This window comes from Diceros bicornis, chromosome 11 (assembly GCF_020826845.1).
Source record: "Diceros bicornis minor isolate mBicDic1 chromosome 11, mDicBic1.mat.cur, whole genome shotgun sequence".
NCBI classification, from domain to species: domain Eukaryota; kingdom Metazoa; phylum Chordata; class Mammalia; order Perissodactyla; family Rhinocerotidae; genus Diceros; species Diceros bicornis.
The window spans coordinates 40,904,792-40,957,253 of NC_080750.1; the positions used below are offsets into that span (position 1 = coordinate 40,904,792).

The 52,462-nt window shown below is 41.8% G+C and overlaps 1 protein-coding gene across 1 annotated transcript; it reads right to left on the reverse strand.

Annotated features, from left to right (window-relative positions):
* Positions 1-9,958: 9,958 nt before the first annotated feature.
* TMEM154 (transmembrane protein 154) lies at positions 9,959-50,264 on the reverse strand. The gene is made up of 7 exons (XM_058550201.1): positions 50,004-50,264; positions 31,182-31,442; positions 31,053-31,091; positions 25,819-25,846; positions 24,644-24,729; positions 22,795-22,852; positions 9,959-12,398 (listed from the first exon to the last, which is right to left on the reverse strand). The coding sequence occupies exons 1-7, from the start codon at positions 50,104-50,106 to the stop codon at positions 12,383-12,385; spliced, it is 591 nt and encodes a 196-aa protein (XP_058406184.1). The 5' UTR covers positions 50,107-50,264; the 3' UTR covers positions 9,959-12,382.
* Between the last annotated feature and the right edge of the window lie 2,198 nt (positions 50,265-52,462).

The following is a 52,462-nucleotide window of genomic DNA, read 5'->3' on the forward strand; positions in this document are numbered from 1 at the left end:
TGACCCTTCCAAACCCTCCAATAGCGGCAGATAAATGCTTCTGCTCTTTTCAGGAAACCATGCTCCTGCGGGCTGCGTGAGGAAGTGACCCTGTGTGACCCCACACTGTGGTCTACTCCCAGCCCTTGTCTCACTTTCCCTTTCTTAGAAAGAGATAGATGGAGACTCCAAAACACTCCTAAAAATAAAAATTGCTTGGTTAGGCAGGTGGAATTAAGAATAATTTGGGGGGAAAAATTTTAACTGGACTTTATTTTCAATAATATTTTTACTCTATGAAAGATGAACACATTAATTGTAGAAACTTTGTCAACTACAGAAGTGCACAAGGAAGAGAATTTAAAGTGGAGGATATTTTTGCCCTTTATTTAAAATTTTCTTTAATGTTAAGTGATCCTTACAGTAAGAAAATGAGAAGAACCCAAGTGATTGGACATTATGCATTATGGGGAGAGAAGATCTTTCCAGTTCTACCTTGTTCTCATGTAGCTTCTCAGGGTCTTGACAACTGCTTTACTGCTCTCTACTCCTGTCCTAAAGGGTGACTTGATCCACAAGGTAAATAGAGACTTCTAAGAACTGCCCTGATTCCCCCATGGTCCCCTAAGGGAAATGGGCAAAGTATGCCCAAGTTCAGCCTGGGCTACAGGAGTGCATGTGGATTGTTCCACACCATGGAGCACGTCTTTGAGGGCTTCTTACCTCTCCTTTCATAATCCTTTCTCCTTCCTACAAAAATGGTCCTGGTCACATACATCTAAATATATTCATTCAGTTTTGCAGCTAAGTTTCCAAAGACATTTATGCCATAAGAATATTAGACCTAAAATTTGGATTTTTCTATGTTTCGCTTCTTAATATTTCTGCCTTGGTTAATGAAAACTTACCCACTCTATTCTCTTTTTAAAACATATATTACAAAGGTAATACATATTTATTGTAGAACATCTAGAAAAATATTAAAAATGCACAAAGAGGGCCGGCCCCGTGGCTTGGCGGTTAAGTGCGCGCGCTCTGCTGCTGGCAGCCCGGGTTTGGATCCCGGGCGTGCACCAACGCACCGCTTCTCCGGCCATGCTGAGGCCGCGTCCCACATACAGCAACTAGAAGGATGTGCAGCTATGACATACAACTATCTACTGGGGCTTTGGAGAGAAAAAAAAAAAGGAGGAGGATTGGCAATAGATGTTAGCTCAGAGCCAGTCTTCCTCAGCAAAAAGAGGAGGATTAGCATGGATGTTAGCTCAGGGCTGATCTTCCTCACACACAAAAAAAAAAATGCACAAAGAAAGAAATGAAAGGCATCAGTAAACCCTCCATCCTGAGAACCTGACACATTCTGGAGTTCTAAGTCTCTGAATGTGGATAAGGAAGTGGAATGGGAAAGAGGAACATATGTAGTGGTGGATATTCCGGTGCTTGGCTGGTCCCCAATGCCCTACATCTGGTCATAGCACTCTGATTCCCTATAGAAACTGCTTCCCCCTGCATCCTCTTCCCCATAACCACCCACCCAACCAACCAACCAACCAACCAACCAACCACCCAACCATCCACCCAACCCACCAACCAACCCATGTGTGTATCATGCACACGCACACACACAGACACTTCAACCTGTGGTAGCAGAGGGAAACGTCAATCCCAGGTAGTCCCAATACCCATTTTCACAGGGTTAGGCATAAAACTGTGTCCCAGACAGTCTAATCTAATTCCTTCTGGGGGACTTTTCTTAACTAGATGCAAGGAAAGAAACTCCTCGTCTCAGGTGGGAAAGACGGAAAGATGAGATCCCTGGAACCACTAGCTGCGATAGTTACAGCCCATGGAGAAAGTTGTCTTAGAGAATGAAGGAAAAACAAAAAACTGAAGAAGACTTATTGTGTTTGAATCCCTGGTCTGGCTGTCCCTTGTTCTAGCTTTACCTGATTCTGGTTGGCCCTGAGAGAAGCAACTTCCTGCACTTGCCCAATTTACATGAGCCCATAAGTATTTTCTCACTGGAACCAAGAGTCTTGTTTAAACAAACACAGCAACATGACATTTAAGGAGAGAAAATTAGGAGAAGTGTATTTATTTAGGATAATTTTTAAAAAATTTATTCAAAGGAAAGTTTTGGGCTCTGCCCTGTCCATGCCTCATGTCACTTGCTCTAGACTTGGCCAGAGATGTTAGTGGCCTGTCCCCTCCCTCAGGTACCCAGCTAGCTCCTGCCATTCTCACAGCTCTGTTAGGAGTCAGGGTATGTGCCCCAATGCTGTGAGAGCATGAGTCCTAGCCTAAGGTCTGTTATTCACATTGTCTCTCTGGAATTGGGTTTCCCAAATGAACAGGGAGGATGGGCAACTCTGACAAAGAGAAGGTATTGATTGTCTAGTGACCTTTCCACCCTTCCACCACTAGGCCAGGCTGACTACCACTCCTTCTGTATGTGGCCAATGAAGGCAGACTTGGGATAGCTGGGCAACATTGTAGAAATCACCCAGAACCCACCTCACCTCGCTCCAAACCTTTTCTAGTCCTCTTCTATCTATCATCTACCTCTAACTTGTGTCCCAGATTTTAACTCCTGTCCTTCCCCTTTGGTCTTCACAACTAATCTTGGTTTCTCCTGTTTAACCAGAGAACTCCCTAAGAAATTTTCCTCACATTCTCCCCACCCCCAGCCCACCGTGTTCTCCTCGCTCATGCTCTAGCCCCACTCAGAATGTAAATCTTGACATTAATTCATTTGGCTGCTTCCCCAGATGTATCTAACCCAGCTCCCTGAAGGCAGAGGGTTGGGCAGTATGAGCAAGGAGGAAAGATGGAGGTCCATCTGGAATGGAACAGTGGTGGGTTATGAACAGAAAGGCACATTCACACAAAGTAAAAAGTCATCAGTCACCACTTGTAACAAGATGGAGGAATTTCTGTACTGATTTCTGGAGGTGAGAAGTAAATGGGTCTCAGAGTTTACTATCTTACCCCATTAACTGGCTTGGTTGGCTTCATCTACATTCAGCACTGGCTGGGGAACATTTCAAGAATTTACAGCATCTCTTATTTTGTTAATCTGTCTTCCTGCCCAGAGAAGAAACAATCCATATCTTGTGCTTGGATCATCACCTAAAATAGATTATTTACCCTTTTTATTAATAAAACTTGTATTTCTGCGGCCAGTCCCGTGGCAGAGTGGTTAAAGTTCTGCATGCTCTGCTTTGGCTGCCTGGGTTCGCAGGTTCATATCTTGGGTGTGGACCTACTCCATTCATCAGCCACGCTGTGGAGGCACCCCACATACAAAATAGAGGAAGACTGGCACAGATGTTAGCTAAGGGCGAATCTTCCTCACCAAAAAAAAAAAAAACCCTGTATTTCTTTTCCCCATGGACCCTCCAGAGGGCAAAGAAGAGAAGCCTAGAGCTGAGGCAGAAAGAACTTCTGGGAGGATTTTAATGATCTGCTGGGCTCCTTCCCCACTATTCCTTCACCCTCCAGATCGGGGCCACTTTATCTCCTCTATCTCCACTTGCTTATTGTTTCAATTATGGTTGTTCTCTGCCTCCTTCCAGGTTGGATTTAAGGTAGCTAAAAATAAAATGCTCATACGATAGGACAATTTCAAATAAAGATAAAAACTGATATCAGAATCCATTAGATGGAAGGCAAGAAAAACACAATTAAGCTGGGAAGCTTGGGGACAAAATGGTGATGGAAAATGAACAATTCTCTATTTGTGTCCACTGACAATACAGACCGATTAGGTACTTGAGTAAGGGGAGTACAGGGACTCTTAGCTCAGTAGATGATTGGTTTTTCCATAAAGAATGAGCTTCTACTAGTGCCAAGTGCTGCCCAGGATATAGAGATGCATAAGACAATCCCTATCCTCAAGGTGCTGACAATCTAATCTGGTCCCATTTTAACCTTATGTACTGAGAGTAGTCATAACTTCTCCATGTCTGACTCACCCACCATCCGTTCTGTGCCATGGCTCACACCACCTACCTGTGGTAGGTTCTACCACCTACCACAAATTATTGGACCAGGGATCTATGACCAAGACCAAAGACAGCCACACAGGCACTGGACTCAAGGGAGGTCAACTATTCCTGAGGACACTTGATGTGAGGTTGCCTAATATATTTCCTCCATATTGCATGAGGCCACATCAATTTTGTCAGATCATATTGTCCAAAGATGCCTGCAACAAATCTCCTATCCCACTTGCTCTTCTCACAATGTGACCTTCACACCTGTCCCATTGATTGGTGGAGGTTATGTCCTTTCCCCTTTGAACTTTGTGACTGCTTCAAACAACAGAGGATGGCAGAAGTGATGGTATATGACTTCTGAGTCTACCTTATAAAAATGCTATGCATTTCCAGTTTGTACTCTTGGAACACTTGCTCTTGGAACCTAGCTGCCATGCTGTGAGGAAGCCCAAGAAGTCCATGGAGAGACCCATGTGGTAGGAACCAAGACTCCTGGCCCACAGACCTGGCTGGGCTTTAATCCAACAGCCAGCACCAACTTGCCAGCCATATGTGTGATCCATCTGAAAGTGGATCCTCCAGCCCCAGTTGAGCTGGCCAGCTGATGCCATGTGGAACAGAGATGAGCCATTCCGGCTGAGCCCCACCCAAACTGCAGACTCATGAGCAAAATAAATGATTGTTGCTGCTTTAAGCTGCTAAGCTTTGAGGTGGTTTGTTAGGTAGTGATAAACGGCTTAAACACCAATCCAAGAGATTTTCTCTCTTGGGAAGTATGAATGCATCCAGAGGTGGGCCTCTTGAACTCAGGCTGAATTGCCAACAATGCTGCTTTTCCTGTTCTACACAAGTCCTACGTATACGCTAGGCTTGGTTATTCTGAAAGCCAGAATGACTATGGCTGTGAAAAAGGTGATATTTCAGGTCACTTTAAATTCTTTAAAATTCTAGCACTGAACACCTGTTCCTGAGAGTATCTGGGCATGCCTCTCCATTGCAACCTTAAGCAGTACAACTACTATGCTGTTGACTTCAGCTCCAGTAAGTGGGAATTTTATTTTTTCATCCTGTGACCAAATATACCCTTACCAGCACCTAGGTCCAGAAACTAGGTTTTTTCCTTATCACCCCTATTCCAGGCCCTGGGTTTTTCTCAGTATGGTATACCATTTCCACCGGCCCTGAGGTCTTGCCTCCACTGCCATTCTGCAGCTTCTGTTACATCTTGTCTCAGCCTGTGCCCACCTTGAGGCCTCCTTGTCAATGACTGACACCTTCTTAAACATTTTCCTATTGCTTATTACTGGTTGCAAGCATGTGCTTCGGAGTTGGGGAGACATGGGACAACTTTATAAGTTCTCTAAACCTACCCGAAAAGTATACTGTGAGCATTAAAATAAGATGACATGTTAAATGTATAGCATCTTAACGGCCAGGATTGCTACCTCATTGGATACCCAATATTCTCTCACCACTTGGTGAAACAAAACCTTTAGTGTTGGGTGTGCTAATGTGCCAGCCACAGAGACTACAGTTCCCTGCTGCCTTGCAGCTAGGTTGGCCGAGGAGATGCAGGCCAAGTCACTTCACTGGGCTGGCGGGAAAGCTCTTTAAGCCAGCTGACCTAGTGGGGAGGCTCACCCTCATGCTGGTCTCCTCTCTCTCCTTCTTGTGAATATCATGCTGGAGCTAGAGCCACTATCTTGGATGATGTGGCGAGCCTGAGGGTGGAAGCTCTGCACTAATGGAGGTGGGGGAGACTTAGCAGGCGCCCAAGTCCCAGATGACCATGGAGTTGCCAAACCAGCTTACCTCTGTACTCTTTCCTGTGAAAGACAAACACCATCTTGTTTAAAACAATTTTATTTTGTGTCTCTAGTATGAGAGGCTGAACTTTATTCCTAACTGATACACGTAATAAATGTTAGTCAAAATTATTGTTCTCTTCTAGCATCATTTCCGTAAGTCTACGGGACTGTCTGCTCTCTGGGTCCAAGCCATCTCCAGGCTGATCTGTCCCCCCACTTTAGTCACTTAGCAATTCTGGTTAAAAGAGGAAGAAAATACACACTGCAGCACACTCTTGGGGTGTATCAATGCCATAATTGACCAGGTCTTACTTTAGTTGGGATCATGAGGAGGAATCTTTCTGCTCGTTGTTTGTCAAAGTACTGACTAGTTTTTGTGGTCTTCAAGAATGCATCCTTATTCAAGGAAGTCTTCATATTATCCACACGTTATGAACCTGCCAGTCAGCCTTGCTCTAACTGTTATAATGTCAAGATGTGGAAAATCAGATTAGAATTAAAGCCATGAAGAAAAGTGAGTAATCAGGAAAAAGAGACTATTTTATCTCTAAGACTTTTCCATTTTTACTAAAAATATTTTTAAAAATTACATTCCCATAGGGCCCCATGGCCTAGTGGTTAAGTTTGGTGTGCTCCACTTCAGTGGCCCAGGTTCGGTTCCTGGGTGCAGACCTACACCACTCACTGGTGGCCATGCTGTGGCAGCCTACATACAAAATAGAGGAAGACGGGCACGGATGTTAGCTCAGGGTGAATCTTCCTCAAGCAAAAAGAGGAAGATTGGCAACAGATGTTAGCTCAGGGCCAATCTTCCTCAGCAAAAAACAAGAAAAATTTACCTTCCCAGAGACAATTAAAATTTTACTCCTCAATTTAAAAATATTTTGTAAGGAGGAAAAAAGACAAGAATGTTTAATAATATCTTTTAGATACGCAGAAAATCCATTAATTTTCAGTCTAGACAATTGTGTATGAAGCAAGTTCAATTCTATAAGAATTTTTGAATTGGTATTGCTTCATTTATTTAAAGAGGTTTATGGATCAAAAGAGTACAATTATGAAGGTAACAATCCTTCTTTTTCATAGTCATAGAAGTTAAGTTAAAAGTATTTTCCTGGGGCCAGCCCCCGGGGCATAGTGGTTAAGTGCGCGTGCGCTGCTGCTGGCAGCCCGGGTCCAGATCCTGGGCGTGTACCGACACACCGCTTGTCAGGCCATGCTGTGGCGGCGTCCCACATAAAGTGGAGGAAGATGGGTACGGATGTTAGCCCAGGGCCAGTCTTCCTCAGCAAATGGAGGAGGATTGGCATGGATGTTAGCTCAGGGCTGACCTTCCTCACAAAAAAATAAATAAATAAATAAAAGAATTTTCCTTTAGAAAGATGCATAATTCACTACTTTACTCTTAGTAATCAACATTTTAGTAAACATATATCTTACCTTCAAATAAAACTTTATTCTAAATATTGATATAGATTAATTACATAGAAACTAATGCAGAAAATATTCTTTCCTCCTATCTTATAGTGCTTTATTTTTCAATTAAATTTAGAAACATTTTTCAGTTTATCACTGCTGAATGACCAATTTAGCATAGAAACATGTATGTACTTACTTATTTTTATAAAAACCATGCAGCTGAGAACAGAATAGTTTATACATACATACATGCATACCTGACATTTATAAAGCCATTTATAAGTCATAAAGGAAAAATATTATTATATATATTATTATCAGCATGCAAGGTAGGAGAAAAAAACTAAAACCTTCAGTTAGTCTTAAAACTTGGATAGTTTTTCAAATCAGTTCTAATCAGTAGCAATGGAACCATTTCTCACAAGAAGCTTACAAGATAGAATTTATACGTTGCTGGGACGAAAGCCCAGAGATAAACATGACAGCTGATGATCTTACTGACTTCCTCAGGAAACACTTTTCACTGCTTGTAAAATGAGAGATTCTAATAAAGTACCTTTTTTTTTTTTTTACATTATTCTTACCTAACTTTAAAAGCAAGATACACACATACTAAATTATGACTGATCTACCAGATTATTGTTTAACTTCTTGAATAACTACAATCCTTGCTCTTTTTGAAAACTGGCATTTATTAAACCTGCAGACTTTTCATATGTTTCTGATATTATTTATAATTTCAGGGGGTTTCACCTAAGTCAGTGTAATACAGTGATTACTCTCAACTGATCTTTACACTGGAAAAAATGTTGCTTACTGTATTTTGTATCTACATATCATTCATTTAATCCTTTCCATGCAGACCAAAAAAGTGAAAAATGTGAAGAATATGCTTTTTGTAAAAAGTCCAATTACTTATTTATAAAGTACTAAAGGCCAGTGATGATAACGTGACATGAACTGAGGAGTATGATTACCTGAGCCCTCTGCAGCTGAAGTCTAACTGTAGGAAGAACGCCTCCACCTTTGGTTGTCTTAGATAGGTCAACACTATATTTCTAATCTTTTACAGCACTGAAATTAAAGTCTTCATGTTACTGCAAGCACTTTGGTTTAGGAATTGAACTTCCTAAAATATCATTTCAAAAAGAGCTTAGAGCATCTCTAGAGTTGATAAAAAAAGTTTTATTTTATATAATTATATGGATTCCTAGCTCATGAACATGACATATTATTCAGAAAAGGTAAGAGGGCAACAAATAAGACAAACCAAAAAATCCCGCCAGGTATCTACAAATAACCATCCCCAAAGGAAGAAGGAAAATAAAGGGAAAAGAGGAAAATAAAAGGAAAAGGAATAAGAGGAAAATAAAATGTTGGTGCCAGATAAGACAGTATCAACGTCAAAGAGATGCTCAAAAAATAAATAATTCAGGCAATGGGTTGTTTGAATTTTGCAGTTGTCAATAACCAACTTGACTAATTCCACTCCACATTAACATACAGTGACTCTTCTGGTTATTGTAAGATCGAAGAAATGTACCCTATGAGTGAAGCAGCTCCGGACTGCCTGTTATAATGGAAACCCCAGAATTCATCCTGAGTGCCTTCTGAGAGTGAAAAAGTAGCACGTGTACATTTAATTTAGTAGAAAACGTCAATGTTTTCCCTGCAATGAGAATGTCAGCAGTCTTCCCAGTGTGAAACCATGTCTTATCATTTCTCTTTCTTCAGAATTTGTACTCATTCTGACAGAAATTGAAACTAAAGTCTACATTTTATGTTTACTCAATATAAGGGCCTTCTTCTAAAGATGATAGAAATTGGTAGTTTAAACAACCAAGGGGCCAGCCTGGTGGCACAAGCGGTTAAGTGCACGCGCTCTGCTGCGGCTGCCTGGGGTTCAAGGGTTCGGATCCCAGGCGTGCACCAATGCACTGCTTGTCAAGCCATGCTGTGGCGGCGTCCCATATAAAGTAGAGGAAGATGGGCACAGATGTTAGCCCAGGGTCAGTCTTCCTCAGCAAAAGAAGAGGAGGATTGGCAGATGTTAGCACAGGGCTGATCTTCTCACACACACACAAAAAAAATGGCCGGCCCCGTGGCTTAGGGGTTAAGTGCGCGCGCTCTGCTGCTGGCGGCCTGGGGTTCAGATCCTGGGCGCGCACCGACACACCGCTTCTCCGACCATGCTGAGGTGGCGTCCCACATACAGCAACTGGAAGGATGTGCAACTATGACATACAACTATCTACTGGGGCTTTGGGGGAAAAAATAAATAAATAAATAAATAAAAATTGTTTAAAAAAATAAACAACCAAAATAAAAGAATAGACAAAGATATTTTTTTTTTTTTTTTTGTGAGGAGATCAGCCCTGAGCTAACATCCGCCAATCCTCCTCTTTTTTTTTTTTTGCTGAGGAAGACGGCCCTGGGCTAACATCGGTGCCCATCTTCCTCCACTTTATATGGGACGCCGCCACAGCATGGCTTACCAAGCAGTGCGTCGGTGCGCGCCCGGGATCCGAACCAGCGAACCCCGGGCCGCCGCAGCGCAGCGCGCGCACCCAACCGCTTGCGCCACCGGGCCGGCCCCGACAAAGATATTTTTTAAAGCACGCATTTACGTTGTTAGAGCTATGAAGGTGATCAGCAAAAGAATCTGTCACCCCGTGGAGATCAAGGTTGATCCAGGCTGTGTGCTTGTATTTGAATAACAATGACTTTCCCAGAGAAAGGAGTCACATCACTGAGTTAAGATTGATATTTTTACATTTTTATTAAAACAAGTTTCCTGAGGAGTTCAACTAGGCAATGTTGTTAACCTAGTTTGCATAAAATGTACAAAAATGCAATAAAACTTATCCATCTTTAAAATATTCTCAAGTCAGATTTTGCTCTGATTGGCTACACAATTAAGTAAAGTTAAGATTTTTACTAATAATAATCTGAAACAGAAAATTAAGCTTGGGTTTAAAAACAATTCTTCAAATTATCATCAATCTATGATGCCTATTGATTGGACAGTAACAAAAAGATACAGGATGCTAGAATTGACCCTTGACTGTTTTGACCCCATACTAACTTCATATATCTTGCCAGAATAAACTACCTTTTTAAAAAATGCCTTGTCCACTGTGCAATTATAGAAGTTAGTGTATTTTTCAGATATAAACTCAATGATGTGTTGCTGAAGCTTGCTTCTTCTGGTATTTGATTTATTTTAAATACTGAATGAAAATATTTTCATCATATCATAAAATACTGCTTCATCAAAGTGAGATTCCAAGACCCCTTATACTTCTCTAAGCTTCTAAAGTCCATTATTTGATAGGGTTGGATGAAGGCTATAGACCTAAGTGTTCAGCAAACATCTTAGATACCTGGAGAGAGAAAGAAGCAAACTGAGACACTTCTGACAGCGAAAATGTTGATGAGAAACAAACTTAGAGTAACAAATTAGGCAGAAATGATGACTCAGAAAATGGCAATTTTGGCATAAATATCGGAGAGTCACTGTGGACCATAAGTGGAACATGAATACGCAGAACAGCAGTGAAAACAAAAATGCCATATTAGGGTGTGCTAACGAGAATCGGACAGACAAATCTGTTGAAGTTATATACCATGAAGACCGTCTTTTGCCAAAGCTCTCTGCAGTCCCAGGATGGTATAATAGCAGTAGTTAAACACAACTAGATAATTCTATCTTTCATTGCGTGGAAAGACCTCCCTGGCTTGGAACTCTGCCTTTAAAATAATGGACATAGTTCAGAAGGCAAGTGCTTGTTAAAGGGATTCTGAAAGGGAGGAGAGGGGCAGTTTTTGTTATGCATTAAGGCAACCTTTCAAACACAAGACCCCCAAATTCAGCAGCAAATGTTTGGCGAATCTCATCTGCCCTCAGTTTATACATGGGGAATAAAATAAGTAAAGTTTTTATTCTTTGTTTCTTTCCTGGAATAAAATATCAGGTGTCGTTGAAGAGCTCAGAACTCCCAATATGCTAGATTGCTTTAAAGGTCAGAATTAGAAAATTAAGAATTAAATGGAGATTGATTTTACGTGAGTGGGAGTGATAAACAGGCCCTTCTGCATTTTGCACTGTTGCTTCTAGGATGAGGATGTCAACAAATATCACATAGAATGTCATCTCTGACGGAAGGACAATGACCTCCTGGAGCGCTGTGTTGAGAAGGCCTGGAGGCTTGTCCCAGCTGGGCAGGAAAGAATATTGAGTGAGGTGAGTGATGTCTGCCACAGGCACAGATATTTCCTATTCCTATTCTGTTTGTTTCAAACAACTGTGATCTCAGAGACATAGAGGGTGACAGATGACCCCCACCTGCACACACTCCCTCCCCACATATCACATGCAAGGGAGGTGTGGTGAGAACAAGAATGAGCTTTGGGGAAACATGAAAAAGTAGGTGATTTTAGCTGAAAATGAAAACATTTGCACTTTCATTGAGGATTCCCATTTCTCCGAGAAGTTCCCAAGCGTGACTGGATCTGGGCAACTCAGTGTCCACAAGTGATCAAACACCTCTCCTCAGGACTGTGAACTCTCCCACTGTGTCTCCTTGGCAGGCAGAAATGAACTTACCAAGCCCCTGGGATGGTGTATACAGTGAGACACTCGCTTTGTTGGCTGTCTTTTCCATGCCATAACTTGCCTGGAGAAAAGTTCCTGCTTAAGGTAATTGACCTAGCAGAGGACTTGACTAAATCCTAGGAAATTATCCAAAGCTAGTTAGGTAACAAGGTGACCCAGAAGGAAACCATAGATAAGACAGCTTCCTGATTTAAACCCTAAGGAATGAAGCAGAAAGGTAACAAGGACTTAGAGAGTATGGCCAGAGTGAGTCCAGTCAGCTAGAGGTTGGCTGAGAGGTGGGAACACCCGTTGATTAGAGGTGAATACATCATAGGGCTCCTCCACCCTCAGTGATGGATGTCTGCCAGGCCTTTTCCTAGTGCTTCTCAATGGCTCCTTCTTCCAAGTACAGGTGATGCCATCGTTAGGAAGAGTGGGTGTTGGAAGAAACAGCAAAAGATTCTTGGTGTTTGTGTTGATTTAAAATTCATTAAATTTGTATCCTCTTCATCCTCTGTTGGCAGGCCCAGTAGGCTCCCTCTAGGGCCGCTTCTCTTGGAAAACATTAGCACCATTCACTTTTAGGATTCATTGTCACTGTAAAAAACAGAAGAACAGTATATTTCCAAGAAGCCAGCGAGAGCTGGTCACTCCATTATGGAGGTGACTCAAGAGAGCATAAACAGTCAGGAAGCCAACAGTGTCCAGTTTACCATTTCCAAAACAAAGGTCGGTTTGGATTTTATATTTGACCCCTGAGGAGGAAAACCACAAAAGCCAAGAAATAATCCCTAGCTCTTGTTCCAATATCCCTCCGCAGTGCCAACATGGAGAGAACCAGATGGAGTTGGGGGTTTCCCCTTTTAATTAAATCTATCCCATTCTCTATGAATAGATGCCAAATTGCCTTTTTCTTTTTCCTTTAAAAAAAATTTCCATGTGTTGTTTTCCTTCAAGAGTTTCTGGTCTTGGCACGTTTTCAAAAGCCCATTTTGTTCATATCCACAAAGGATCTAGAAGTGCCTTCTCAGTGTCATCTAGAATTCAATCATCAGGCAACCTGAGGTGTGAGTTGACATAAATTATGGACATGGTTTGGACACGACCGGGGTGGCTGGCTAATGGGTGCTTTTGTTTCTAACTTGGCTATCTTTGCCACATATCTAGTTCTGCAGCTTTCTCCCAGTAAGACCATGCCTCCACCCAAGACTCCTGGAAAGCAGGCCACTGGAAGTGACCTCTGTCTCCAAGGAAGTGCCTAACTGATAATAATCAACATGACCTGGTATCTCCTTAGCTCATAGGCGTGTATGATCTGACTCCTACCTCAGTGCGCACCTGCTCTGTGAAATGCCATGTTTCCAAAAGGACTTTGAAGCAACTTATAGATAGATAGATGGATGGATGCATGGATGGACGGACGGACGGACGGACGGACAGACGGACAGACAGACAGACAGATAGATACATAGATCTATCCATGAAAGGGGAAGGGAGACGTGTGTATGTTGTGTGTTTGTGTTTGCGTTGTAAAGTCAGGGGAAGAGGCTATTATAAGGAAGGATGATCAGTGGGAAAGAAGGGGGAAGGTAGATATGAACAAATGGACAATTTCTGTAGCAAGACTAATTTAAAATGGAAACCTGATTGAAAATTAAGACATTTTTATCTGAAGAGTAGATGTAACAACCCACTTTGCTGAAGTCATCCCAAACAACTCAACTGGGCAGGAAGGTTTCATTTCCTGGAAATTGGGTGGTAGTAAGACAATATTTCTAAGATCCAGGACTTCATCTCTACAGAGCATAGTTCTCTGAACTGCATGTTTTTCTTTTGCGGCCTTATCTTGAAATTTCAGCTACTCTAAGCAGAGTATAAGACAAAGCTGAATAGCAATGGGCACAACACCTCTTTTGTCCACAAAACTGATCTGTGTCCAGCAGTTATAACAGAAGTGATTTTTTATATTAATTATTATAAAATCAATCCATATTCATTGTTGGAAAAATAGAAAATATGAATAAACAAAACAAAAATACTAACACTTTCACTATGGTTAACATTTTGGTATTTATTTTTCTAAGCTTTTTTCTATGATAATGATATATATTCTTTTTGTACAAAAATGGGATCATATTATACATATTGTGCTGTAATCTGCTTTTCTCACTCTCATTTACATGCAGACATCTTTCCTTGCTAATAAACATACAGTACCTTTTTAGTTGCTACAGAGCATTGCATCATCTCACTACACCAAAAAAAATTTTTTTTTTGGTGAGGAACATTTGCCCCAAGCTAACATCTGTGCCAATTTGCCTCTATTTTATATGTGGGTCACCGCCACAGCATGGCTTGATGAGTGGTGTAGGTCCAGGCCCGGGATCTGAACCCACAAACCTGGGCTGCCAAAGCTGAGTGCACCGAACTTAGCTACTACTCCCCTGGGCCAGCCACCCCCCTCAAATTTTTTTTTTAGCCATATCCTCACTGTTAAACATTTAGGCTATTTCCAATTTTTAGTTTTTATTTATTATAAAATTGCTACATCTTTGCACACTTCCAATTGTTAATCTTTGCATAAATATCTAGAAAAGGAATTGCTAGGTTAAAATGTATGCCATTTTAAAGCTTGACTACCCTATTGTGAAATTATCCTCCTTCCCTAGAAATTTTGTGCAATTTACCTTCTCCCAACACTTTCCTTTCAGGAAATATCCTTTTCCCCACATCCTCTCCAGTACTGGATATTATTATTTTCATTTTTTATAAATCCAATAGGTGAAAATAGTATCATATTTACCTTTACTTTTTCTTTGACAACTTTTTTTTATTACTAGGAAGAATAAACATTTTTTTCAAAGCTCTGTTGGTAATTTTAATTTCTTCTTTGCTGAATTACTTATTGATATTGTTCACTCATATTTAAAATGGGACAATTAGGGGCCGGCCCCGTGGCTTAGTGGTTAAGTGCGTGCACCACTACTGGTGGCCCAGGTTTGGATCCCGGGCACACACCGACACACTGCTTCTCCGGCCGTGCTGAGGCCGCGTCCCACATACAGCAACTAGAAGGATGTGCAACTATGACATAAAACTATCTGTGGGGGCTTTGAGGAATAAAAAAAGGAGGATTGGCAATAGATGTTAGTTCAGAGCCAGTCTTCCTCAGCAAAAAAAAAGGAGGGGGATTAGCACGGATGTTAGCTCAGGGCTGATCGTCCTAACGAAAAAAAATAAAAAAAATAAAAATAATAAAATAAAATGGGACAATTACATTTTTATTGGTTTGGGAATTAAGAATAATAATTTTTTGTTCATTATATATATTGCAAATATTCTTCCCCAGTTTATCATTTTCCTTCTAATTTTATTTACTGTGTTTTTGAAGTACAGAAAATTTGAGTTTTTAAAGCAGTTAACTCTGTTTCTGATATGGTTTCTGACTGTGTGTCACACTTTCAAATTAGTCTCCACCTTAAAGTTCTAATAATATTGACCTATATTTTTTCTGGATTTTTTTCTTTCTTTTTAATATTGAAACTTATCTGGGGTCTATTTTAATGTAAAATGCGAGGCAGAGTTCTAAAATTTCCCCCTAAATGTTAGTCGGTTGTCCCAAGACTATTTATTGAATAATCCACTTGCTATGAAATGCGACTCTTATAATATATTAAATGTTTACATATACTTGAGGCTGTTTTTGAATATTCTATTCTATTCCATTAATACTTCTTGTTTGGTTCTGAGTGTACATAGTTAATTATTGGAGCATGTTCCCTGCAAATACCCGCTCATCTCACTATTGTTCATCTTCCTTCTTTTTGAATTGTCCTGGCTATTTGTGCCCAGTTATTCTTCCAGATGAAACCTTCATTGGGACCTTTAAGAGACTGGGTTGGGTTGAATCTGAAATGATAATTTTTACGTTGTTGAGTCTTTCATTCAGGAACACAGTATGTCCCTCTCCATTTGTTTAAATCTTTTATGTCCCTCAATTAAAATTTGAACAATTTCTTTTTATATTACCCCATGCATTTTTTGGTGACGTTTATGCCTGAGTATTTCACATCTTGTGTTGCCTCTATGGTAGTACTGATGCTGGTATGTGCTAACAGTGGCTTTTTAGGCCAGTAGATAAAAGCACTCGATCAGATGGCCAGAGCTTGAACGGCTAGAGCCATTCCTTGCTGTGTGACCTTGGGTAAGTTAACCTTTCTTAGTCTAAGTTTTCTTTTCTCATCTCATTTGCAAAACACACATAATAACGCCATGTATCTTATAGGGTTGTTGTAAAGAATAATGAGAAAGTGTAGGTAAAGTACTACCCTACAGGCCGACACACAGACACGTGAATGTACGTTATTCTTATTTTGCAGAGTCTACACTAGCAAATGTTTGTCAGTTAAACGTGAGCTTGAACACTGCTTCAAATATCCAAAGGCTTTAAGAAACCATCTTCCAAAACAAACTTTCCATTTCTGAGGAGGAGATCCTTAAACGTGGTTTGTCTAGGACACTCTACAAGCATTCTGAAGGCTTAACATGGGACACTGTCCACCAACCAGAACTTGTTTACTCAAAGCACCAAAGAGCACAGGAGCTCACGCATGGCGCTTACTGCTACAGCTCTGTGGACGGTGAGCAACGTGACCGGCCCCGCCACACAAGAGACCGTCCCAATGTGGGTACAAGTTGCTTCAGCTGTGGGACATCAGGTCATTCCTTGTGTTGCAACTCTCACATGTGAATTTTCAGCAGTGGTGCGATAGCCATCGGGCCTGATAGTAAGTCAGCAACCTGGGATCTGGCCCACCACCTGAGCCTGGAGGCATTCTCTCTCTCCCGCTCATTCCTTTATTTAGCTAGACGTGTTCCCTGCTGTCTTGGTGGCTATTTATCATCGCTGTGAAATGATCAAATAAGCCCAGACATTTTTAACTCTGGCAAATCCTAGAGTTCCCTGTTAAAAATATCTTGGCAAACTGCCACAGAATTGCAACAAATGGAATAAGCGATCTCGCTTCAAACCTCGATTGCTGCCTCGACGTTAATTCGTACGGTTTCAGTAACTTATCTGTGACAGCGGCATTAGTAATTTTTCTCGGAGTGTTGTATAGATATTTTAAGAATGTGGGACAACTTTCCCAAAGCCCGTATAGTAACAGCCTACAAACTGTAAAACAAATTGATTAAAAAGCATCATCTCATTATTTTTAAGCATTTAACTGGAATGCTACCAGGGAAATATGGACAGATGCAACCCCGACACCGTGTTTCATAACTGCCCCTTTGTTGCAGTCAGGATCAGATAAGCCATCTCTGTTCTCCTGACCAGTTTATCTTGTAAGAAGCCCTCTTTATGACCACAGCTAATGTTCCCTATCTCCAAAGATGGCAATAAACCTACACTAAACCTTTCTTGAGTCATGAAGCTCTCTAACTTGGTTTTTGGGGAGTGCAGAGTTCAGTTTACCATAAAGTCACGTAACAATTAGATCACGCTCCCTCTCTCTTCATCAATATAACGTCCCTCTCCTTCCCGAAAGAGGCCTGGCCTGGGTGGATTATGCAGGTCACGCATCTGGCTAATATCAGAGCCAGGCCTAGAATTAGTCCAAGACACATAGATCATGCCCACAGTGTAGACATAATCTGGGCCACTATTCAAGCAATGCTGTGGTTTATTAAATTTAGTACATCTTCCTTCACCCACCACACACACGCGCGCGCGTGCACACACACACACCTGCATTTTAAAAATGTTATTTCAGGTTATCTTCTGAAGGATTATAAACTGTTACTTTGTATCCTCAAAATACTTAGCTCAGATTTGAGGGAAACCACTTGGCACTTAACACTTGTTGACTTTTTAATGACTTTTAAATGACTTAGAGAGGAAAAGAGGAAAGAAATTCATAAACAAAGAAAATAATTGGAAGTGGCCATGGAGATTGACTTGCGTGGAGAGGCCAGAATGGTTCACACAAAACTGTTGTTTTCTTACAATTAAGGGTTCAGTCTTGTCAATGACTGCACTAGATGATGGACACATCATGCATCAAATACTTTCATATATTGGCCTCGAGGTGGCTGCCTTTCTTGCTTCTAATAATCTCTAATTGGACTTTTAATTTATGGAATATCCCTTTTATTTTAACTAATTAATAAAAGAAAATGAGAAATGCAGTTTTAAAAGAAACTCTTCTCTAGTTTGAGCTTCATCACAAATTTGCTGTGTGAACTCGGACAAATCACTTAACCTCTCTGAGTTCCAAGTTTATGCAGATTATTTCATTTTAACTGATTGTCTTGGCATGATGTAGACAATGCCAGGCATATATTAGGTGCTTAATAGATATATTTTGAAAAACAACATCGACAATTGTACTTTCTCCAACAAAACACAAAGAGAGGGGCCAGCCCGGTAGTGTAGTGGTTAAGTTTGAGTGCTTTGCTTTGGGGGCCTGGAGTTCACAGGTTCGGATCCTGGGCACAGACCTATGCACAGTTAATCAAGCCCTGCTGTGGTGGCATCCCACATATAAAGTAGAGGAAGATGGGCACAGATGTTAGCCCAGGGCCAATCTTCCTCAGCAAAAAGAGGAGGATTGGCAACAAATGCTAGCTCAGGGCTAATCTTCCCCACCAAAAAAAAAAAAAAAGACAAAGAGAAGAGAGAAACAGGAAGAAATTCACAGAATTCTCTATTAAAATAACCTAGATTTTCCTGAGAAATACTGAAGTGATCTATTTTTATGTCATTGAGCTTAGGCATGAATCATAGAATAAACAATAGAATTATCACACAATTAGAACAGGTCTACTGTTACTTACCCTCTCTGACTTAATTTCCTAGGTAAGAGCATCTAGGCATCTGGCATATAGAACACACTATATAAATGTCTTATTGTTTTTATTAGGGTACTTTCAACATTATAAATCCACTTGCATGTAACCAAATCTAATTCTTTCTCTAATCTTTCCCAATGCTGTTACTCAATGTAAAATCCTCACTGTGGCCAACAGGCATAAAGGGAAAGAAGATGGGCACACGGCTAATATCTGCAATTCCTTTTCTGTGGTTATTCATTGAAGCTTGCAGAGACCAACACCAAGCTTTCAGGAAACCGTCTAACTATAAAGGCCTGAGGAAGAAGGAAGAGGCTGGCTGGATTCTAAGCATCATAATAAAAGGGACTCTATCTTTCTTGCTTTTACCACTATCTAGTGGAAGGTGCTGTGTGGGTAGGAGGAGACAAGAAGGGAGTGCATTCTTTACAGAGAACTAAAACAATAATAAGACCAACTCAATGGATCTGTGTTTTGCTATCACCATGCGCTGACAACGCTTAACAACGTCAGTGATGAAACTCTCTTCAACTCTAGGGCAGAGCCCTCCCACCGCCCTGCCCCACCCCTTGGACGCTATTCCACTGACACTATTCCCAGTGCCTCTTACAATGCCTGGCACATAACAGGGATGAATTATAGGGGAAAATGCTAAGGTGGGAAATAAGAAAATAGAACTCCTCTTCCTCCACAATTTCTTTGTTGTCTTTTCCTTTTCCTTTGAAGTTTTTGCACACAATGTGGTGCATTAAGGGTAGGATGCTGACCAGATCAACAGCTTTTTCTCAGAAGCATGGAGAACTTTATGTGTAATGGAGGTTCTATGTCAGGGTGTCTTTCTAGCATCAAGAAGGGCTGAATTCTGTAAATGGATTCCAGAAACCTTAGTTTAGCAAGAGGATGGAGAAGTGTTTTCCACTAAGTTCCATCTTCAGCAACTGTTACATACTTTCTTTAGAGTCAACTGTACCTTAAATGGTAGAGGAAGGATGACTCACAGAAGTAAAACCCAATGGGGAACTTTGAGGATAATGACGTGTCAAAGCAGGTTCATTGATTCTATCAAATGGACCACTCCAGTGGGGAATGTCAATAGTGGCGGAGGCTGTGCACATGTTGGGGCAAGGGGTATAGGGGAACTCTGTACTTCCTGCTCAGTTTTTCTGTGAACCTAAAACTGCTCAAAAATATAAAGTCTTTTAAAAAAAGGCCAATTAGGGAGTGGGGGAGAGGGGAGAGAACTATTGCCAGAGCATAAAAGAATTGGTTCCATGCAAAAAAGAATTGGTTTCATTTGCATGGTGCTTTAAAACTTACAAAATGGTTTTATTCTCTCTCATGATCCTGTGAAACTAGAAGGACAGGTGTCATTATTTCCATTTTTCAAGATGAGGAAACTGAAACTCAGAGTTAAAGTGACCTGTCTTAATATAAAGAACAAATGAGCATCCAACTCAGGTCTTAAAACTAGTCTTCTGATCCTAAGTGCAATGACCAATGTACTCTCCACCTATATCTCTAAAGATTCACAAGCTTTTAGAAAAAAAAATCTTATTTCTATCCTGGATTAGATATGCAAAGTAAAAATTTCACCAATTATCAATGTAATTAAAAGAACAGGAGAAAGAAATGTAAATGAATCATGACAGAAAAGAAAGATTACCCCAACTATAAGATTATCCAAACTCTTTACCCTTTCAAAAGCTCCAGACTGCTAAGAGGACTATTCTGAAATCACCAACATTAATAGGCCTATCCTGGTAATGGAGAGGAATTGGAAGTCTCCAGGCCATTCCTTGGAGATCAAACAAATTCCTGATTTCTCAGGATTGGTGAGGTCCAAAAAGAAGTCACCGGAGAAACCAGGGGCAAAAAACAATGCTCCACCCACCAACATAGATGTTCCTGGGCCTTAGGACACGGCTCATTAGCCCAAAAGCAGTGAGTTTCTGTGTATCAGTTTTAACCTATTAATAATAATAATAATAGCCAATACTTATTGAGAGTTTGTTTTGTGCCAGGCTTTGTTCTAAGTGCTTTGTACTTTTCTAAGATTTTAGTGAATAAAAGTTAACTTTGCTTTGCAATATTGTAATACTCCTTGAAGTAATCAGAAAATGCCTGTGTGCTGGCTGCACAGAGAGGGAAAGAGGTGAAACCCTGACAGTTGTCCTGTGAATTAAAGCTAGATACTAGTTCTGGAACAACAGAGGAACATAGACATTCCCTTTAAAAACAATAATTTAGCATAATGTAGTTCTCCAAATAGGTTAAGGCTTTTTGCCTTACAGGCAGAAATGAGCTGAGATTTTTCAAAGACCAACCCTTCAATGTTCCAAAAATACGATTTTTAAGAAGCTTCTCGTACACTTCAGCACCACATAATTCTCTAACATTAAGTTTCTTCTATGTTGCCAACAATTTCAAGAAACAAGAGGCAGGTATATAAAAACCAATGACATTTTGCAACATTTGAGGGTGCCCATCACATATACAGTAATAAGACATTTGTAGAGTTTTCGTGGTGATCTGAGCCCCATACTGGACATATGCAGTGGCTCTTTTTTTTTTTTTTTTTGGTGAGGAAGATTGGCCCCTGAGCTAACATCCATTGCCACTCTTCCTCTTTTTGCTGAGGAAGATCAGTGCTGAGCTAATATCTGTGCCCATCCTCCTCTATTCTGTGTGTGAGATGCCACCACAGCATGGCCCCACGAGCGGTGCGTCGGGGTGCACCCAGGATCCGGACCTGCGAACCGCAGGCCGCCGCGGGAGTGGAACCCACGAACTTAACCGGTACACCAGCGGCCGGCCGCTGCAGTGGCTCATTTTTAGGTGAGGTAAAAACGTGGGGAAAATATGCCTTTGTAATGTCTTTTGTAATACTCTCCCTAGCGTTTCTTTTCTTTCATCTGCTTGTTAATATCTGGAATCTCATTTAAATAAGATAGACTCTTTTCTGAACCAGTAATGAATCTTAACATGCAAATATCTGGAGAGAACGATGACTGAAATCTACAGTACGGCGTAGACTTCCCCATCAGAGCTGAGGCTGCCTCAGTAAGATTGCTGTGGCGTGATGTGGGGAGAGATGTAGGATGGCGACTTTAGGTAAGGTGTAGGTGGAGGATGAAGGAGGGCCTGGAAGACAAACATCTGCTGCCCCAGTGACTGTCTAATAACCAGTCTTTCCCTGCAATGCTTTCGTCCCAGGGACCTGCCCAATGACAAGTGGCCGCACTCCGGCGGTATTTAAGATGATTGACACAGGACCTCCGGTTAACATGGAGGGAGAGACGGCTGTGGGATTTATCCTGCTCTGAAAGTTTATTCTGTTTGTTCTGACAGAAGTGTTATATCTTAGTCACGGGCTCAAGTTCTCTGCTCGCTGGTCACCTCTGAGTCACCCCTGCCAACAACTCGGTGCCCCCAAAATCACAGCGGTGCTCTGTGCAGCAAGTCCCCAACTTGCTGAATCATCAGTCCTATTTCCTGTGAGCACTTCCCACGTCCTGACCAAACAATTCTCTGATTTTGTGAGGTCATGTCTGTCCTCACAAAAGACAACATAATTGAAATGAGATCGTGGAGTCCTACACTACACCCAAGCCCAGACGGCACTAAAATTTTCTATCAAGCAGAGCCACCTAGTGGTAGAACAGAATATGGTTTCCAAAATTCTCATTTAATTCCTCTCATATAACAATCTAATCCAGGTGGGGTTTTGTTTTGTTTTGTTTTTTTATGTTTACTTCACTCCCTTTTGTTTACTGTTACCCCATTTGAGACCGTCGCCTCCATCTGTTTTCTTTACCAAATATCTATTCTTCCAGGGTAAACAAACCTACAGTTTGTTATGATCAGAAAGTTTTATGACTAAAACAGAAGCCAACTCAACAGTGTCTTTAGAAGAAAAAAAATGTCAATACTAATTTATTTCTAAAAATAAAGAGCCACTAAGATATTTACTTGGTAGCTTTCTATTTTCCATAACTGACACTGCCTTTTCTCCACACTACGCACATATGCACCCATGTAAATTGTCACATAAAATTACAGAGAAGGCCATCAAAAGTGCTCTGCTGTGGTCTCCAGACCCCTCCCCCCCAAGCATATAATCTGTGGTGGAAATTGGAAGTACCTTGGGCTGTGGTTTGATTCCTTTTCTTCCTTTAAAGTAGGTAAACCTTCATAGTCGGCTAGGACAGAATAAAAGCAAACTCAGTGTTAATCACTGAAATTCTATTTTCTATCCACAAAACTCATACAGTTGAGTATCGCATTTCCCTGATCTGTGTGGTTTTGCAGAAATGGCCTCACCAGGGAGTTCCAGAGGTTAAAAGATTAATGATGGCACAACACTTGAAATGGAAAAAGCGCTAATGGTACAAATTTAAGACTTCCAGGTGCCTCTGGCCCTGGTGGAAAGGGCACCATTCATCACTGCTTGGTTATTCCGTCCGTGAAGGACCCCACTGTTGTTCCAAAAGCTAGAATCTGCGTGTTTCAAGATAGACACTGGAATAAAATCGCTTCATCTGAGGTCCCGATGTGTCTGCAGAATGACCTCAGTCACAATGCACGATCAAAGAGAAGCAGGTAAAGTGGGGAGCAACTAACCTTCTTAAGAGTCTTCAGAGTTCTCTCCTGTTACACCACTGTTATTTTTAAGGGGAAAAAAAATCCATTGGATCTATCACCTATGTGTTGAACAACTCTCTGCTCTTGTTGTCCCATAGAAATGCCTTTTTCCAGTTTTCTGGGTTTCGTGAGTATAATAGGATCATGATCTTGTGTTAAATTATCTCAGGCACAAAAGGAAACACACCAAAATATTAAGAGAGGTTGTCTTTGGATGGTGGAATTTTTTTTCTTCTTTCTACTTTTTTTTGCCTTTTCCAAATTCTACTGTGTATGTTTATAAACTAAAAACAACAAAATGAAACTACTTTAAGGATTATCTCAGTGACCCACTGCTATCCTCAAATGCTTTACAGAGCCATTCTTCCCTCAATATTAGACTACAAAAAGCTGTTAAACGTTGTTGTTATAAGTTGGTTGAGTGAATCTTTTGGAAAGCTCATCTTGAGAAGCCTTTGGAACAATAATTCTAATAACAAATCTCTGGATTTGAGAACTCCATTGTAAATTGTTGAATCTGACAGACCCCAGGGTACTTTTTTAAAAGATAAATGTTAAAAATACAAATGATATGAAAATATAAATAGTGCGTTTTATTAATTTAATCAGAGCATTAAAATAATGTATTGATTTTTTAAAGGAATTAAAAAGAAAAAACAGCTGTCATCATTTTAAGTCCAAATATTGATTTAATGAAAAGTAAGAAACATATACTACAATTACTGCCAGATATCAATTGGAAATTAAGTTATATGGGGATATTATATTACTATCTATATTAGTATGTCCAATAGAACTTTCTACATTGATGGAAATGTTCTGGATTTGTGTTGTACAACATAGTAGCCACTGAGCACTCAAAATGTGGCTAGATTGACTGACGAGCTAAATTTTAAATTTTATTTAGCTATTTAAAATTTAATTTAAATAGGCACATATGGCTAGTGTCTTAGACAGCACCGATCTATGTAAACTCTATTTGATTAAAGTTTTATATCCCTATACAGATTAAAATCATAGATCTCTAAATTTTATAATATGAAAGGTAATGCCAGATACTTTTTCCAGATCATTTGGTCTCAGAGATTTCCTTGCTGGAAGAAAGACCATTTTCTTCTTGAAAAAGACCATTTGAAAAACTTGTACGAAAATAAAAACAAGTGGCAACAACTGAGGCAATAATTAAACCGACTATTTAAGGATGGTCAGATGCACATTCTGCACGTACCAGATCTAATGTGGGTCGGCCTCACACTGTCACCCTCCAAGATTTATGGGGTATCTATAAAACTGTTGCCACTTTCTCTTATAAGAGAGGACAGAGAAATCAACTTCAGGGTACCACATACCATTTCTATTCATGCTGTTCATCCATTTATCAAGCTCTTCCATTTCTATTTCCATAACAGAGGGTGTGTCTTCCTCAAATATAGGGCTAGAGAGAGAGAGAGCAAAAAAGCTTGTTGAAAAAAAAAAAAAGGTATGGTGTGCTGAGTTTCATGTGAGGAGAGCCTAGAATGTGGCCTCTGAAGAAGACGAACCTGATTCAGTGTCTGACACCCCAGGGTAGCCTGGGGGATTGCACTATGCAAGCGTGCCAAGCTTTAATAGGAAGAAAGACCAAAACTAGAACAAACCGTCTATCACTGATAGAAACATGGAAGGCGCAAAGCCCCGTGCGCGGGCTGAAAGGGAACACAGGAGCCTCTGCTATCTGAAGGCACAGTCGAGCCGGCAAGGCTTCCACCGTGGCGCTCCTCGAGGGAGTTGCCACATTTAGCATTTTCGCCTTGCTTAATTTCACTTCCCTTTCTTTGGGGTTTTTGATCAGCGCCCCAGGTCCAAAGGCCACTGTCAACAGGCTAATTTCATCACCTCTCCCGTCAATACCCAGACTTTTCTGTCTTGGAGAAATGGAGCCATTGCTTTCTGAAATCCACTGCCCTCACTTGCGAGGGCTCAGAGCGCACAGTTATCGGAAAGAAGCCCCCGGTTAGTGTAGATGGGGTTGGGGGAGGGGGACCACCAGCTCTGAATGGCCGGGCGGGCGTTACACCTTGCAGAGGAAGCGAGCCAAGTGTCTAAATGAGTAAGGCTGCAGGGCGGTGGGGGTGCGGGGGACAGCGCCCCAGAACACCCCTCTGGGTGGAATCTTTTCTCTAGGACTCTCCTCTAACACCAGCGAAAGTAGCTTCCCTGGTGATACAATTTTTAACCAGAATAAACGAACCGATGTCCTTGCAATACACCCAGGGGCAGAATATTTACTATGCATGTGGAATTGGTAGCAGTCAGAAAAAAATTCTTTTCTGAACAGAGAACCCTATCCTCAGGTTCCCCTCCACCCCCTAACCATTCTCCCCTCTCTAGACTGAGGTTTGGGGATTCAAATCCGGGAGGCCGTCTCCTGGGGCGCGGCCTATTAGAACAGGAACTCTTGAAAAGGCAGGCGGCTCTCTGATCTGCTCCCCTCCCTCACTAGCTTTGTCCACACTGAGCTGGATTGGGGGCAGTGGAAACTTACACTTTCACGTTTTCACTTCCAAGTTCATCTAAAAGAGAATAGATATGAAGGTCATGTTAGATTTGTTCGCAACAACTTGTCATTTCATCAACACCTGAAATCTCCTTTACAAGGAGAAGAAATGACTGGCAGTAAATCACGTTTTTAAGGGAGCAATAATTAACCCCTAAGTCAAACGAGTGCAGATCGCCATATTGAAATGAGATCCCAATCCGAATGAACTCTGTTTTCTTTAGATATAATGGTGCTCTGAGAGCGCTCACTTCAGATCAGATGTTCCTCTCTTTATTTTATCCACACGAAGAGGAGAACAGTGGAGAGCGGAAGAAAGGAAGGATCATACAAGAGGGCTTCCTCCTTGGCCCCCAGCCCCAAAATGTCCCAGTTCAAAACATTGCTGTTTCATCTCCTGTGACACACTGTGCCACTGTCCCCGTGTCTCGGAGGAGGATGTGGGGTACTCTATCAAGGGCTCCCCTTGGAACTCTCCTGTCACCCTGCTCTTTGCATGGCCGAATCCCTCACATCCTTCTGTTCTCAGCTCACGCTCTTTCCTGGGGGAGGCCTCTCCACCTCCTCTCTGTGAAGTAGGGCCTGTCTTTCCTATTGTTCTCCAGTTCAGCACCTTGCTTGCTCCTTCATAGCGTTTGCCACGATTTGTCAGTGATGAATTCATCTGTTTAATTCTTTTGTCTGTCTCTCCCACTAGACCATAGCTCCAAAAGGGCAGGGATCACATCTGTCCTGTTCCTCCATCCACCTCCCATCCAGCTAGCACAGTAAACACCCAGTCAATATTTATGGAATAAATGATTAGGTCTTAATCTGGATTGTCCAGTCCTGGGGTTAAATTCAATCCCAATGTTTTGGACTTAGCATGGTCATAATAATGAAACTTCCAACAAGTCTGCTTTTCCTTGCTGTTGGTTGAGGTGAGAATCAGTTAACAGTTTGCAGAATGGCTCTAATGCAGATCAGGCTCCAAATGAACACGTGGCAAGAACAGAGCCCAGTGCCCCAGCTCAAGCTCTGTTTTGTTTGGCAGGGGGACCAACGCACCCAGAGAAATGAGGCAATGATGTCACATGAGTGCATAGCATAGGCCCACTGTGCCTTTTATGATGTGAAAAACATTGAGAAGCAAACCACTTTGTCCACCGAATAGTCAGCTGTTCCTGATCCTTGGCACTCAGAGGCCTCCTTTTGCCTGGCCTGCAGAAATGCGGATCCCCAGTGAGGGAACACAACCAGCAGGCACCTAGAACTGAGCTCCTGGCAGCCGGGAGCCACTGTAATTTCCTGTGGGTTGGCAAGCTTTAATGCCATTGCTAATCCAGGAAAGCTGGGCACAGATTAAGTTTCATGCCATCACTGCTTACCTTCGAGGGGCTGTAGGTTATGTTCTCCTGCCCCCCAGTAGGAATCTGAAGCTTCCTGCAGATGCCTGACTCGTCAGACACTTAGATTGGGGAAAGGGGGGTGTATTCATCTTATATTTTATATATATACATTTTTCATCTAATTCTCATTCTCATACAGGCTATTTCCTTAAGGGATTTTACTATAAATAAAGCCCCTATACAACTGAACTTCCCCTACAGGTGACCCATAAACATCCCCCTGTTTTGTCACTCCCTCTGCTCTTCTCTGCTTAATAAACCCCCACAAATTTCTCGGAGAGCAAGCGGCCCCACAGCCCCACTGTTGAGGGCATGGATTTATCTTTATAATCTGGGTGCCCACAGGCTTTGCAGTGAGCAAAAGCTAGCCCTGCATGCAAATGACAGAAAAGTTAAAAAACCCATTACAAAAGTGCTCCCGATCCACCAAATGTGAAGCTCCTGTAATCAGTATTCAAACAGAGCAAAAAGCCTTCTGTGGCCTCGTCTCCCCTGCTTGACAGCCATTACCCCTGCCCTGGCCACCATGGCAACAGAAAAACATCTGGGAGAGCACGCCAGAGCAGAGCATTAAGCCAGGAGGGAGACCAATTACTCGTCCTCAGCAGTCAGGCCCTGCCCGCTCCACTCCACCTGGCTTATATCTCTTTATTAATAGCCACCTACTCCCTTGCAACTGGGAGGCAAATGTAGCTCTTACATAGCCCCCCACCCCCACTTGATTCCATTTTCCTCCTACAGTCCTTCCATTTCATATCCTCCTACCCACCTTGTCCTCCTCCACCAGTTCCTACATTACACCCACTTAGCCCCACAATGCCGCCCTTCCAGCTACTGTCCTCTGTGCACTTGGTGGGATTGCTGAGGTGGTGGGGGGATGGGGCAGGAGCCCAGCAGGAGACAGGTTTGCATATCTTGTTTCCAGGCTGAACAGTGAGTGAGAGAGTCTCTTTCTAGAGATTTACTGAGCAGAGCCAGGTGTCATGTAGCCACAGCCTGTTTAAAGTGAGGGTTGACTGCCAGCTGCTTTCGCTGCAGCTCTTTCAGAGAGACACAGCATATCAAGACACTTAATAAACATTAAATAATGACAACTGCAAACTTCATGCCTGGAGGTTGAGGAAGAATGACAGTTGAACATCAAGTTGCTACACAGTGCTTTCCTTTTCCTGGATGTGAAACCGACAGGCCCAAAGAAAAAAGGTAATTTTCAATCAGATGAAGCGTTCTTTCAAAAGATGTTGGCCAAGTCCTCCCCAGTTGTGGAATTTAAAGACTTATTTCCTGATGTAGAAGAATTTTCATGTGGGGAAAGAAACAACGCATCTATCCCTAACTTTCTGAGGGGATATCACCCATGCCCTCCCACAAAACACTCCTTTGGGAAATTTCCAGGCAAAATACTGGTCTGACTTAGTCTGAGTTTTATTTTTCCTGGGAAAAAAATCTATTTAAGCCAAATTTTGTTAATTTAAATATTCTCCTTTTATGGACTTGCATTATAATGTTAGATATGAATGCACTTCAGGTTGTTCATCTTTTAGCATTGTTTGCCTGAAGAGAGATTCATCTGGTAAGCAGTTAATGATCTGTATCTGTATTAAAGGAGTGGCTAGTAAAAGAAAATATTCAAATAAAGCTCTTTATCAAAAACTTCTGTAATAAGCAATTGTTTTGAAATTCTAAGTTTTCTGTGTTACAGTGAAGTATATTTAAACTAAAAACAATGTGCCAATTTGTGTTAATGTGCAAATTTTTTAGTTCTGAGAATAGGTGTTCTTTACAAAAAAGTTCTAATGTTCTTTCATTAACTCATTCATTCAACAAACATTTATTGAGTGGCTAACATATGTCTTGGGCCAGGTGCTATGTTAGGTAAAAGGGATACTGATGATAAGCTGACAGAATATGCCAGGTACTATTTTTTCTCAGTGCTTCACATGGATGAATCCATTTCATTCTCACAACTCTATGAGATAGGTATTGAATTTGCCCATTTTACAGATGAGGAAACTGAACCAGAGAGGTCATAGAGCTAGGAAGTGCAAAAGCCTACTAGGTGGCATGGTTCCAGAGTCTGTGCTCTCAACGTCAATGCCACACTGTTAAACAAGATAAATAAGACAAGTTCTTGGTTCTCTTGGACCTTAAAGAGAACATAGCCTAGTAAGAAAGAAAGACCAAAAAAGGGCAAGTCACCAACTTAAAGCCAATGTAAATGCTGTGCACAATAAGTGTGACCAGAGTCTATGAGAGCACAGAAGAGGAGGTGATTAATTTTGCCTAGGGAGTGATTACTCAAGGCTTCATAAAAACTTTAGAAGTGGGGCATTGAAGAATAGGGTGGCAGTTTGCCAAGCAGACAAGAAGGAAATTTCGGACAGAAGAAATAGCATCAACCAGGCGTGGAGGCATCACGGAAGTGCCATGTTCCAGGAAGAGCAAAAACGTCAAGCCCGGCTACAGTGTAGGATGCGTGGGCCACATCTGAGAATGAGGCCAGTTCTCGCTTATGAATGGCTTTTGAACTTTGAGATTCTCACGATAAAGTTCAATGAAAAGCCCCTTTCTGGATTTTGAGCCTAAGAGCATGACCGTTTGACTGGACACCTCCAACCTCCCTCCAACTCCATGACTCCATTAGGTAAGACCAGCTGTGTGCTATGGTTTAGGGGGGAAATTCTTACTTTCTCTACTTTAAAAAAATTGGGGTCTAATCAGCTCTGTTTGCTTTTTCTTTTTCTTTGGCTTACAAAGGAACTCCCACGTGACCACTGCAATTAGGTCACCCTGAAATTTCAAGCCATGGAGAAACATGTGTATGTCCTATTTCTTTGTAATCTATTTTATCTCCTCCCCTGCCTTGAGAGGAGATAACACTTCAGTGCTTCTTTCCTGGCTCACATTTTCTGTAGCTGCTGGCATAATGGAGAATGACCATTTACAGCTCCTGCTGAGAGCTGAAAGGTTCTCCTGGTATAAGGACAGTGAGCAAGGCCCCAGGCCAAGGGCATGATCTCAAAGCCAGAGTTGCCCTGTTAGTGGGTGTGAGGGACACAGAGTGAGTTTTGTATGCACTTATGAATATGTATCTTATTAGAGAAATTCTTTTCCCTTGAGTGATTTTTGGAATGACCAAAGTCTTCAACTTAAAAATCTAGTTGGAGTCATTTTTACCAGCACAAGACAAAAGTACCTAAGTCTGGTTTGGACCTAGCACTACCCTGATTGGAACTGAATACTCTCAAAGTGTATCTCTGACCTAGGGAATCTTCTATTAGGTTGGTTTCAGATTGATGATAGTAATCTTTAAGCAATTAGGAATTTGATTATAAAAGTTAGCATAGCTTTATGGGAATAAGAATAATGCTTCACTCAGGACTTTTCAAGATCAAATTAGGACGTGGCGTAGGGGAGAAAACAATACCTGTGACAAAAACATAGATGCAAGAATCCTCTTCTCATGGAGATGGCCCCAAGGTTTTCAGCCTTCCCATTCCTAACCCCAGGATGACCCACTGCTTCATGAGCCTTCCTCTTTTCTCCAGCAGTAGGGAAATGTCACATTGACCTATTGGCCAAGATTATATAGGGGCTTCTTCTGGATTAGGCACAGAGATGGCAGCTGTGTATTTTAAATTTCAATTTAGGCTGAAAACATTCTTTTTTTAAAAAAGAAAGGAATTTGGCATTTTTAAACTCTGGAAAACTTCATTGAAATATGTCATTCATCACTTACTATTTTATGTAGTCCTTGTTGCTTAACTTTAAAACCTCTCAGTTCCTTCTCCTACCCTGTCCCCAAATCCAGGCGGGTATTAGTATAATACTTACATGTCTGTAGGGCACTCTGAGATCCTTGGCTAGAAGGCTCTGTGTAGAAGCAAAAAGTATTTTGTTTTATTGATTGTTCATTAATACATGGAGCAATTGTCTGGAAATAGGAACACACAAAATATTTACCTTGTTTAGTTCTTTTTCTTCTATAGTATGTTACAAGGATTATCACTAATAAAAATAGGAGGGCCAATAATATGATTGGGATCAACACCATTAGTATAAACTCTAACTGATTTTCATCCTCATCCATGTGGGTAGAACTCGTATTTGTAATTAACGTTTCTGTGGTCACTGCAGCAAATGTGCTTAGAATAGTAGTCTCTTCATCTGTTCTTTCCACTTCCTGGGGCATATCTGCTGACTGTTCCAGATCGTCAAGATCACCTGTGGGAACACACGAAATTGAGATTGCCAGGGAGACGAAGCTAGTATGTTATGTTTTCAATGATTTTTAAATTTATCCTACATGCATCCAGGGATAAACTTGATCCACCGTGTTTGGTCTTCCAGTTCAGTGTGACACAGAGTATTGATTGAACATAAATGGGGCTCAAGCTGGGAGTATATTGAACATGGAATCAGAGGCCAGAGACAAACTTCCCGCAAATGTAAGCAGTTGAGCCTTGACCAGATACGTTAGACACGCTTAAGCAAAGGGCATCGAGAAGCTTTGTCGTGTCAAATGTGATATTCCAGGACACCTCCTGTAGGGCATCATATTTTAATAACATTTCTGAATAAATCTAAATTCACATTTATGGAAAGTTAAGTAATTGCCACATGACACTTTTAGATGTAAAGGAATGCACTGTGTCCTAATTTTTGATAAAAAGTTACCTATCAATGGAGAAAAATTCTTTGAAATTGGGGTGATTGCTTAGATTTCAGTGTCAGGTCTCACATTCTGCAAAGAACTGAGTCTGAGATTAGCTGACAGAACTCTTCCTGGATTCTAAATAAAAATACAATGTGTATCTCATTTTTAAAGTGAAATTCTCAAGATGAAGTTTCCTGAGAGACCAGGGAAACTGTATCAATATTCAAATTTATTTAATAAAATGCATCTTTAGAACTTTCCCTATTAATAAGCTATAGGCAAGTTTACTCTGTTTGAATTTCAGATTGTGTTGAAAAACCATCCTGTGGCTCATCACAGGGTGGGGAAGGTTTATGAGCTTGATGATTATTTGAAAAATCTTTCCTCACCTGGCTGTGCAGTGATCATGGTAAGGTGAGCTGAAGGTTTTGTCCCATCATGGTATAATACTGCCTACCATTCAGATGGGGCCCACTGAGGAAAAGAGCATACGAGTTTAGGCTACAGAAAACATATCAAATGAGATCATTTATGTGAAAGTTCTTTCTGAGGTGAAAGGTGCGATGCAAACAGAGAAGTTGCTGCTTTAACCATGCCCTGTTACTACAGGTCAGGCCACCACTCCACAGAATGACCCAACTGGCCACTGCAGGGCCAACTCAATACCTTCGCTATCTGCATGACTCTATGACAATGGATTCCTCCGATTTGATTTATAAAAATATTCATTTGAGCACGGTATAATTATTTTGGTTATATAGATAAACATTTCAGTGTCCCCCAAGACCAGGAATTCACTTGATAATCACATTGGTAAATGTCACCCCAAGCCATCAGAATCAGTTACAAACTGCAGAGTATAACTAACTGATGTTCCTCACGTGCATATACCAAAAGCAGGAATTGAAAACATATCTGCCATTTATTGACCTCTGCCTTCTGGGTTAAGTGACTTTGTCTTCTATTTATGTCTTTGAAATAAGGTAAGTCAATAATGTATTCACACATACGTTAAATGCTTTGAGATGTCATGAATCACCCCGGATCAGGAAAAGCTATTTGTCACCAGGACAGTCTCCTCATTAATGTCATCCTGTGTGCAGAACTATTGGGACCAAACAGCGTTCTTCACTGATGACCCAGGCCAGTGATGACTGGAGATATGTGGTGGGTGTACAGGGTGAGGGATGGGCGGTGGCTCACATCCACGTGCAGTTGGAGGTAGTGACCCTATTCCTTGAGGTCGGTACTTGTGGACCTTCCCTAGCACCCAGACCTCCCTTATATTTCTTTTGCTTACTTCTACTGCTGTCGGAGCTGCTGCTGCTATTTCAGGTTAACATTTATAGAGAATTACTAAGAGCCAAGTTCTGTGCTCTGCCTTTTACCCAGATGATCTCATTTTGTCCTCACCATTTTTTCAGATAGAAACTGGGGCAAAGAGGTTATACAACTTGCCCACGATCACAGAGCTATCATGGAGGAGTGAGGGTTTGAACCCAGAAGGGCCGATGGCAGAACCTGAGCTTTGAACCTCACTCGATATTTTCCTTCCAATCAGGCAGGAATGTAATATCATGAAGTGGTGAACAAGAGAGGGAACGGCATGTTCTCACCCCTCAGCCTGTAAGGAGGGGGCTTCCCGGCACAAAGGGGAAGGGAGGGGAACGGTTCCCAGAAACCTGGCTCTGCAGGGGCTCCCACTCAGCTCCTCAGGCCAGACATGCTGTGGGCAAAGCAGCCCAGCACGACAGCATCTTGTCAGCGCCTCTCCAAGGAAGGCGAACCCAGTTCCCAGTAAAACACTTAGCGCTCTGAGTCACCACTTGACCCGTGGCCCCAGAAGAAGAGAAAATAGGAAAGGAAATAAGCTAGCAAGAATAATGAGGGCGTTTCAACAACCGTGAGTAAAAGAGAAATGGAAAGAAGCACACCAGATGGTCCTGAGTTGTGTACATTTATTTTTCAGCATGAGAGACAATGCTGGTCACAGGTGGCCCTTAGTGGCATTTCTGCCACTAAAAGGCCAGAAGTTCTCTCCACAATATCCCTCACACACACCGTAACGTATGTTTTCCGTGTTAAGCATCATTTACTCTCTCAAATTCTCTAGTGACTATTTCAATAAATGAGAATCAAGGGTTCTGTCTCTGTGTGTTTTATTTTTCTTTACCCTGCAAGCCTTCATCTCCAGACACTCCTATGACAACCTTCCTCATAGCCCTCCCTGCCCCCACCAACTCCATCATACCCTCAAAATAATAAATAACAGTAACTGGCATTTATCAAATGCTTAGTATGTGCTAGGTGCTGGGACAAACATGCAGAATGTAATCTAATCTTCAAGACGATTTTATTGTTCCCATTTTACAGATGAAGAAATTGAGTCTTCAATGTCTCACCCTGGGGTACAACCCAGTCATTTATGTTGTAAATTCTACTGATATGTAGGGTTTTGAAGCTGCGTTCCCTCGAGCAGAGGTGCCAAATGACAGCGAGGGTTCTAGTCATAGCTCTATCACTTAGTAGTTTGGGAATTTGGACAAATTATTTACCCCTTAGTGATTTAATGTTCTGATCTGTACAACTAAGAAGCGATCCTCAAGCTCCCATCTGTTTCCACATCTCTGTGTTGATTCTAAAGCATTTATCTTGTTTTTAAACAAAATTTTTGAATAGGTACTATCCACATGGGACTAAACTCGAGAAGGACATTTCACCACCACCCTTTTCCCCAGGACTTAGTTTCCCTCCCCAGAGTTAACCACTGTTTCTGCTGCCTTCCAGAGAAATCTATGCATATACAAATATAAGTATCATTTCCTGTTTTCTTTTATTAACACAAATGGTAGCAAATTTTATATACTGTTCGGCTCTTTGCTTTTTTTACTTAAAATTTGATCTTGAAGATTATTCCATGTCTGTGTATAGAAAGCTGTCTTTTCCTCTTATCATTTGGAAGTATCATAACCCATTCTTATTGATGGAGATTTAGCTTATTTCTTTTGTATTTCTGACGATGTTGCTATAAATACCAGTGCATCCTCTGGTGTGCACATATGCAGGCATCTCCTGCAGTGGATCACAAGGGTGGGGAGAGTGAGGGCCCTAGAGGGTGTGGGTGCAGAGGAAGGGGGGACAGTACCAGGCCATTCCTGGTGGTCTGCCCGCATGACCTCTCCAAGACAACTCAAGCCCAGTCCTCACACAGTGAGAAGTGGCAGAAACTAAGTCAAGGAAGGGCAGGGTATGCAGGGGGTCTGTGATGGGGAAGGGGGGAAGTTGAAAACATTGGAGATCAGCCTCAAGAGTTTGTGCCAGGAACATCAAATGTCATCCAACGGGGAGATGGAAAACTGGGGTGGGCCATAGAATCAAATCAGTAACCAGGAGGGGGTCACCAAGGGGACAGAGGTGAGAGTTAGGAAGAAAATCAGAGGTGGACAAAACCAAGGTGGAAACCAGAGAGGAGCCAGAGGTGATGAACAGGAATGAGAGTGGAGCTGGGGAGGGGGATAGGGGACTTTCCGTCCAGCATTACAGTGGTTCCTCCCCTGGCCTGTGGGCTACCAGTAACTCTTAACTCAATGGACCTGGGGCCCCCTAAAACCACTGTACGGCCTCAGACACCCCTGTGGGCCCAGCCTTCTCTAAGAAACACTTGCCTAGGCCCATAATAGTCAATAGTCATCACCCGTAGAAGACATTCTCTGTCTCTTGGGTAAAAGCGACATTGTACAAATTTAGGGGTCCAGCACCCCTAGGGAGGAGCCTAAACTCTCTTTCAGGAAATGAATCTGGAGCATGTACCCTGCAGAACATGCAGGACCATTTCTTGTGTTGCCCGTGGACTTCATGGGCATCTCCATGGTATCATGGATGGAAGGGTTTGGATTCAGAAGAGCAGGGTTTGAGACTGGGTGCTGCCCTCTGTAGCCGTGGGGCCTGGGAAGAGCCTTCACTTCTCCAGCCCTCCCTTTCCTAGAGGCCAAGAGAGGAGGCCATCAGCTCTGCCTATCTCGTGGTGTTCGTATGAAGAGCAAAGGCAATCATAGCTGTGAAAGTGCTGAGCACACACGGGTGCTGGGAGATCTGCTATTTCCTTTGTTCTCCATCCATCCTCTTTCCCCATCTCTAGACTTATCTGTTTCTCTGCTGTTCCCCGGGAGACTGATCTGCCTGGTACAACTTCTTCATTTTATTGTTGTATCTTCTTATCTAAATTTGGACATATTTCGGGGTAAAAGGGGTGGGGCCTGAGGGTAAAACTGAAGAAGTTGTCAAAGATAAAGACAGAGAAGATCAAGTGTGAGAGCAAAAAGAGAGAGACGTTAGCCAGCAAAAGCACAGAAGCGAAGAAAGAAAGCGGACAACACGGTAAGAGCAGAAGGGCTGTGTGAAGGTGGGACTGGTGGGCTTCTTGCATGTGACCTGCCTGTGGAGTCACTGGGTGCAAGGGCTCAGGGTGGCAGGTCTGGCAGAAGCCCTGTCTTCCTTTCGAGTGGCCCAGTCACGGTTATCTCAAGCGACCCCAAAGCAAACTGTTCTAGGAATTCTCCCTTTCTCCATTTCTCTCTCTCTGCTCAGATAATGGAGCATTATGAAGAGATAATGTGAGTGGTCAGGTGAATGATGAGACTAAGCTACAATACTTCACCTACTTTTAATCCTAAAATTACCAGACAATAAACTGCACAGTGTACGGAGTCACTTACAAATGTTTTTGACAATAACCATGCAAACGCACCTAGGATGGATATTTCACACATCTGGCGAGGACCCTGGGGGAATCCTTGTAAGTGGGAAAGCGGGGAAATGCTTGAGGTGAGCCTGGAGCTCCCGGGGCAGAGCAGGCATGGCGCCCCTTGATCACAGCTCCAAGCATCACCACTAGGTGAAATGGCCCTGCTTCTCCGTGAAACAAACTAGCGAACTTCTCTTTTTTTGAAAGTGGAACAAATGTGCAACCAAGCTCTAGTTTTTAAAGTTAAAAAAAAAGTATTATATACCAACTGAAAGATTGCCACACTGATGTTACACTGTAAAACAGAGCAATGATGAGAGGATGTTATTAAACTCAGGATATCGTGAAGTATATTGGACCTCAATCAGACACCCCTTTCTTTCATTTGTCATGTAGACTCCATGCACAAATTATTTAAGTGATTTTATAATTCAGATAGTGAAATGAAAGAAAACACAAGTCAGGCATCAGGCGTTCAAACTCTATCCTGCTCTGTGGAGTAACTGGAGTATATGAATTTCAGGATGCTCAAGAAACCAAACCCCGGGGCCGGCCCCGTGGCTTAGCAGTTAAGTGCGCGCGCTCCGCTGCTGGTGGCCCGGGCCGGGTTCAGATCCCGGGCGCGCACTGACACACCGCTTCTCCGGCCATGCTGAGGCCGCGTCCCACATACAGCAACTAGAAGGCTGTGCAACTTCTACTGGGGCTTTGGGGGAAAAAAAAGGAGGAGGATTGGCAATAGATGTCAGCTCAGGGCTGATCTTCCTCAAAAAAAAAAAAAGAAAGAAACCAAACCCAAGAAGTCTGCCGACTTTTTCTTCCCCCCTGTACCTCTGTATACAGCAAAGAGCCAGATGAGCCTTAGAAGGAGGAGATACAACCAAACCTAGAGGCCTCCAGTGGTTTTCAGCCTTGGCTGCACATCAGAATCCTCTGGGGAGATTTTAACACTCCTGATGCCCAGACCCAAACCTTTAGATCAAAATATCTGGGGGTGAACCCAGGCCTCTGGTGAACCCGTTAGTTTTACAGTTCCCCAGGTGACTCTGGTGTGCAGTCAAGGTTGAAAACCACTGCTCCAGACCCTACCCACTTCTGGCCTTCTCCTGGGCCACCCCAAATCTTTCTCCCCTCTTGTTCTCTATGCTCCTCCATGGTAAACTGGAGAAGAATTAGAGATCAGGGAGTTGGACGCCAAAGGCTTGCCTAGCAGCTGCCAACTCTAACACCGGAACGCAATAGCTTAAAAATCATCACTGAAGCCTTGAGCGCCTGAGAGACTCTGGCCAGGATATACTGAGAGAGAACTGTAACAATCATGCCTTCCCGAATAAGTCTGAATAAGAGAGATGCATGCTGGAGTTTAAAACCCGCATCTCCAGTAAAGGTCACTGTTGACAGAATAGCTTGGAAGTTTAAATCAGTGGTCCTCAAATCTTAGCTGCATTAGAATCACCTGGAGGGCTTCTTAAACACATTGCTGGGCACTGCTCCCAGTGTTTCGGACTTAGTAGGTCTGGGATGGGGCCAAGAATTTTCATTTCTAACAAAATGTTGATGCTGCTGGTCTGGGGATCATAGTTTGAGAACCAATGGTTTAATTTGGCCAAACAATCTTGTTTAGTTATGTTTAATTATGAGTCACACCTGTTGCTGTTCTCAACATTTACTGTGCACCAACATCTGGTGATTTTTAAGCTCCACTCGAATCAGTTACTTGAGGATATCTAAGGCTGTGGCCTGGGCAATGATATGTTTTAAAAGCTCCTCAAATGATTCCAGTAAGTACGTACGCTGGGTTGAGAATTACTGAGTTAAATCATAACTCAGTTGGCTTTATTTTAATTTGCTGTTATTCAGGAAGACAGTCCTTATTAGCTTTAAGGCAATTGGAGAACCCTGCACAGAAAGAAGGCTTTGGGAGCAAAACTAATAGGCATATGCACCCATCAAATAGTCTATTTCTTCAGCTCTGATATCTTCTAAAAAATCAATTTTCAGCATCTGTGGAAGCTGTGATATGGCCAGGGACAAAACAGGAACAAAATGGGAAAAAATGCCCTTCCCAGACCCATCAGGCTCCCGCCTGGCCGTAGGAGGATGACAGTGTTTGATGCAAGGAGCGCTAACTAACACCAGGTGGATGGATGATGCTCTTCGGTCTGGGCCACTGAGACACCACCCTGCAGGGAGCGCAGATGGAGCTATGAAGTACTCTGCCCTGTCTCTAGTCTACTTGGTTTCAGAACAGTACTTATTGTTTATATCTGAAATCATTTCATTCGTGTACTTGTTTATTGTCTGTCTCTTCCACTGTTTTGTACTATGTCTATCCCTGTCTGCACCTGGAACCCTGTCTGCTATGTAGCAGCCATTCCATAAAACGTTGCTTAGGAAATGTGAAATAGGCCAGGTTAGTCTGAGGTGAAATGTTAGTATACCTCTTACCTTTTAATCAAGAGTCTGATCTCCTCCTCCCTGTATCTGTTAAGTATCCCTAACCCTAATCCTAACCCTAAGCCCCTTCCAGGAACACACACAGTGTATTCTTCGTCACAAAGAAAATAGGGATCTAAGGTGGGTTTCTCTCAAAAGCTATCTGAATTTTAAAGGAAATACGGGGGAATGAGAGGAATTATTTAGTGTAGAGTTCTGAATCCCCAATGACGAAACTTCATGTGTCTAGTTTTTTTTTGTTTGTTTTTTTCGGCAGGGGGATTCATGGTGTTTCACATGGTCTCCCACATGTGAAGGCCAGGCGACAATTCTCTTTGGGAGCAGGACTAGGGAAGTGGAGGAATTCTTGTTTTCCTCGTAAGCTCTGTTGTACTATGTATTTGACAATTTTTATTAAGTGAAAATATTCACTTAATGTGTTTTTCCTGACTTACTCACTTGAAGAAGATATGGTCAGAATAAATAGCTGGTTAACAGATGTAAGGCAAAAGTGTTGAAGATTAACAGCAGATTTTAAGCATGGAAGGGCATTTTAGGTGAAGCTAAACCGCTTTGTACACCCTTTCTCTTCAGCCCTCAGATGACTAAAGGCGACAATGCCTTACATTGAAAGAATGTTAAGAAATGTTTCTTTCACTTCTTTGGAGGAGGGCCGTCTGGTAAAACGCTTTGATGCAGCAGTCTGCTCTGGGAATTTACTTGTGAACTCTGGTTGTATTTTTACCTCATTGCCTTGAGAAGCACACCTGCAATGGCAATTTATTATCAGATTAAAACACATCCCACAATGGGGCCTGCAATGCTCTGATGTCTTTTTTGTTTTAATCTTTTTATTTCCATGACTTTTTTAGAGAAAGCTTGCTCATATTTCATCAGACTTGCCCAGACCCTAAGGCTGTCTCTGGTTTGAAGTCACTCACCTGGGGAAGCTGCATTTTTGACCATCCAACTACCTTGTTGTGCACTGGAATCCTATTCTGGCCCGTAGTACTTGACGGTTTAAAGGAATGTACGTATCTTTATGGGACAGAATGCATATACACTTTTAACATAAAATTTCTTTCTACTATCAGTGGGATAATAGACAGAAAAGTACTTTAAAATGAAAAACAGGATTATTAAATGATAGTTATCATTATTAACATAATTAAAAGGTTTATTAAATGAGTTATCATTATTAATCATATTAACCATTAATAATTTTTAATCATTAAGTTATCATTATAATAAAGTTATTATTACTATTAACTTTTCTATTTTTATTATATTTCTATATCTCTTTTGAATAACCAATTTCAAAATGATAATTAAAAAAAATAACTCGAAAACAAGTATTCCTCGCCATGCCCTTGGCCTGTCTCTGGACTGCTACGTCAGCCTCCCTCCGACTAGGGAAGAGAGACATGCCTGCCCATTGGATAAGCCAGGTGGGCTCAGTGGTAGATATATGTTTGTGATAAATTAGAGGCCAAGAAAGCAGGGAAAGGAAATGTGGTCTTCTCCGTGGCCAATGCGCCTTCACCATGAGTGGCAGGAGGGACGAGAGAGTTCCCCATCGCCAGCCTATGGGGGAGCAGGGAGCAAGAGTTTGCTTATTGTTTGAGGTTTTCTTACACGAGGCTCAAGAAGGAAGCAAGTTCCTGAGGTCATTGAAGTGGTGTCTGAGGGGAGCTAAATGGTGGTCGGATTTTCTAGGGTCAGCAAAGCCCTTAACAGCTCTCTAAGGCTGGGTAGTTTCTGATCCTATCGTGCATTGAAAGACATCAATCCTGCCCTTCCACCTTGGACAGCCTACCAGGCCTTAAGTCCTCAGAATTTTAGTACTGCTGCTTGAGCTACTGACGTGCTATGCTCACTCCTTCTGCGTTTGTTAATATAATCCCATAATTTTTTTCTCATTTAGTTTGTAATACGATAAATTACATTAATAATAGATTCTCTAAAGTTGATCCACTCTTGGATTCCTGGTTTTATTCTACTTGATCTTTGGTTATTTTTTTTTTTTCCAGTGATGATATCTTTACTTGTTATTTGAATGATCTAGGACTCAGCCTAAATATTCTTCTAATATTTGATAGTTGGCTACATAGTCAATACGTCTGAGGTCTTAGTGATGAACCAGTATAGGGATGGTCTTTGATTGACAAAAGATAATCATAATCATAAATAGAGTTACTAGGTAAAATATAGGATGCCCAGTTAAATTTGACTATCAGATAAACAACAAATAATTTTTTAGTATAAATATGTCCCATGCAATATTTGTGTGTCCTATACTTATATTAAATTGTATGAGATGTACTTAACATTAAAAACAATTATTTGAAATTTACATTTAACTGGGTGTCCTATATTTTTACTTGCTACATCTGGCAATCTTAATCATAAATAAACAATCATAATTTTTAGAAAAGAATAAATAAATTTTTAAGTTAGTAAACAGTGTTGTCAGGGGGAATAAAGAACATATCAGCAAACCCTAGTAACCACTGGACTCCTGTTTCTAAAAACTCCAATGGGGTGGGAAGTAGGAAATAATAAAGATGGTTTCAATTCATATGAAACAAAGAAACAGAAAAAATTTCAAATTTTGAAAACAAACTAGACTAATTGGTTTTGTTTTAAGGAAAAGAAACCAAAACGACATGACCAACCAAACCCTGCTCTAGCAAATAACTCTCCTTTTGAACCACCATCTTCAATTTCTCAGGAAATGTTTCTGTGTTGTCTTCACCACCTAAGGCAGATTTTTCCAGTAGCTTTAAGTTACACAAATTTTATTTCTTTTTCAAATTTTCAAATCAGCTCTTACTGGCTTGAAATTTAGTGTCTATGGAAACTGTATACCCTTTGTTTTCTTTTCAAAAGTCTCCCCAAAATGTAACTACCTCGCCTTTCTTCAAATTATCATGCAAATTGCCATCTATATTTTGAGAGGAAGATGGATAACATTTGTTGGCGCCACTCAAGATACAGCTACGTGGTATTCTCTACAGAAAGGGGGAACAATAATTGTTGCCTGTTTTGATTTGAGGAGATAGAAGTAAACTATTCATCAGTAAAAAGATTTGGATAGGTAACATTTTGGAATAAAATAAAACTGAGTTAATTAAAAATCACATTTATCCAGGTATTATCATACTTTCATTTCATTATTTAAAGGATTACTGATTATAATCTGTCATGAATACAAGTAAGTCTTCGGCTACTGGATAAATTTTATGTCATTCATTCATTCAGTCAGTTGTGTGCCTATTATATACCAGGCACTATTCTAGGCCCTGGATATAAAGGTGAATGAGACCAGGCCCCTGCCTCCCAGGGAAGTGACTGTTAAGCAGGTACAATGGCACACAAATCAATAAATATAATACAGCTTTAATAAATGCCATAATGGTTTGTGTACAGAGTGCCATGAGGACGTGGGAGAGGAAGGCATTCATCGCATCTGGGGGAGGATTCGGGAAATCTTCACAGAGAAGGTGACCGTTGAACTGAATCTCAGGAGTTCATCAAGAAAATGGCAGGGAAAGGCATTACAGTTGAAGCACAGCACATGGAAAGGCTTAGTGGCCCAACAGAGCTTGGCACATTCAGGTAGTTGTATCATAGGGCACATGGTGGGAAGTGTCAAGGGTTAAGTGGAAAAGGAACTCAGGACCAGCTCATAAGGGGCCTTGTAATGATGCCAAGGGGTTTGGAATCTGTCGCAAGGAAATGAAAAACCACTGAAGGGATACGTACAGGAGGGAAATGATTACATTTTTGTTGTAGAATGATCACTCTAAAGGTTATGTGAAAATGTATGGAGATGAGACTAAAGACAAGGAGACTAGTCAAAAAGTTAATGAAGTAACCTAGGTGACAGCTAACAAGAGTCTAAACTGGCAGGGAGCAGAGAATGTGTTCTGTTTGGGACTTGCTGAGGTTAAGGCCCCTGTGACAAATCCAAGGAGAACTGATGATGAAAATGCAGGCCTAGAGTTGGACAGATAGGCCTGCTGGAGGTGATTGATTGGGAATCATTGGCAGAGGACTAAGATGAAAGCCATGAAAGTGGTTGTCATGGCCCAGGAAGGATGTAAGGAGTGAGAAAAGAAAAGATAAATATTATATGAAATGAGCAGATGGAAGAGAAAGATATATAACCAAAAACTGGAAAGAAATAGAGGCATAGGAGACCAAGAAGAAAATAGCGTCATGAGACCCACGGAAGAGGAGAGTTCCAGTAATTGACTAATCATGTTAAGCGTTACAGAGAAAAACATAAGGACAGAAACGGGTCCTTTGGGTTTAGCTATTAGGAGGCACTGGTCACCCAGATGGAGCAATCTGAGTGCTGTGCTTGACACAGAAGGCAGATTGCAGTGGGTTGAGAAATGAATGGGAAGGGAGAAAATGAAGACGTGTTGACTGTCTTTCAAAGAGATGTGGAGTTATGGAAAGGAAAGATGGAGGAAAGCTAGAGGGAGACTCCGGAGAGCCAGAACAGAACTCATAGGCTCTCTCATTATTTTTCATTACACACGTATACCTACCAAAAAGAATAGAGAATAATGTAACAAATAACAGGGTACCCACCACTAATTGTCCTCAATTTTTCCATATTGGCTAGAGCAGGGTTTGGCAAACTTTTTCTTAAAGGGCCAGAGAGTAAATATTTTAGATCTTGTGGGCCAAGAGGCAAAATACAGGCTATTGTGTAAGTTCTTATATAACCATTAAAATATAACCATTTAAAAACGTAAAAACCATTCTTAGCTCAAGGGTCGGAAAAAACAGGAAGCTGACTGAGTTTGGCCCATGGGTCTTATACTGCTGACCCCTGGACTACCATGTTTTTTCTGAAAGAAACACAACGTTATAGATATAGTTGCGGCCCTCTACATACGCCTCCCCGATTTCATTCCTCTCCCACTCTCCCCAAAGGTAACTGCTCTCCTAAGTTAGCGTGTATCAGCCCCACACTTTTCAAATATGCCTATGACCCTAAGCAATATAAGCATAATTTGGAATGTCTTTAAAACTTTGAATAAATATAATTATTCTGTGCATAATAATCTTCAACTGGCTTTTTTGGTCAACATCACATTTGAGACTGATTCATCTTGACACATTTGGCTCTAGTTCATTAATTTTACCTGTTCTATGATATCTTATTCTACAACTATACCAAGTTTCATGCATTTTTCTTCTGCTAATGGACGTTTAGGTTGTTTCTATTTTTTCCATTTTTGCAAACAACGCTACAATCAACATTCTCGGGCATGACTCTTTGCTGCACATTTGTAAGTGATCTGGGAGTAGTATACCTAGGAGTAAATTGTTGGGGTTGTAGGGTATGAACATCTTCAGTTAACTAAATATTTCCAAATTGTTCTTCAGAATGGTTGTCTAGAAAAATTTCCTTTTCCAGTAATCTGGAATAGTTGATAACCTGAAAAATTCTCCCAATATGCAACACCTAGAAATAGTGGATGAAATATGAGGCAACTTTTTAAATGCATAAAGAAATCTCAACAAAAGAAGGAAATCCCCAGGGCCCCAAAAACAGTTTAAAAAAAAGATTGTAGAGGAAATTCAAATTCAGAGCCTCATCTACCTACGGGGATTTCCTAGAACAAGGCTTTTGGGCCTTCAGAAGTGTAAGAGGCTATATAATGGTTTCAGGGTGCTCCTGTCCATCTACTGGGTCAAAACACAGGCCATGGATAAAAATAAAGAAAGAAAAGCAGTTGCAATGATTTTGGCAAAGTTCAAAGTCAAAGTCAGGTGCGCCAAGCCCAGGCTGATCTCACCATCATTCTGACATCTGGACACTGGCTCCTTCTCTGATTTTGCATTTGGTTTTGTCTACTTCTTTCTCCTTGGCAATCACTTTGGTCTCCTTGGTTACCTGCTTCTGGTTACCGACTTGGTTCCACTGCTCACTCTGGTTTGCTGACCGGCACCTTTAATGAGGTTTCGGCACCTCCTCACTCGACTCTTGGAGGCTGACCCTTGAGGCTGTCCCCTTCCCCATCCCAAGGCTGGGCTTTAAGCCTGAGGTCCAAGCACTGACCAGCACATCCCTGTCTGCGTTTCTTCCAAACGCTATTTTGTGGTGACGGCACTGAGGCTGTATTGGGAAAGTATTTACAGTAGCTTGATAATGGGGTCAGAAAATTTGGGTTTCTGTTAAATAGGGTGAGCCATCCTCTGTGTGCCAGGTTCTGCCCTCAGTGCCCCCAAGATTTCCCTCATGAACAGGAGTCCACAGATGCAAGATAAGATCTGCATAAACTTCAGATTAAAGTCATCAAATAGATAATAATATGTGTAAAATAACGACATAAAAAAAGAAATAAATAGGGGGCTGGCCCAGTGGTGTAGTGGTTAAGTTCGCGTGCTCCGCTTCGGCGTCCCGGAGTTCGCAGGCAGATCCTGGGTGTGGACATATACACTGCTCATCAAGCCATGCTGTGGCTGCATCCCATATACAAAATAGAGGAAGATTGGCACACGTTAGCTCAGGGACAATCTTCTTCAAGCAATAAAAGGAAAATTGGCAACAGATATTAGCTAAGGGCCAATCTTCCTCACCAAGAAAAAAAAAGAAAGAAAAAGAAATACCACAAGAAAAAAATAAAACCAAGACATTGTATATACATATAAAAGCATTTTCTAGAAATGAAAAAAATATTTTCTAGAAATGAAAAATATGATAACTGAAATTAAAAGCCCAATGGACGGGCTAAGCAGCAGGATAGACTAGAAGATTGCACTAATCCACCCTCCCAGCAGCAGTGCAGAGTTCCCGTTGCTCCACATCTTTGCCAACATCTGAGGGTGGTGCAAGCAAGACACAGGTAGGCAAATTGCAGGTTGCATTGTTTCTTTATAGAACTGAGCTGATCCCAGCCAAGATCCTGCCCTCTTCTGGTTTCCTGGGTCACCCTTTTAGACAAAGAGGGACTTTAAGCCTCAATAAATCCCTCTCTCTTGTTTTTTGGGTGTTTGGTCCTCAGGGTCAGTTCTCAGCAGGGCTCTCCCACAGCGACTCTGCCTGACAGAAGGCTGTGCTTTCTCTCCCTGGTTCCCACACCCTGACGCCTCTAGCTGAGTGACTTCAACATTCTGTTTTTCCTGCTGCTTCTGGTATTAATTATGCTAATCCCCAGATTCTCTGTGGCTCACTCTGCACCTTTCAGCCCCTCCCTTCCCCCTCTGCAGGCCGAAGTTTAACCCAACTCTCACCATCCCTTTTCCTGTCAGCCAGTCTCTGACCCAACCAAATAAATACAGCTCTTTTATTAACATATGGTAACCTTAGAGCCCGGCCAAGAGTTTATGTGATACATCTACGGTTGGGAAGGTATCAAATATATATTTTTCCAAACCTGAAAGTAGACATATAGCCTGGCAGAGCCTGAAAACCCAGAAGTAATAGAGGGTATGGTTAGAGCATGAACTCCTGGGGCTGAATCTTACTTAGATCTACTACTTAGCTATGTGACCTTGGGTAAGTCACTTAACCTCTCTGTGCCTCAGTTTTCTCATATGTAAAACAGGAGTAATAGTACCCACTATATAAGGTTGTTATGAGAATTAAATGAGTTAGTGTATGTAAAGTGTTTAGAACAATGCCTGGCATATAGTGAGCACTGAATGTGTTTGCTATTATCATTATTACTACTTGAAATTGGGACTGTCCCAGGAGATAGCAGATGGAAGTCACATTCATTGAAACAAGAACAGTATCAGAAAGTGCAACTTCACTGATGCAACTAGTATTTTCTTCTATTCTTTCTCTCCTTCTCAAGGTTCATCCAATAATTATACGGTTCTTGCTGTTCTGAAATAGCCCAGAAAACCTCCCAGTCCTCCTGTGACACCCAGCATTCGCCTCTGGCCGCCAGCACAGTTACAGCCTCCTTGTTTTTGCCTCATGCCCTTTAGTTCTCCTTTCTGCAAACCACTCTGCTGTAGCAGCTAATGAATCTCATGCTTTTGGCATCTGGGAAGTTGCTTTTAGCTTTCTGATAGTGGTAAGCTGACACTGACAGGGCACGGAGTGAAGAACCAGATGGAAGCGCCTCCCTCCACTCCACTCCACGGGCAGAATATCGCCTTGAGGCTGAACTTTCTTACCGTTCTACACTGGCCAAGATACCTAGGCCCAGATCCTTTCTTTAACTATGCTCATCTGTCTGGTCAAAATCCCAGAAAAGCTGTTTTCTCATTTCTCTCCTGGTGATGACTAAGTGGATTATTTTACTTGGGATAGTGATCAATTCTGCATCAGGCTCCCTATCTATATAAAAAGATGCTGACTCAGAGGTAACGATGCTGGTCCAGGTAACTGCAGGTATTAGATTATGTTGCCTGTTTCTGGTTAATAAAGGCTTGATTTGAGATATATCCCGGAATATGCTTGCAAGGGAGAGAATCAGGCTGTTCAGTGGACTGGACTCTTCTACTAAACATCTCCAAGATATTTTTTGAAGAATTCAAGGAAATACAAGTGTGACACCCATAAACTAACTCACATCTTAATGTCCTAGGCACCATTAGCTCAAAAGGATATACATTAATTAATTTAAAAATATATATTTGGTCTTTAATTTAGAATAGCCTTTTCCTTGACTAATCTCAAAGTAGTAAGCTTTGATTATACAGCTTTCTGTGTATTTTCGGACACTGGGAATTCAGGCAGGCCCCAGGAAGTATGTTGGATTAGCTCAATATTCCTGCACTTTACTGAAATGCAGCTTTTCGTCTTTGACTTCTCCTGACATTCTAACACTACCCGTTGTCAGGAGCTCAGCAGTCTTTGGTGATCAGCTTCATATCCATTCTAGGATGATTTTAATATTTAGCCACAATTATTGAGTTCCTAATTTATGCTAAGCTTTTACAGGGTTTGGGGAAGTCAAAGATAAACTAAAGACGGTTTTCCGTGGAGGTGCTCACAGCCTGGTGGGAGATATGGACATATACACAATGATGATTCAAAGCAATTAGCTGTGCTTACAGAAGTCTAGGTCTACGGGGGCATAACAGGGGGTAAAAGCAGTGCACCAGGGAAGGGGAAGTGAGAGGAGACATCAAGAATGAGGTAACATTCAGTCTGAGCATTTTAAGGTTGCATAGGAGTTCACTAAGTAGAAAAAAGAGAAGTTGTCGCTCACTTTCAACAAGAGTCACAGAGGCCTGTAGCTCCATTCAGTGTGACTAGAGGGGACTGTGGCTGGGGAGTGGGAAGGCACATGGAAAGGAGATTGAAGTGAGAGACTAAGGGCCGTAAATGAGGAGCAACGGAAGGTCTTTAAGAGGAAGACTCACATGATCAGATATGAGCATCAGAAAGAGAACTTTTACTGAGTCTCTTCAGATTATCCTTTTGCATCTTCTGAATTGCAGACACTGGATTCAATCATTTTTCAGAAGCTCAAGATAACACTCAGGCAAGGTTAAATATTACTCTCAGGGATGTGTTTGAGGCACCTGTAGTCGCGTTGAGAGTGTTAAAAGAGGTGGCAGTGGGATGGCTGGGCTCCGCTGCCTTGGGTGCTGAGGGACACCGTTTGGGGAAAGGAGTCTGGTCTAGAGGTCTTGCAGGGGGTGTGGTCAGTCCACAGAGGGGAGAGGAGAGAACCCTGGAGTCCAAGTCAGAAGAGCTGACTAGCAGTGGGACTCAGACATCCCACCCTCCTCCACCTCAGTTCTTGACCTGTACCCCCGGTAAGGCTTGAGCTGCATCATCTTTAAGCTCCCTTCCAGCTCTGAAACTTTGTGCATAAAACAACACATCGCCCCCCAAACTAATTTTGAACATTAGTCTCAATTTCAACGGAACATCTTTCCAGTTGGAATGGTTTGCCTTTCATTTTCCGTTTTCCACCTCAGATGCCTGGAGAGACCACGTGGAGAGCATCCAGGGAAAGAGAACTTTGTGGGTGGGGTGACTGGGTGCTGACTGCTAATCTCCAGGAAGTTGCCACATCTGGTAGGTCAGTGCCTTACGCCCCCCATCCTATTTAAAGAACTGGAGCTTGAGAACTTTCCTTCTGCTTGAAACGCTGCCCTACACTAGAAGCAGAGAGCATCCGTTGACAGAAACCATGGCCAACGAGTTTATTTACCCAAGGGCAAGTCAACAAAACCTGAGAGGCAATTGCGGGTTATTGTGCTTGTTGAAGCTGCAGTAAAGTGTATAAATCAGTTGCTGCTCTTAGCTCAAAATAACAAGATTTAATACTTTGTCTCTTCCAATACCTTTGATTTGCTACAATCACATTGTTTCTTTCAACAAAGCCTCGTTAGTAACAATCAATGCAAAGAAACTGTCCTCCAAAGTAACAAGATCAAAGAAAAGCAGATGAAAGATCTTTCTTGATAAGTTAGAGTGGATGCCTGGTAACTCCTCAAATAATTTCCTGTTTACGTTGTTGTTTTTTTTTAACTTATGGTTTTTCTCTAGTACACTTTCCAGTAGTAAATTTCCATACCCGAGTTTTTCCAGGAGTTTTTGGAACTGACAGACTTCTCAGCCCACATTATTAAAAGCAAATTCATTATTTCTCTGTTTCAGCTGATTGAAAGGTTCTTTTACATGAACTGCCAAAGAGTTTACAGTTTTCTTAATATGCCCATTAAAGTTGGTAAACTACAGACAGGGACCCACGTATATTGGAAGACAAAGACCGCAGGAAGGTTAAATTAAGTGAGCGGGCTGGAGCGCCAGTAGCCAGCTGCAGGGAAAGCCACGTCCACCCTCCCACCGCACCCCTCCAAAAAAGACAGTTCTAATTTTCTCCACTTCTTTCATGGAAAGGATTAGATTTTTCAGGGTGTTACCTTCCCCGGCAGAGTTGTGTAGCCTCGGGCACCAAACAAGCCTTCGTTATCCTCCTTCCCTGGAGTGGAAAACCTGGAGGGAGCTTACCCTGAGCCGGGCGGGTGCGAAGGAGCGCGATTAGCAGGGCGAGGACGAGGGCAGCGCGGGGAGCCTTCATGTCAGCTCCCCTGGGCTGTCGCGGCTCCGGCATGATGCTGCGCTGGGCTTCAGCCTCCCTGAAACGTGAACGTTTCCTGTTTCCTGCTTGTTTGGGTCGGTGCTAACTTGAAGGAGAGGTGTTTGCCTGTTTTTTAGGAAGTGATGTAATTCTGCAGGAGCCTGTCAGACCAGCAAGGATTGCAAAAGAGAAGTTGCTCTTCAAGCACTGATTCAGTTAGCACGCCTCTCCAGCCCTTTTCAGTCCCGGCCCTGCCACGGGCCTCCATCTTTTGAAATTGTCCCTGTGGAAACAGTATCCCTTGCTCAGATGTCATTCAGGATCTGCCATTGGAGGTCCTGGACGAATTCTCAATTTGCGATTTACTCAACCCCCAGGTGAGTCTCCGGGGCTGCCTGGAGTCGAGAGCAGTGCTATCCAGTAGATCTTTCTGAGATGATGGAAATGTTCTAAAGCTGCGCTGTGCAATACAGTAGCCAAACCCACAGATTGGGGTTGTCCAAACCCACAGTCTATGGCTACATAGACTGTGGAGCACTTGAAATGAGGCTGGTGCAAACTGAATTTTTAGTTTTTATTTTTATTAATTCAAATTTAAATAACTCTGTGTGGCTAGTAGCTTGTGTGTTGGACAGTGCAGGCCCAGATGGCAGGGACACCCGCACCATCGGAAAATGGCCAGGCCACTTCCCTCCAGCCAGGCACCTCCTCCTCCCTGGGCCCTGAATGCCCCCTCTCTGCAAGGCTCACAGGAAGATAAAGGGCAATGCTACACCGTGCCTGAAGGTGTGCTCCACTTCCCCAGAAAAAAAGATTTTTAGTGTTTGGGTTTTTTTTATTTATTTTGTTTTTTTCTTTATAAAGACTTCAGTTTTTTTCAGAGCAGTTTTAGGTTCACAGCAAAATTAAGAGGAAGGTACAGAGATTTCCCATAGACCCTCTGCCCCACACATGCACAGTCTTCTCCATTATCAACATCTACCACAAAGTGATACATTTGTTACAATCGATGAACCTACCTTAACACATCATAATGATGCAAAGTTCATAGTTTACATTAGGGTTCTCTCTTGGTGTTGCACATTCTGTGGGTTTGGACAAATGTGTAATGATACAAATGCACCGTGATAGTATCATATATAATAGTTTCACTGCCCTAAAAATCATCTGTGCTCTACCTGTTCATCCCTCCCCAGACCCCTACCCCTGGCAACCACTGATTTTTTCACTATCTGCATAGTACTGCCTTTTCCAGAATGTCATAGAGTTGGAATCATGCAGTATACGGCCTTTTCAGATTGGCTTCTTTCACTTACTAATATGATTTAAGGTTCCTCCATGTCTTTTCATAGCTAATAGCTCATTTCTTTTTAGTGCTGAATAATATTCCATTGTCTGGATGTACCACAGTTTATCCATTTACCTACCGAAGGACATCTTGGCTGTTTCCAAACGTTGACAATTATGAATAAAGATGCTATAAACATTCGTGTGAAAGTATTTGTATGGACAAAAGTTTTCAACTCCTTTGGGAAAATACCAAAGAGCTTGATAGAGGGAGCTTACCTCTCTTACCAAGAGAGAAAGATAAAAGGGAGAGAAAGAGAAGAGAAGAAAGAGAGAAATGATCTTTTAAAGGGCCCATTTCCAAAGCAGAATATGCTCTCAGGGGGAAAAAAATCTGCATTTCACCTTTCTTTCTTCTTGCATGGCAATAAATTTCTCAGAGGTTGTTAACAGCAAGCAGAATAGTACTGAGTTGGATTAGAATGGGGTAGAAATCCCACCCAATTGAAACAATGCAGGAAGGAGGTGTCTGTTTAGACCAGTATGCAGGGAAGATTAGAGAGTGTTAGATTTTTGTATTTTAATTGAAGTCCTTCCCTTGGTTTAGGTTTAGGGCCTAGGCACTGCAGAATGCAGTTTCATAATCTTGCTTGTTGTGGTGTCAAGAGAGATAGCAAATAGAGGCATCAGACACCCATCTCATCTCCGACTGCTTGCCTGCAGGTCCCCATGAGTCCCCACCATCTGGTAAGTGTCATCTTCAGTGGTCTGGTTGGCGTAAACACACGAAGTGACTGGAATTCCTCAGCCTCTAACATAGCCATTCATTTTTTGTTGAGCACACTGCTGCTTTTCAAGGTCATTAGTCACTGTTTATCTCAGTCCTTATCCACAAGAAATAGGTTGGTGATTCACGTAATGATTAGTTTGTTAATGGATTTACTGTATGCACTTTAATGTTTTAAACTGGCGATTAAGTCAACTCCTGATAAAATATGCTTTTGCACTTTAGGTGACAATACGGAACATACAGTGGAAGAAAAAAGACGAGTTCAAAACTGGATGATTGATTGGAAAACAGCAGGGAAAGAATTATTAATCA

What these genes read in the sequence shown, in the direction of transcription:
- TMEM154 (XM_058550201.1), bottom strand. Translation starts at nt 50,106, where the DNA reads ATGCCGGAGCCGCGACAGCCCAGGGGAGCTGACATGAAGGCTCCCCGC. An exon ending in TCGCACCCGCCCGGCTCAGG is followed by an intron (nt 31,443 to 50,003) that starts GTAAGCTCCCTC and finishes GTGTTCCCACAG; the next exon opens with GTGATCTTGACGATCTGGAA. An exon ending in GGAAGTGAAAACGTGAAAGT is followed by an intron (nt 24,730 to 25,818) that starts GTAAGTTTCCAC and finishes CTCTCTCTCTAG; the next exon opens with CCCTATATTTGAGGAAGACA.